Raw genomic sequence first — 68526 nt, 5'->3', positions numbered from 1 at the left:
CCTGCTAGGTTTTCATTAACAGAGATCTACACAGCATTAAACACATATGATTTTTTAAGGAAGACAAAACCATACTCAATAATCAATATTTTAAAAAACGTCTTTATTCTAAATTTGGAGCAGTTGAGCTGATGTGATTTGAAATAATGTGGAAGAAAGTGAGAGTAAGACATTGTGGTGAGAAAAAAGAGAAATTTTGGTGAAAATAAAAAAGAAACATAAAGAGGTAAGAAAGGAATGGAAGGAGAGAGGTTGGGTAGTGACGAGAAAAAGAAAGTGAGATGAAGTTAGGACAGAGCCAAGACGCCTCGTCAGGATGACTGCTAACTGGTCCCCTCTCAGCCGTGGTTTCCTCGACATCCCCAACCCTGCAAACCTGGTGTTTACGTTACTACCTGGATTACAGATTACCATTCTAGTTAACATGTGGGTGCTTATTTCCATTATACCATCTAATTTCACAAGATCTCTACAAATTCGCCATCTTATAAAGGAATAAGCTAAGACTCAGAAAAGTTGCACAAGTTCATGCATCGGTAATAATTAGAGTCAGGACCAAATCTAGACCTTGGTCCAAAGCTTATGCTCTATGCACTCCACCACCTCGTATTGACTTTCTCACCACCATCTATCTACCTATTGAACATGGATCATCTGTGTTCATCACCTCCTGTTCTCCAGGATCCGGTCACTATTGGCTTCCTTCTGTTCCTAGTACCTATTTAGCTCTCCCATCTTGGTCTCCACCTTCCCTGACCTCAAGGCTTGGTCCCATCTCTTCCCCCTTCCAGGACTGCTCATGCCCAGCCCTCCCCCTGGCCATCTCTGCCTCTTTTCAGGTCTCTCCATCACTTCTTCAGAGAGCCCTTCCAACTCCTTCGTGTTCACACAAGCACATCACTCTGACTTATTTTTATCATGGCACTTACCATGACATGATGTTTCCTTTGTTTATTATTTATCTCCGTGGGCTAGAACAGGATCGCATGTGAGTAAGAACTGATCCAACCTTACGACTGTATCTGCAGCATCGAACACTCTTTCTAGCATAGATGCTTCATAAGGATTTGTCAGGTGAATGGACGGATGGAAACAAACAACTCTCTATCCCTTCATAGACTCTCTCAGCAGAGAAGCGCTTTCCGGGGATCCAATGACATCAGGCCCTAGGCTGCATTTCCCATATCGGCACAAGTCCCTTCTACAACTTGAACCTAACCTCATCCACTCCGCAAGCTCTTTGTCCAAGGCTGTGGGTGGAGATAAATGAGATTTGACCCCAGACAGAACCTTGACCTTCTGAAGCCTATAGAGTCCAGAAGGGATGATAAAACATGCCCAGGAAGCATTACAATTCAAGATTAAACGAGCCATAGGCAATGAAATAGGAATACACGAAACATATTCAAAGAAGGAGAAATCCTCTCTAGATGAGTGAGCAATGAGGCTTTAACAAACAGAGGTGCCAGGCCTGAGACTGAGCCCGAACACAGGCTCAGACCCTCCTCGGTCTCTGAGGCAGAGCATTAACCCAGGCAAGTACCGAGAGCCAGGATTCCCAGGGCTTGTCCAGACTGGACCAGGCAGGGGCACAGGAAGGAGGCAGCAGGCGATCAGGAGGAAGGGAACGGCTAGAGCCAGACCGTGTGGGTTCATGGACTCAACACAGCCTTGGGAGAGTGAACCACGAGGGCACATGACCCCCCGGGCAAAGGGACCAAGAGCAGCCCAGTGCCCCACACTCAGCAGCTGGCGGGAGGGGGGCTGGTCTGTGGAGGGCTCTTGCCGGCAGTCACAAGGGGGCTGACCTCGTTTCTCTCTGAAAAGCTCAGTGAGACAGATTTCTCCTTTCTTCAAGCAATGCGAAATCCAAACCGGTCAACGTGCAGGATTCCTCAACAGCAGGAAATGAAGCAACCATTTTCAAGACAACATCCCGCTTCACTGAAGGGCCAGGCTCCAGGCTACGGCGCTTCTGCTGTCAAGTCAATCCAGTTTTATTTTTTATTTTATTTTTTTAAATTTTTTATTTATTTATGATAGTCACAGAGAGAGAGAGAGAGAGGCAGAGACACAGGCAGAGGGAGAAGCAGGCTCCATGCGCCGGGAGCCTGATGTGGGATTCGATCCCGGGTCTCCAGGATCGCGCCCTGGGCCAAAGGCAGGCGCCAAACCGCTGCGCCACCCAGGGATCCCGTCAATCCAGTTTTAAAAATCAATTCTCTTCACGGGTGCTAGCCCATCAGGAAAGGGGAGAAGGCCTAGGGCCTGGGTGGGGTGGAAACGAGGAATGAACATGACTCCCTAGTGTTGCTCATGGTGGGGGCGGGGGGGGCGGGGGCGATGGTAGAAGGAGGCCAGAGGGTAGGAGAGGACAGCTGGGTTCTAGAGGATCCAGGGCGTCTCACGGAAGGATGCTGGATCCCAAAGAGCTCCCAGCCCCTGCATCCTTTGTCTCCATCTTCCCGAGGTCCATGGTGCCTTCCATAGACTCGGCCATACCTGTTTCTAGGACCTGAGATTACAGACACATCTGCTAGTACCTTCTCCTGGGCCCATCTCTAACTACTGTGCCACACTGTATTGTAAATATCGTCCTGTGTAGACTGTGAGCCCCTCGAGGTCAAGGGCTTTGTCCTACTGCCTCGGCGTCCTCAGCCTCCGCAGCACGCGGCCCAGCCTGTCGCCTGTAACCTTGCTGTGAACGAGGAGCTAGTACCTGCCCCTCTGTGGGATCTCTGGCTGTCCTGATGCCCCAGGGCTCGCCGGCCTTCCACCCTTCCCTCCTTAGATGATCTCATCCATTTCCAAGGCTTTAAATAGCACATTTATGCTAATGGCTCCCCCACCTGTATACCTCCAGCCCAGACCTCCCCTCTGAGCTCCAGATGCATATATCCACTGGCCTACTTGCTCTCTCCACTCATAGGAGGTGTAAACAGCTCATCTTTACTCTGCCCGAAATAGAAGCCCTGATTATAAAACCTCTCTGCGCTTGCAGTGTGCCTCACTTTAGAAAATTGCCAGAAGCCTCTCCACACGGCAGAGGTGGAACCCCAAAGTGATTCCTGCTTCCCCCTTTTCCCTCCACTCTTACATTCAACTCAGCAGTCAGGTGCTTTTCTGTCCAATAAAGGGCTAGAGTCTGCCCGCTTCTCTCCACCTGTCTGCCCGTGAGCTGGTCCAGGCCGCCACGAGTCCTGCCTGGACCTCTTTGATAGCTATTCAGTATGTTTTCCCCTCTTCCACTCCAGTCCTCTCCAAATCCGGTCTCTGCGGAGAGCAAGAGAGGCTTTTCAAAACCCAAATCCTAAGCTGTACCCCCCATTTACACTTTCAATGGCATCTGACCACACTGAGGGCCAAACCCCTTCATGGTTTACAAGGGCCTCTGCCCAGGCCCTTCTCTCGGGCCACCGAGCCTCTAGCCTCTCACCCTCTAGCCAGTGTGGCCTCTTTCACTGTATTATTTTATTTTGTTTTTAATATCCAAGGCTGTTTCCCACCGCCTTGGACCTTGCATATGGTGTTCTCTACCTAGATCGCTCTCCTCCTGCTTCTTGACACAGCTAACTCCCCTCTCATCCCTCAGAGTCCAGCTTCAGGCCACCCCTCCGAGAGGTCTCCCTGACCATCCAAACTAAACCCCACTCCACACCCACCCGGCTTAGCCTGGACTGGCGCCTAACAGGGGCTCAGTAGCTGTTCCTGAAAGGGTAGGTGTGGCCTTGATCCCAGGCCACCTCCTGAGAGCTCCTGTCTCCCTCCTTCTCTGCTGCCCAGAATTCTGCACCCGCTCCCTTTATTTTTACAATTTGTCAAAACTACCCACACAAACACCATATTGTAGGGTTTCTTTCTCCTCCAAAATTAGCTGCGGAACCGGACAAAGACTCCTTGGCTGCTGGCTTCCTGGCTGTCTCTCTCAGTTTCAGGGTTTAAAGGCGAGTCCTGTGGGGGGACAGTGGGGGAATGGAAATTCACCGGCAGGGAGACGTGGCCGAGTCCAGAGACCAGCTGAGCTCCGACAGTCGTGGTCGAGCTCTATAGTTAGCTCCTGACTTCCTTTCTTGGCAAGATCTTACCGGTTATCTAGGACAGTCCTCGTTTCAACTGTTCTGTTCTATTGTCTGCCTGTGTATCATGAGTTGTCTTACAATATGGTCACCCTACCCCTCTCCACCTGCTCTCCTCCGCACCCAGGCGGCCTTTCTTAAACTACCTACACGCTCAAGAGTCAAAAGGCCATCGGTTCAGGTTTCAAGTCCTGGCTCCACCACATTAAAGTCTGTGTGACTTGGAGCAAATTACCCTCCCCAAGACTCAGTTTACTCATCTGTAAAATAGTAATAAGAACAGTACCTTCCTCCCAGGCTTTGGCAGGGAGGTGAGTGGCATGTGTCAAGCATTTGGTGCTCATAGGAAGTCCCCTGCCTTCCTTCTCAGGACAGATGAATAGCATGACATTTTTAGTCAAAAGACTTCTGGGCTCTAGCGGACAATTTAGTGCCTTAACCAAACAGCGTGGGTGGGTAACTGATAGGGTGTTGACGGACAGGTGCATTCTCCCAGTTGTCCTGTGGCCTCAGCAGGGAGCCAGGTCAGGTCTGCAAGTGCAGAGCTCAGTCTTCCTGGTGAAAATGCTTGATTTCCTTCCCAGGGAAAGGATGTGTCTTTATTAGGAACCAGAGCTCGGAAGATGGGCCTTGGGCAGAAGGGAAAGGGCTTCCCATCTCTGGGGCTGGTCCTCCTAGGGCCCAGGATGAGAGCAGCAGTGCATCCCAGAGACTGGAAGGGGCTTCTCCACGTGGAGCCGGGATAGGAGATGGAGCTCTGCCTCCGCGGCCCCCGGCTCTCAGACTCAGCTCTGCAGACACAGGGTGAGCCACCTCCGCCTGGGCCAGCACGTGAAGGGATGACCAGTGTCTCTCGGTGACAACCTTCTGAGGGGAAGGTGCATCGTGGTGAATCTGGAGACAGAGGAGGGATCGTGCAGCCTGCTGCCCTCCCCACACGGGAGGTCCTCCCCCAGTGCCAGCCCAGCCAGGCTGCCTGCACTTTGTCTTTAAAAAGGGCGATGGTGGCACTTCCTTCAACAAGTCAGGGGCGCTCGTTCCAGACCACGCAGGCTTCCCTGCCCCGAAGGCCCCACTTAGCAGGAGGAAGAGCACCTTTGGGCATGTCCGCGGTGCCCAGGCCGGGCCCTGGGACAGGCAGCTGAGAGCCCTGAAACGAAGTCCTCTGCCAGACAATGCAGACCCACAGGGGGCCCTGGTTCCTTACAGAGGAGACCCCCACCCTCCATCTGGCCCCCAGGGCCATCCCACACGGCCACGCAGAAATGGTGCCTGGGTCATTTCTCATCCTGTCTGCTTACCAAGAAACCAATGACAGGTCAGCTGAGGGAACCTGTACCATCACTTGTCCATTATCTTCATGTGGCTTCTCTAGAGAGACCCCTTTTCCTAATCCTATTAGGAACTGTTAATTTTGGTTAATTTACCAGACGTGTGTGAACACTACAGGAGCAAAAGGTGAAGCTGTGCCCGGTTTCTTGTTTGGTTGTTTTGTTTTGTTGTTTTTTCTTTTTTTTTTTCAAGATTTTATTTATTTATTCATGAGAGACACACACACAGAGAGGCAGAGACACAGGCAGAGGGAGAAGCAGGCTCCATGCAGGGAGCCCGATGTGGGACTGAATCCTGGGTCTCCAGGATCATGCTTTGAGCCAAAGTCAGGAGCTTAACTGCTGAGCCACCCAGGCATCCCAGTATTTTTGTTTTTTTTTTAAGATTTTATTTATGAGGTGCTTAGGTGGCTCAGTTGGTTAAGCACCTGTCTTCAGCTCAGGTTATGATCCCGGAGTCCTGGGGTAGAGCTTCCCATTGGCTCCCTGCTCAATGGGGAGTCTTCTTCTCCCTCTCCCTCTGCCTGCTGCTACCCCTTACTCCTGCATGCGCTCTCTCTCTCTCTCTCTCTCACTTGCTCACTCGCTCTCGCTCTCTCTCAAATAAAGAAATTTAAAAATGTTTTACATATTCTATTTATTGGTGTATTGATTTATTTGACACAGAGAGCACAAGCAGAGTGGGAGATGGGTAGAGGGAGAAGCAGGCTTCCCCCTGAGCAGGACCCTGGGACCATGACCTGAGCTGAAGATGCTTAAGCGACGGAGCTACACAAGTGCCCTTTTGTTTGTTGTTGTTGTTGTTTTTTAAGATTTTTTTAAGTAATCTCTACACCCAGCATGGGGCTGGAACTCACAACCCTGAGACCCTTGGGTTGTACCCTAATGACTGAGCTAGCCAGGCGCCCCCCTATGCCCCGTTTCCAATATCACTAAGCACTTCATAGGCCACACTCAGGAAAAAAAGGAAAAAAAAAAAACAAACAAGCCAACAGGGCTGTCCTAACTGGCTCCGGTTCCCCCAAATAACAAGCCTTGAATACTTCTCAGAAATTTGGACTCCTAACAAAAACAGTGTTTGATCCCTGAGTTTTGCTGTGCTGAAATCCAAGGGTCTGTTATGAATATGATGGTCATGCGGGAAAGCTGCCGTTTTCTACCATGAATAGAATGGTGTAAACATGGTAATCTTGGTCATTTTTTATTTTTTTCTTTAAATACTTTTCTTTTCTATTTGGTCAGCTGGCCATCAGAAGACCAACTGACTCACACTTTCCACACCATTTACTTCTCTTTTCTAGAAGCATTGGTCTCTGGTCTTGCTCTGACAGGTTATTCCTGAAGGTCCCACCGATGGTGTCAGGGTCCCATGCACCTGGCCCAGGCCTGGGGCCCTGGAGTCCTCAGCTGAGCCTCCCGTGGCTCCTTTGTGGAGTGACAAAGTCAAATCTGATTCTCGGCCAGGTTCATTTCTGATTCCAAGGGAGAACAGCCAATTGTGCCCACATCAGTGGCAGTGGGAATAGAATATGGTCTGGCCACTGAGCCATTTCTGTCAGAGGGCAGCAGATGGGGTTTCTGGAATCAGATTCCCCTGGTAATCTCCTTTTGGTGGAGGGAATGTGATTGAGGATTCTGATATTTTCTGGCATTTGAGAATACAGAGTTGAAAAGTGGCTTTGTGTGTGTTTCTGTAACTATTGGCCAAAGTCTCTGTGTTCGTGTGTTTTGTGTTGGTGTCAGTAGAAATTCTGTTCACTCTAAGTTCAGAATCTCCTCTTCAGGGCCCCCTGGGGGGGGGGGGGCGGCTCAGCGGTGGAGCGTCTGCCTTCGGCTCAGGGCATGATCCCGCGGTCTTGGGATCAAGTCCCACTTCCACGTTGGGCTCCCTGCATGGAGCCTGCTTCTCCCCCTGTCTGTGTCTCTGCCTCTCTCTCTCTGTGTCTCTCATGAATAAATAAATAAAATATTTTTAAAAAGATACTGGGTTTTCTTAGTTCATTCAATTTGTACAAGCTTCTCCCTCTGCCTATGTCTCTGCCTCTCTCTCTCTCTGTATGACTATCATAAATAAAAATTAAAAAAAAAAAAAAAAAAAAAATTAAAAAAAAAAAAAAAAAGAGTTGATAAAATTGTATATTTTGCAAATATAAAAAATTTGAGCAAACAAATTGATACAGTTTATTCACTTCTGAGGGGAGTTAATAAATCAGATTATGGCATAAGTTCTTTTAAAATCTAATGTAATAAGCTTTTATGCCAAACATCTTGACTCTAAAAGAAATATTACCACATCAAGCACTCACATGAATGTGAAGAACTCAAGGATTTCTAAAATATTTTTCTACTTTCATGCTTTAAGTCTGTCGACTTTTTGAGAATTTTTTCCTTGCTGAAACTGTAATTTAGGGAGAAAAAGGGGGAAAAAATCCCATAGTTTTGGTCATGGGTTTAATTAATGACCTTGGTTACTGGGTTATAAAATAAGTAAAAGCATTACTTCTAAAACAACCTAAAAGTTTTAAAATCTAATCTATAATTATATAAGAAGAAAAGTTTATATAATACTCTAATCAAGATGATTCTCTGGAAAAATTAAACTGGTTTAATAATTCTGGTTTGTGAACAGCTTTATGTCTTCTCTCTGATTCTACCGCCATCAAAGGGCCAATGTGAGACAATAGTCTGTCACCTCGTGGATTAATTTACTTGTAGAAAGTGTGATTATTTTGAACTGCCTAATTTTTCTCTACTGTTTTTTTCTGGTCATAAAAACATATAACATTAATTTATTTAAGATTATAACATTGCAAAATAAATAATTCAGCTACATTAATAATAAAAGGAGGTGTCTTTATATAGAAAAAGATTAATTTGTATTATGCTAGAAGTACACATAATGTTAATGTGTCAAATTATAACTTCTAGAGCATTGGTTAACCTTAAGACCTTAAACTAATATTAATTTGAGTTAATAATAAAAAGTCTTTGGATACTTGAACATAATTTTAAAATACCCCCGTGGTTATTTACTACCTCATTGCCTAGGGGAGCCTGGTGGCTCCGTTGGTTAAGCGTCTTCCTTTGGGTCAGGTCGTGATCCCAGGGTCCTGGAATGGAGTCCTACCTTGCGCTCCCTGCTCAATGGGGAGTCTGCTTCTCCCCCTCTCCCTCTGCCCCTTCCCCTGCTCGTGATCTTTCTCTCTCACCCTCTTTCTCTCAAATAAATAAATAAAATCTTTATTTATTTTTTTAAATAAAATCTTTAAAAGAAAATATAGCATAGCATAGCCAGGAGTAACAGGTTGAAAGCCTGAATAAATGCCTTTGGCTTTTGTTAATGTACATATAGATATTTTTTAAAAAGGTAAAAAATGTCTGTTATAATAAGATGTATATGCAAGATAATGGACATGCTTTTGTTTATCAAGAGGGAAAAAATGGGGTGCCTGGGTGGCCTAGTTGGTTAAGTGTCTGCCTTCAGCTCAAGTCATGATCCTGGAGTCCTGGGATCAAGCCCCATGTTGGACTCTGCTCACTGGAGACTCTGCTTCTCCCTCTGCGCCTCCTTCTGCTTGTGCTCACTCTTTTCTCTCTCTCTCTCTCTCTCTCTCTCTGTGTGTGTGTCTCTCATGAATAAATAAATAAAATATTTTTTGAAAGAGGGAAAAAGAATAATTTTATCATAAACTAAAAATATCCTTGTGCCAAAACATAAAAGAAAATAGTAAGAGACAAATTTTTTTCTAAGATTTCATTTATTTATTCATGAGAGACACAGAGAGAGAGAAAGAGGCAGAGACGCAGGCAGAGGGAGAAGCAGGCTCCCTGCAGGGAGCGGATGTGGGACTCGATCAATCCCAGGACCCTGGGATCACAACCTGAGCCAAAGGCAGATGCTCAACCACTGAGGCACCCAGGTGTCCCATAAGAGACAAATTTGAAGTTGTATACAAGCTTAGATGGTATGAGGGGAGGTAAAATTCATTTTCTCATGTATAAAATAGCTATAAATAATGAGTTTGAAAGGAGAAATAATGTGTTAGTTTTTTTTACTCAGTTGGCTTAATGTTAATTAAGTTATTCATTAGTATTGTATTCTTTACTGCAAATTGTTACACTAATGATCTATACAAAGAACAAACCTAGAATTGAGATTTTCGGCCTGTTTTTACAACCAGTGTAACCCACTCCTAAACAATGCAAGTCCCTTTTTATAAACATATTCTGTTAATTCTCTGTCCTTTTGTCATATTTCTACATTTTAACATAAATTCCTGCTTTTTGAACATGTTAATGTTCCTAAATTATTACTACCGATTGCTGTGTATTTTTTAAATGTATTGTTTATGATTGGCTTCTGACCTTAAATCCTTAGTCGGTCCATATCTTGTATCCTGGACAACTCTTTCAAATTTGACCTTGTCAAAATTCAGGCCCCACATGCAGAATCTGTGAAGACATCTTTTACACCCAACTAGCTGTAGATTGCTTTTTGGCTGGCCATAGTTAACACATGGATAATGGGAGATATGGAAAACAGTGAGTTCTCTTTGACATTCTCCAGAGGGTTGATTAGCTTGATATACAACTGTCAGAGCCATCCTATTTATTCCTGCTTATCAAAAAGAAACATTCAGCTTTACTAAAGTTACTTATTCATAAGTAAAATGTATTGATTTAAACATTTCAATGAGTCTACTGAAAACAATCATGCTCACATTTCACTTTGAAAAGAAATATTCTGATGTTCATGGACACAAACTGACACAATAATTGTCAACACAGTCATTTACTTTAAATTTTGCCCTTAGGTTTAATTATCCTTGTCAATTGGTAACATTCTTACTTTATGGTATAAAATAAAGGCCCTGGGGATTTGTTAATGCCCTCAGTCTCACAAATTGATTGCATATTATACCTTCATAAAAGACTCCAAGTTCCTCTATTCTTGTTGATTAACCAGAACCATTTAATCTCATTATTATAGATGATAATTAATTAATCCTATAATTACGGATGATATTTCCTTTTTCCCTGCATCTACTGAAGGCCCCTGCTACAAGCTCAAGATCAGGAATTGAGTCTTCTGGAAGAAATAACAAAAGGACATCAATAAAGAACTGAACTGTTGACTTTTGATACCACAGAACATATACCCATGGGGACAAGTTTCCCTGTGTAAGCTGACATCTTTCCCAGGGACCTGGTAGGCTGAACTAAGTGACTGAGTCAGAATCTGTGGAGTGGCTTTGGTCTAAATTCGAACATGGGTCAGCAAACTGTGGCCCTCAGGACAAATCCAACTGTCTCTTTTTGTCAATAAAGTTTTATTGGAACACCATCATGCTCATTGGGTTCCTATTTCCTGTGGCTGCTTTGCTACTACAACAGTAGAGCTGAGTGGTTGCAGATGCAAACAGCTGAGAAAGATTCAACTGCATAGAAGTAGACTACCTAACCCAAGAGCAGCAAAATAAAAGTTAATTACCTAGAACTAAATGAACAGATTTCATTATAATTAATATTGACATTAACTCACAGAAGAAAAAAACCTTTCTTTTCCACTGATTTCTTACCCTCAACAGATTATACCTACATAAACTAGAATGAAACATTTTTTATTTATTTTTATTTTTTTTAAGATTTTATTTATTTATTTATGAGAGACACACAGAGAGAAGCAGAGACACAGGCAGAGGGAGAAGCAGGCTCCCTGCAGGGAGCCCGACGTGGGACTCAATCCCAGGACCCTGGAGTCATGCCCTGAGCCAAAGGCAGATGCTCAACCACTGAGCCACCCAGGTGCCACATGTTTTTAAAACACTTTTTAAAAAAAATTATAATAATCTGTTTAATCCAGTGAATCCACAATATTAGCATTTCAACTTATAATCAATCTAAAAAATATTAATGAGATATTTTACATGTTAAAAATTTTAGATCTTCAAATCCAGTGTTTATTTCTATACTTACAGCCCATTAAAGCACTCTCAATGTCATTTTGTCCCAATTAAACTTCCAAATTTCAAAAGAAAAAAATTCTGAGAGATCTTAATATAGATTATAAGCTAATATATCATCAGGACAATGAAAAAATAGTTTTATGGATTAATAATCTATAGATTTTATAGATCAATTAATTGGCCTCATCCACAAACCAATAGTAAACGTTAAATAATATGGAAAGTGACTTTAATGTGTTCCTTTACTTTTTGTGACCAAATTCCCTATTCTACAAGTTTGGGGGGGGGGGAAATGTAACCAAATTGATATAGTTTATCTGCCTCTAAAGGGAATTGATACTGATGATTATTTATATAGGTTCAATAGGAATCTGTCCTTTTTCTTCCCAGAATATAATTGGCTATTGACTATGCCAAAAGTTCTGCTGAATTGGGTATGACAAACCCATTATTACTGGCAGTAAAAAGTTTCACTTCCTGGCAGGCCAGAACTATTAACAAATATGGGAATCTTAGAGAAAATCGGGCTAATAAAGGTGGTAAAGGGGCACCTGGTAGCTCAGTCAGCTGAGCATCCGGCTCTAGATTTCAGGGCAGGTCGTTCCAGAGCTGTGGGATCAGGTCCTGCGTCAGGCTCCGCGCTCAGCTCGAGGCCGCTTGTCCCTCTCGCTGCCCCAACTTGCGCTCTTGCACTCTCTGTCTCTCGAATAAACAAACAAACAGATAAAAACTTTCTTTAAAGGATGGTGACAGCTCTTCAGGCACAGAAGAGTAAAATAAAGCCTGAGGAGCTTTTCGAAGCCCCCAGAGGCAGTTCACCGTAGTGTCAGCAGCCGCGGCTCAAAACCATTCAAAAACAAGGTGTCTGTGTTTACTGAGGTCTCACGGTATGCCTACAGAAATAGATTTTCATCAAATAAAACAAAATATTAATTTAATGACGTTGCATCAGAAAATTGTTAATTGACTTAAAGTTTTCTCAATAACGAGAACTTACCCACAAGGAAATAAAATCCACAGAAGCAAAAACTGACCCTGCCCTGTTCCAGACTGAATACCACTGGGGATGGCAGTGGAGGGACACTGTGCATCCAGAGAAAAACCCAAAACAACAGGTTATCCTGACTGGTTCACGGCTCCAGAATAATAAGCCTGGATTAGTTGTCATAAGTATGGACTCTCTGACAAAAACAGTTTTACCCCTGATTTGACTAGGCATCCCATAAATGTAAGCAAGTGGCTGATCTCCACCATGAATACGGTAGCCTTGGTCATCTTTTTTTTCCTTTAGATACTTGCGTTTTGTATTTGATGAGCCAATCTTTCTTCCTGAAATCTGACTCTTTTTCCCTTTTCCCAAGTAATTGTTTTCTTGCCTAAACGTTTTTGTGTCTGAGTCTTTGATAACATGTATCATGTGCTAACAGCAACACTGAGCCGGAGCTGGGGATTTGGAAATGAATTTGAACTCCTACCTAGTAGTAGCAGACTTGTCTGTAAAAGGGGAACTTCCCCTTCAAATATTTCGTAGGAAGTTGACACCACGTCTGTCTGCTCTGACACCCCATGCAGAGGGAAGGGATCCTCCGAACAGTTATGGCCAAGAGGCCACCTCAGGGGTCCAGGCACTTATCCCGAGAGAGGTTGTTCTGTCCACACTCCGGCTCCTGGACCAGCCTCGTCCGTGCCTCCCTCACTCCCCTCCCTGCCTCAACCTCTCTTGAGATCTTGCAGTTCCTGGAACATGGCAGCCTCTCCCTACGACCAGTTTTTTTTTTTTTCTTCTGCCCTACATGTTTTTTAGCCAAGCCAGCACCTATCCTTCTCTCCCGACACAGTTTGTGCATCACTTCTTATGGAAGCTTTCCCTGACCACCCACACCCCCTGTTATAAAGTCTCCCAACTCTTGGAATTCTATTGGTAAACTTCTCACAATTGTAATAAATTACTGATTTATGTGATTCTTTATTTAACGTCCAACTTCTCTGACAGATCATATACTTCAAGAGGACAGGGGCTGACTCTGTTTTCGCTCTTCTGTCTCTGTCATACCCTACCATGCAAGGCAATTGTGAGCGCTCAATAAGCATTGGTTGAATGAGTAATGGATGGCCAGTGTAGCATTGGGGCTTATTCAGAGTGACAAGAACTATTGAATGAGATGAAATTTCATGGACATTCAGGTTCCAAACCTCAAAATAGAAGAGTTTGGAGTTACGGACCATCTTGAGATCACTCATTCATTTGTTAATCAGCCATTCAGTGAGTACTTTACTAAGAATCTACTTGATGGATTCTTAGATTCATCCCTTGGGATGGATACAACAGTGAATAAAACTGACCCAGTCCTGGTTAATATTCAAAAAATATAAGGAACTGATACAACTCAACTCCAAAAAAACAAGTAATCTAACTAAAAATGGGCAGAAGTCATAAACAGACATTTCTCCCAAGAAGACATACAGATGGCCAACACACACACAAAAAGATGCTCATCATCACTCATCGCCAGAGAAATGCAAATCAAATCCACTATGAGATACCACCTCACACCTGTCAGAATGGCTAATATTAACAACACAAGAAACAACAGGTGTTGGCAACGATGTGGAGAAAGCAGAACCCTTGTGCACTGTTGGTGGGAATGCAAACTGGTGCAGCCACATGGAAAACAGTATGGAGGTTCCTCGAAGAGTTAAAAATAGAATTACCATATCATGTAGTAACTCCACCACTGGGTATTTGCCCAAAGAAGATGAAAACACTAATTAAAACAGATACATGTATCCCTATGTTTATTGCAGCATTATTTACGATAGCCAAGATATGGAAGCAATCCAAGTACCCATCCATAAATGGATAAAGAAGATGTGAGATAGATAGATAGATAGATAGATAGATAGGGAATATTAGCCATAAAAAAGAAAATCTTGACATTTGCAATGATGAGGATGGATCTAGAGGGTGTAATGCAAAGTGATAGAAGTCAGAAAAAGACATATACCATATTATTTCACTAATATGTGGAATTCAAGAAACAAAACAAATAGACAAAAATCAGACTCTTAAATAGAGAGAACAAACTGGTGGTCACCAGAGGGGAAGTGGGCAGGGGGATGAGTGAAACAGGTGAAGGGGATTAAGAGTACATTTCCTGTGATGAGCACCGAGTAATGCATAGAGTTGTCAAATCATATACTGTACATACATCTAAAACTAATATAACACTGTATGTTAATTGTACTTGAACTTTAAAAAATATGTAAAAATAAACTTTAAAAGGATTGGTCCAGTCCTTGCCTTTACTGAGTCTATAGTCTACTGAGGGAGGCAGAGATTAATAAGACACCCACATCCACACAAGATGTAAAATTATAACCCCATCAAGTACCAGGAAAGGGGGTACAAAATACTCTGACAGGCCCAGTCGGGGGGCTTCTCTTGCCAAGGAACCTGCCTTTTCTGCAAGTGCTTTGCTGAGCTGCCATCTGAAGGATGTGTAAGAGTAAGCAGGCCACACAGAAGGGGAGTACTGGGAGACAGCGCCCCATGGGTCTTTTGCATTTCTGTGCTACTTTTTTTTTTTTTAAGATTTTATTCATTTATTCATGAAAGACAGAGAAACAGAGAGAGAGAGAGAGAGAGAGAGAGAGAGGCAGAGACACAGGCAGAGGGAGAAGCGGCTCCATGCAGGGAGCCTGATGTGGGACTTGATTCCGGGTCTCCAGGATCATGCCCTGGGCTGAAGGCAGGTGCCAAACCGCTGAGTTCTATGCTACCTTTTTGATGATGTTTGTATAGCAAACAGCCTTGGAAGATAGAAACAGTGCAAAAGGCAGCTTCATTGACTGTCAGTCTAATAATGTCTCCGCCCAGTTCCAAGGAGAGGCAGGCTTCCTGCTATGATAAAAGAATTGGGTTTCTTTTTTATTTATTTATTTATTTATTTATTTATTTATTTATTTATTTATTTATGATAGTCACAGAGAGAGAGAGAGAGAGGCAGAGACACAGGCGGAGGGAGAAGCAGGCTCCATGCACCGGGAGCCTGATGTGGGATTCGATCCCGGGTCTCCAGGATCGCGCCCTGGGCCAAAGGCAGGCGCCAAACCGCTGCGCCACCCAGGGATCCCCCAAGAATTGGGTTTCTTGAACTCAGGCTTCCGTGGCTGTGCTGCAAGCCATTGCATGCCCAGTATCCACTTGGGCTGCTCCAATATCACCCTCCCGGAACTTGGGGCCAAGGGGAGGGAGATGGGAGCCCATAACTGGGAAGTTACACTAAGAATATGCAGATGATGACCCGCTGATTGAAGAGGCACAAGCCATCCACATGAGGTTGGCAGGTGGCACCTCCAGCATCAGAGCTCCCATTTGGGGGAAGTGAAAACCCTGAGGCCATTTTGACTGAAGGCACGGTTTCAATACAGTCACCACAAGATTTTTGACTTACAAATCCCAGAAATGAGGATAAAGGACAATCAGTAGGGAGAAAGGCAGTTGTCTGTCCCAGGTCACAAGTAGGCAGGAGATAGAGAACAGGCACCTGTTCTCTGGGGTTAAGGTGGTTGGGACAGGGTCACTAACTTCTCATGGGCTCAACTCTAGGTGGTTGTTTTAAAAGGGACATCAGGAAAAGCAAAGCAGGAACTTGTGGCAGGAATCATAGCTCAGGTCCTTATCTGAATGTCCAGACGCAGCGTGAGCAGGGTTGTCTCTCACAGTAGAAAATGTCAGGACAGCAATTCAAAATAGCTGCTTTCCCTTCACAGAAAATGACACAAACAATGAAATTCATGCTTCTCGCTGTGCCATGAATGATAAGTCCGTGGTCTCTGATCTAGGATTCTCCGTTCTTCTGCAAGAATCCATGAAACTGGCTGGCTATCTCACTAGCTTGCAAGCAGCGTAACACTTCAGGCCCTTCAGTTATTGATAGGCAAGTAGATGGCATATGCAAAGGCCCTGTGGTGGGCAAGAGTAGAGCAAATAAAAGGATGTGAAAGAAGGCACACATGGGCGGAGTGCAGGGATGAGGGGCCATGAGGTGAGATGAGGTTTGGAGGCCCGAGCCATGGACCCTCAGCCACTGCTGCTGAGGCAGCCCCAGGGCTTTCTTGGTCATTTGTGGTGACAAAGCCACTTCCATGCAGAGCATGTAAATTAACAAACTGGCTTGGAGAAGGGCACAGGACGACAAGGCTTGGGCCAATCTGAGCCAATGAGATAATTTTTAACAAAGGAAAAGTAAAAACTGGAAGTGTTTTCTATACCTCACCCTGTAACAAAATTATTTCCTGCACGCTACTTTATAATACTTCTGTTAAAGATTAGAGGAAGTCCACTTTCCAGTGCCCACGTGAACGAGGAAAAGTGATCACCGGCTGGCATTGCTGTCCACCCTGTAGGGTCCAAAAGAAGGCAGTCACCTCAAAAGGGAGAGGTACACAGTGACTCTGCACGAACCATTTTATCTTACCCCTTGACCAATAAAGAAGAATTGTTCCAGTTTTACAGGGATGGGAAGGGAGAGGAGAGGGAGAAGGGGAGAGACCTCACTCACCAGGAGAGAGCTGTGAAACCAGGGTGGCTCGTGTCCGATTATTACCTAATGTCATGGTACAAATGAAAGGACTTTGTTAAGAAGCCCTCTGACCCACTCTGGTTTTTGGAGTTTGGAACTTTTCACTCACCACCTATTAATTCCTTTGCAGCCTGCAATGAAGTCATCCTGGATCTCTGACCAAAGAAAGTATCTCCAAACAGGGGGCAAACCCCGCACAGCCTCCTTAAGAAGTTTCATTCTTGGGGCCCCGGGGTGGCTCATTACTTGAGCACCTGCCTGAGGCCCAGGGCATGACCTCGGGGTCCCAGGATTGAGTCCCACTCGGGCTCCCTGCAGGGAGCCTGCTTCTCCCTCTGCCTGTGTCTCTGCTTCTCTCTGGGTCTCTCATGAATAAATAAGTAAAATTTTTAAAGGAGGAAAGAAAGAAAGAAAGAAAGAAAGAAAGAAAGAAAGAAAGAAAGAAAGAAAGAAAGAAGAAGAGAAGGGGGAGAGGGAGAGGGAGAGGGAGAAGGAGAAGAGAAGGAGAAGGAGGAGGAGGTTTGGTTCTCACCCTGAGAGTGATAAGGGGTCACTCAAGGACTTGGGGTGGGGGTGACATCCTTAGGTCTGGGTGTCAGATTAGGGAGGTTATCAATCTTCTGGGATTATCTGCTCCTGGGGGAGATCTGGACCTGCGGGAATTTGCTCCTTGGTTCTTCACTGCAGCCCCAAGCTTGTGAGGATCCCCACTGGCTTCCTGGAACTGGAATCCCAAAAAGGAAGCCAGAGCAGCCTATGGGGTGGCTTTCCCACTCCTCCCCAGCTCTCTCTTACATAATCAGCACAGCAACTGCTAAAAGGCTGCCAACCCTCACCTGAGTCTCAGACCAGGCTGGTGGGAAAGAGGCTTGGAGAGAGACAGCCCGAGGGGGCAGCAGGTCAGGCCGGGGCTGCGGGCCGGGGAGAGAGTAAATTGCAGCCTTGTTTGGGGCGCTGCGGGTGACGGACCTCAGCGGGGCCCGGTTTCCCCCCGTGAGGCCAACGGAGAGGCTGCCAGAAAAGCCCGGAAATTGCAGGCAGAAAAGTGAAGGGGTAAAGGGGTGTGTGTGGGACGGTGCGGGAAGGCGGCAAGGGAGGGAGGTGTCTCGGAATGAGGCTGGCTCACTCACGGAACCGCCGACGGGATCGTGGGTGGCAGGTGCCGCCCGCCCGAGAGCTGGCCCAGGTTTTCAAAACTCTCCAAGGTTTCTCAATCTTCCCCTGGTGGCCTCCATGCTCCTCCCAGGCCGTGTCCCAGCCGGTAGTTCCGTCCTTAACACAGCTCAGTTCCCATAAATGGGATGTCTTGGGGCCAGTGGGAGTGGAATGGGACAGGTATAAAAAGGAAGTGCGAGGCCCCGGGAAGAGGCAGCTGCACTCAGGAGCTGAGGTCGCAGGACCAGGCCACACCACGGCCCCACCCAGTGCAGCCAGGATGCTTCTGAGGGCGGCTCAGACAGGTGCCTGCGGCACTCAAGGCCGGCTTGGTCGTGGGTTTTCGGGCTGAGAGCCCCAGACAGCCCTCAGAGCCACTGCACACAGGGGCTGGCCTCCTCCGTGCTGGGGAGGGGAGGGAGGGGAAACAGAGTCACTGGAGGGAGGAAGGAGGGGGGAAGAGGAGGAGGAGGAGGAGACAGAGGCTGGGCAACTGGTGTTAAGGCCTCATCGTCGGGGTGGGGTGGAGCAGAAGGAAGGGCAGGACGTGCTCCCAGGGGCCTGACTCTGGATTCCCCTCCAGGCTTTGTGGTCCTGATCCTGCTGCAGAGCTGTAAGTAACCCCCGGAAGGACGCGGGAGGGCAACATGGAGGGGACGTGGGGGCCTCGGTCCTGGCAGAGGGGAGCACCTGCCAGCTGCTTCTGTGATTCAAATGGCTCAGAAACACTAACAGCTGCTAAACCAAGGCGATACACATGTGGATGCTTACTACGCTCTTCTCTATTTTTTCCGTACATTTGAAATTTTTCAAAATAAAATCCATCCAAAGGCTCTGGTGCACTGAGGGCACGGACCCGTCTTGGCCTGGTGGGCACCGCGGTGGGCCTAGGGGCAGCCTGGGTGAGGACGCCCACTGTTCCTCCGCAACCACGAGGGCGGGAAAGGCTCACTCCGCAGCAGGAGGGCGTAGGGTGAGGAGAGGAACGACTTCCCGGTCCTCTGTGCCTGTGCCCGGCCTGGGGGACGGGCTGAGGGGCACCGGGAACCGCCATCCCGGGAGGTGACAAGTTAGGGACAGTCCTGCAGGAAGGCAGGGAAGCAGCGGCCAGAGCATCCCAGATGGACCACCCCCTGCAGGGGTCGTTAGTCTCCACCCTGAGGGCAGTTCTGGGCTGGGTGCCTCCTCTCCTTCCAGGCCACTGCCTCCAGGAAGCCCTCTTTACTTGCTCCGAGTCCCATTTTACCTTTAGTCACCAGCCCCCACCCTCAGGGCACACAGTGCCCCGTCCTTAGTCTGCGGGATGCTCACCCACTGCATTTTATCTGCTCAAAGCATTTTCAGAATAGGCCTTATTCTCATCAGAGGCGGGGGCAGCTGAGCCAGCGCCTTGTGCTTAGAATTCTAAGTGGACTCACATCCCAGCCCGGCCTGCGCTCAGGGCAGGGCTCAGCCGGAGGCGCCGGCTCAGGCCTGGCTCAGGCCCCACCCCAGGCTTCTTCTCCAGGCTCTGCACACAAACTGGTCTGCTACTATACCAACTGGTCCCAGTACCGGAAGGGTGATGGGAGCTGCCTTCCCGATGCCATCGACCCCTTCCTCTGCACCCACGTCATCTACAGCTTCGCCAACATAAGCAACAACGAGATCGACACCTGGGAGTGGAATGATGTCACTCTCTACGACACGCTGAACACACTCAAGAGCAGGTTGGGACACAGGCTGCCAGGACAGGAGGGAGTTGGAGGGCTAGACCGGCTGGTCCCAGGGCACGACACCTCTGCTGGGGAATCCGAGGGCCCGGGCTTCCGTGGGAGCAGGTGATGAGCACCCATGCTGGGCCGGACCTGGTGACCACGGAGGCAGGCTACAGAAGGAGCCTAGTGGAGCTCCCGGGGTGGGGGTGGGGGCAGCCCTCTCCCCCACTGGCGGTGCCTCTCCAGGGAACATGGGAAATGCTCACGACTCTATTTTGCCGTATCCTGGTTTCCCCACTCAGGGGAACAAACGTGGGCCGCGTACCTCAGGGTGACTGCCGCAGTCTATGCAGATCTCGGGTTGGGAGCCCCTCCCGCCCGCCCAGCGCTGAAAGCCTTCAGCAGTCTCCCACCCCCGGGGCCACTCATGTTACAACAGCCTCATTCCACCCGGCCCTCCTGCCTCCCTGTGCCCCACAGGAACCCCAACCTGAAGACCCTCCTGTCTGTTGGAGGATGGACCTTTGGTTCTCAAAGGTAGGAGCCAACTCCCGGAGGATGGAATGGGGGTGAGGAGGCACAGACCTTCCCCACCCACTCGGCAGGGTCCTGGGAGCCCCAGACTGATAAGGCACAGGGGCCTAAATGGTTGCCAGGCGCCCACCCCGTGAACAGCCCCAAAACCCGAGCCCAGAGAAGAAGAGGGCCTTGCCAAGAGTCACACAGCCTGTTGCCAGTCTGTCTTCCAACTCTGCCCATGCTCCATTTACTGCCTCTCAGAGTTGAAAACAGAACTTCTGGGAGAGACTGCCCTAAGCACTGGGAGGAGAGAGATGGAAACAATGGAAAAGTTGGGAGTTAGAGAGCCTGGAGGACTCCCTGAAGCGGGTAGGGTTGGAGCAGGGTGTGAAGGGGGGGCAGACGCAGCTCTGATTGCTCCCACCTACTGAGTGACCGCTGGGCATCAGGCACCCCGCCCAGCCATGACCACAGGTGATCCCCAGCAGCACCGGGCACACAGCAATTGTCCCCACTTCACAGACAAAGAAACTGAGATGCAGGCTGCGACCTTTCCGAGGTGGCTTGGCTAGTAGGCGTTAGCACAGGGCCTGGAAACCAGAGCCGCCGCTCCAGAGCTCTGTCTCAGGGGCCTGGAGGTGGGTCCTGCCCCAGCCATGCCCTCTGGGGCGCTGGGGTTCAGGCCCCCGCTTCCCAAGGCCTCAGAAACCCCTGGAGACAGCCATGGCCCCCAGCAGGTCAGCGCTGAGCACTCTCCCGGGGTGATCTGGGCCCTAGATTTTCCAAAATAGCCTCCAAGACCCAGAGTCGCAGGTCTTTCATCAAGTCGGTGCCACCGTTTCTGCGAACCCACGGCTTTGACGGGCTGGACCTGGCCTGGCTCCACCCCGAGCGGAGAGACAAGCACCACTTCACCACACTGGTCAAGGTGCTGGTCGGTCGGGGAGAGCGGGGGCGAGGGGGCTGGCCCCAGGGAGCAGGGTGAGCTGGAGCTGTCTTCAGCCGCTGGCCCCCCGAAGGCAGGCAGACAGGGGCCTGAGGTCTGGGGTCTGGGACCCAGACCAGGGAAGGACCAACTGGCCTGTGCCCCGAGATCTTAGACAACAAGGGGGATATCTTGTGACCGTGCTGGGGGTGTGGTGGGGTCCGCAGAGGCCAGAGGGCACCAAGCAGAACACCCCCCCGCCCCGTCACCCATCACTGCCCACTGAGCAGGGAGCATCATTACCGCCTGTTTGATCCACAGCAGGCACTGCCTTGGCTCGATCTGAAGGGGGTGGCCCGAGCATCTCTATCACCCAGGGGCACACTGATTGTCTAAACAAATTGTCCATAGTGCCAACATTATTTTAATTTTAAAGACCACTTTAATTTTGTGGTCTCATTTACTGGCATGAACAAAACACAAACTGAAAAACAAAGTTCTTCCAACATGATCTGTGGGCCAACGAGGACCCCCGTCTGTCCTCACGGTCCCTCTGGGGCAGGCAGCAGCTGAGCATCAATGGGGACGTGTGGGGTGTGCGGACGTGACTGGTCCAAATGGTTTTTTAGGAAAAGGGTGGGTGAGACCAAGGTGCGGCCACCAATGGGTCAGTTTATCACTCCCCTGAAGCCCCGTCATGTTGGGGGTCCCCGCCGATGAGGAAGATCAGCGACCTTGAGGAGACCTTGGCCTGTGTCCAGAGACTCCCTCTCACAGCTTCTGCTGCTCAGCGCAGCAGTGTCTGCGGGGAAGGTGACCATCGACAGTGGCTACGACATGGCCCAGATCTCCCGGTGAGTCTCCTCCGCGCGGAGTCAGAAGCCTGGCTTTCCAATCCGCCGTTCTTCCAAAGACTTGATGTATGGCCTTGAGCAAGTAGTCACTTCTGCTCTCTGTGCCTCAGTCTCCCCGTCTGTCAAAGGGGGCACAGTCATCCTTGCCCCTCCTCTTTCACGCGGGGCATCGTGCTGCGCAGCTGAGAGGGTCTCTGAATGCATTTGCGGGAAAGGAAGTAGGAAATGCTGCACAACCTGGCCCGTCACCGCCGAGCACGTTCTCCGCCCGGGGCTTTCCTCCACGGAGCGCGGCCACTGGGGACGCGGCACAGCAGCAACAGCACTGGGCATTTCTAGACCCCGAGGCGCCTTCACACACATAGGCCACCCCCTCCCTGTTCACCCCTTCTCGCCGCCCTGCCTTCTTCTGCACACGAGGATGAGCAATTCTCAGCCAGGAGGGGCTGATGTCTCAGTGGAAGCAGACACGGACCTTAGGGAGTCCAGGAGTAAAGACGAAGGCTCTTCACTATGACTTTTCAGAAGCTTCTTTATGATCTTGGGGAGGTGTAGACTCAGTGTTGAAACCGACCGTTCAGGAGGAAGGAGCTAGATGGCTCTCGACCATCTGCCCCGAACACCTGAAGCTCATGTCCACGCAATCCACATGCGTGTGTAAAGCTCCCTCCCCGCCCCAGTGGCCTGTGGGTTCAGGCCATCCTTTGCTCCAACTCTTTCCCCACCAGGCCTTGTGTTGATGCCACGTTCAATCTGCTTTCAGGAGGATGAACGTGGCGGGGGCAGATGAGGGTGGAAGGGAAACACGAGGCCGGCTCCCTACTGTGTGCTGGGGACGTAGCAGAGCACCTCCACCCTTGCCTTGGGCGCACTTGTGGGGCCCTGTGCCCACTCCCTGGCGCGGCCTGGACAGTGGATCCTGGGCTCTAGGGGTTAAAGGCCTGCCTGGCTGCCCATCACATCGTGCTGGGGAATGGACGTGAGGCTGTGAGACTTTCTAAATTTCCTGCCTCGCCCTCTGACCTCTCTTCCCTAGACACCTGGACTTCATCAGCCTTATGAGCTATGACTTTCACGGAGCCTGGCGTCAGACCACAGGACACCACAGCCCCCTGTTCCGAGGCCAGATGGATGCAAGTTCTGACCGATTCAACAATGCTGTGAGCTTGGAAGGCGGGTGGGTGCCCAGGAGGGGGCCCCAGAGACCTGTCACCTGCCTGTGCTCACACACCAGCCCTGTACACCTGGGGAATCCTGCAACAGATGACATATGGGGCCCACTCCACAGATGAGGAAACTGAGGCCCATAGTCTGAGTTCTCCATGGCTGCAGAAGGGAGGAGGCAAGAGTCTAGTCTAGGCCACCCTTGCACTTGTCAGGTAACCTGAGCCCGATTGGCTGCCGACGGTAATAATCCCTTCCTCTACCTAAGATAATTTTTTTTTTGAGAATGGAACTACAAAATGCACTTTAGACTGCTATTATCAGCTCCCGGAAGGAAGTGAATCCCGGATGCCCAGCACACCTGGAACTGCCCCTGGTCAGGGCAGCAGTGGGAGCTGTTCGGTCTTGCCCCCCTTGCCCCACCAGCACCACTAACAGCTCATACCCCCCCGCCCAGGACTATGCCGTGAGCTACATGCTGAGGCTGGGGGTCCCAGCCAATAAGCTGCTGATGGGCATCCCCACCTTTGGAAGGAGCTTCACTCTGGCCTCCTCCGAGACCGGTGTGGGTGCCCCCATCTCAGGGCCGGGATTATCAGGCCAGTTCACCAAGGAGGAGGGGATCCTGGCCTACTATGAGGTATGAGCTAGGGAGAAGGTAAGAGCCTCACACACTCAGAGGCCCCGAGGAGGTGAGCCTCCCACCTTGCCCCCCTCTTTTTGCTCCTTTGCGAGTAAAACACTATGTTCCGGTGAACCTAGCGCCCTGAGGAGGGAGAAGAGGAGAGGTCAGGCCTCTTGCTCCCGAGTCCCCTGCAGGCACACCTGGCTGCCTGCCTGGCTCCCACGCGGCCCTCTGGTCCTAGCTGAGGTCTTCCTTCCAGCCCAGGAAAGAGCGGTGGCCGAAGGGCGGGTTCCCTTGCCTGGACCCCTCTGCGGCTCTCTACCGCTTTGGGCCCCTTCGTGCCACCTCCTCCCTCCTCCCTCTCTAAGATGCCAGAAGCAAACCAGAGTCCCCTCCCCCCAGTGGCCTCAGGCTACAGCACCCCCAGGACCCTGGGACATTTGCATCTGGTTTGCATAAATTTGCATGAAGACTGCAGTCTGGGGGCTGGGGGCTGGGGGCTGCTGAGCAGGATGAAGCAAGGGGCTGAAGGAGACTTGGGCAGTGGCATCTCCCGGTGCCCTGCAAGGTCTCACGCAGCTCTCCGTGCCACCTGCCCTGTCCTCTGCTCAGATCTGTGACTTCCTCCGAGGAGCCTCGGTCCACAGGCTCACCAGCCAGCAGGTCCCCTACGCCACCAAGGGCAACCAGTGGGTGGGGTATGATGACCAGGAGAGCGTCAAAAACAAGGTAGGCTCTCAAAGCCTCACCCCAGGATGAAGAGGGAAAGGGAGCCCAGATTCAGGTCCCTGCACGAGGTCCTGGAGGTGCCTGCTGGTCCTGTCCCTCAGGGAGCCCAGGGGAACCCAGCTCTGCCCACTGTGGGTCTTCCCCGCAGGTGCAGTACCTGAGGAACAGGCAGCTGGCTGGCGCCATGGTGTGGGCCCTGGACCTGGACGACTTCTGGGGCACCCTATGTGGCGGGGCTGCACGCTTCCCTCTCACCAGTGCCATCAAGGACGCGCTCACGGCGGCCTAGCCTGTGTCCTGCCCACAGGGGGGGCAGGGATACCCTCGCCCTTGGCTCTGGCTGGCCAGGAGCCTATCGCCCGCCCTGCTGAGCCCCCCCCAGCCTCAGTCTCCCTGCCTTGGGCCCCCGCAGAGGAGCCCCCAGCTCAGCTCTGGTGCACCAGCGGGTAGAGGGGGGCCCTGGGCAGCTGGGGCCTGGGGAGGGCAGAGCGCGGGACACAGCTCAGCAGCCCCTGCGGATTCGTGAAAATGCTCGATGGCCCCAGCCCCACACGGAGATGCCTTCGACCCCCTCCCCAGGCGTCCTTGCCAAAGAAGGCCATTTGGCCAGCGCTGCCCCACGCAGCCAAGCACGTCCCACGCAGCAGCTGCCGCACGAATTGCCCTCTCAGGGCCCAACTTGAAACGCTGCGGCCAGGAACATGACCACGTCCCCCCATTTCCCCTTCCTAATTCCGCAGCCGCGGCTCAATAAAGCACCAAAGCTTCCGCGTGTTGGCGCTTGCTTGGCTGGTCTCTGTGGCCCCACGGGGCTCCCGGGGCTCCCCTTCCTCGCCTCTTCCGCATTCCTCTCTGAGGCTTGGGGGCTTGGAGCTTGTAGGAGGTGCAGCAGGAGAGGCTCCCCTGGCCTCTTCTGGGCCAGCCCCCTCAGATCCATCCACTGAGGATTTAACCCAGGAGGGCTGACGGCTTTCCAGGTACTGACGTAGTCCAGGCCTCTTGACGCAGTTCCTTGTTCAAAGAAGCCTCTTCTGTTTCCCAGAGGGTAGCAGGTGCTAGGAAGGAAGTCGCTTCATTCCAAACCCTCATCTCTGAGCGCCTGGGACGGGTAGGGAGCCAACCCAAGGCCAGGTGAGAGAGCCCCGACCCTAGCCACTCAGGGCCAGAAGGAGACCCCAGAGCCCTCCTGCGCCCTCCCCCCAGCCCAGGCTGGAGTCTCTGCAGGCCCTTCGGCCTCCTCGGAGACTCCGGAGGCCGTAGGTGGCTCATGAACTTAAGGACCCCCTCCACTGCTGGTCTGAAACAGGTGTCCTAGGGCCGCAGCTCAGCCTTCTGCCTCCCTCGTCTCTCCTCTTGGGACCCACTGGGCCCTCAGGCTGGCTGGGGACACGAGCCGGCAGGCAGTGCAATGGGAATACATGGGGTGGGCTCCAAAGACCAGCCAGGCTTCCAGCCTTGACGAGGTAGAAGTGCTCTCATCAGGTTTCTGTGGATCTCCCAGGGCCCCCGGCAGCCCTTGCGTCCAGAGCCCAGATGCACACTCCAAAGTCAAAGGGAATTTCTGTGTGGATTCCCTCCTGTGTGGACTATCCATTTGTGACACTGGTTTGAGGTGTAGGGAAGGAGGTACCTATTGGCCACCCTGAAACCTGAACCGGCTGGAGCTGGGCAGATGCAACTGATCCCAAGGTCACTAAAGGCAAAGAAAGTGAGAACGTGGCCAAAGCTGCAGGAGGGCACCTGGCAGCACATCGCGGGCCGGGGGCCGGGTGCTCGCCAACCCCTGCCCCTTGCCCACCACACCACATGAGGGTCTTCGAAACCCCGGGACTGCCCACCCTCCAGGGCAGCCCAGCCCCGTCCTCCTCCCTGGAGCCACCCTTCCCCCAGCCTGGGCCAGGCTCCCTGGGCTGACTCAGGGTACGGCAGAGTTAGTCACATTCACTTATAGCTGTGGAGTCAGAGGCCAGGGATGGGGATCGGGTCTCCGGGGCCCGCCTCCTGCCTGGCAGGACACTGAGTCACCTGGCAGAGGGCAAGGCACCCAGGCCGGGCCGGACCCCGGGGCTCCCCGGGCCCTCCGTGGCCACTCTGCCACAGATGGCCGGCAGCAACAGGAGCCCCGGGGCAAGAGGGACAGCCCGCGTGTGGCGGGGGCCCTAAGTCAACGACATGTGTATTTATTTTTAAATGTTGGGAGATACCATACACGCTAAAGAATGCGCGAGATGGATTTGTGTCATTTAGAGAATGACTGGTGAGAACCGGTGTAACCCCCACACCCCCGGGATGGGAAATGAGACCTCAGCAGTGTCCCCGAAACCCCTCCAGCTCAGACCCCCCCATCCCTCCACCTGGAGGCAGCCACTCCTGACCCCTCTGCCTCCCTCTGGGGTCTCATCATCTAGAAGCCCCTGGAGGAAGGGAGCCTGGGGGTGCCTGTGTTTGCACCGAACATGGGGGGGCCCCGCCGCTCCGTGAGCCTTCCTCCCTTCATTCGCCTGGAAGCTGTTCCATCTGTCGCATCACCGCCCCCCCAGGCAAGCTGCAGTTGGTTCGTTGGGTCCCATATTCTGGTTATGGGGGCGCGCGCTCCGCAGTGGGGGGACAGCTGCTGCCCCGGCTCGGGCTACCACAGGCGATGCTGCTGGGTGTGTCCGCGAGCATGTCTCTGGGGTTCGCGGGTGACGTTTCCAGGGCTGTCGCTGTTGGGCCGCAGATGGGCCCATTTTCTGTTTTCACCAGGTGCCACCTCACTTTTTCCAAAGGGATGCCTCTGACCACCCCTCGCGCTGGCGATGGCAGCTCTGTGGCCTCCCCTCCTCCTGACACGGGGGTATGTTCAGGCTCCTTAAATGATTGTCAGCCTGAATGTCTTATTGGGTGAATGAATCAGTGAGGGGACACTCGGTGGTACCGACCCCATTACCCTCCTCGCAGATGCCTGGCGTCGAAGAGTCAGAGTGCTGCCCTCCTCCGGGTCTCTTCCGGCCGGGTCCCATGACTTCACCTCACTCGCAAGGGCTAGGGGACTGTCACCAGGACTGGGGAGCCTGAGTCCGCTCCAGCCTCTCCAGCAGAGGCAGTGACATAACCGGGGGCCTGGGGCCGCGGAGCTGGAAGAGCTTCCTCCAAGCAGCCTCACCCTGGGCATCCCAGCCCCCTCCCTCTCCAGAACCCTCAACCCCGCACAGTGCACGTGACAGTGCCCAGGGACCGTGAGGCCAAGGGGACTGTGGGATCCCAGGAGCAAGGCCAGGAGTGCTCCCCAGGGAAGGCCGTCTCAGGCTCTCTGGGTCCCAGCACCCAGGCTGAGAAGCCCTGGGTACGAGTGGCCCCACAGAGGCCCAGACCCAAAGCCTGGTCTGGGTTCCTCCTCCAGATGGAAGCTCTTGTTCCCACTGCGCTGGTCCCTGGCACGGGCTCCCGGCAATGTCCCGTCTCACCCATCTGTGCCCGCCTCCCATCCGGCACCAACACCCTGACTGCTGTGATGGACGAGGTCGCACGCTCCTCCAGGGACCCTGCGGTTCCTCCCCCAGAGCTATTCCTGGCCTAGGCATCTCCCTGCCCCCCAGTCCCCCTGCCTGACCTGACCCCACAGCTGGGAATCATCATTTGGCTGGGGGTGGGGCAGCCCCGGACTATATAAGCCTGGACCTAGGTGTCCCGGGCACCCTGGAGGCCCAGACCCTCCTTGCTGACCCCTGCCCACTGCAGCCTGCCCGCCCCCAGCCAGCCCGGCAATGACGGAAGAAGCCACCTCGGAGGCTCCCACCTGTGGTCCGGAGGAGACCGGCTCTGAGCCTGCCCAGGCACCCCCCGCAGAGCCCTCCAGAGACGGGGCAGCATCGGAGTCGACCAGGAGTCTCACGCCTCCAGAGCCTGCCTCTCAGGCACCTGCCCCCACAGCCCCTGCAGCCCCCACAGCCACTAAAGCTGCACCTCCCAGTGAAGGTGACAAGAGGTGGGGCAGGTGGAGGAGGGGGGCAGGCATGGCAGGGAGAGTGGGGTGGGCGGACCTCCTCGGCTCCCCGTGCTTCTCCTCAGATGTGCCCAGTGCCCCGCTGCTGCTGGCCGTGGAGGATGTGAGTGACAGCTCGGTGACCGTGAGCTGGGAGCCTCCGGAGAGGCTGGGGAGGCTGGGGCTCCAGGGCTACGTGCTGGAGCTCTGCCGAGAGGGAGGTGAGCTCTGGGCTAAGCCCTGCGGACACCGGGGAGGTGGGCCTGGGGCATGGCTGGGCCAGCCTGGGGGCAGATACAGAGGAAGGAAGTGCACGTGGGCCCCTCCAGCCACTCACCTGCCACCTGTTGCTCGTCCCATGTGCCGCTGAGGCAGGGGGTGTCCAAATGACCTCGGGAGATCCCCCACCCCGTCCTCCAGCTCCGGGGAGCCTCTGGGTGAGTAACAGAGAGAGAAGGGTTGGGGCCAGAGGGTGCTGCTCTCATGAGAAGTGGAGACGCTGGGTCGCAGAGGAGCCTGCTTGGGGAGGGCAGGCAGGAGGTGGAGGCCAGGGAAGCCGGGAGTTGAGGGGAGACAGTGGGGAGAATCAGGGGACCAGGGCCACGGCCCACATCCTGTTCACCCCAGTGGTGGCCAAGGTCAGCCTGGCTTCTGCCCTTGCCCACCCTGCGGTAGACTTGGCACATGTGTCCTGCCCTCTCCAGGCCGTAGCCACACCTCCCCCGGCCACCTTCCCTGGGTTTTAACACCAGGTGTCTTTGGTGCCATCTGACAAGAAGTCAGGGAAGGAGAGCAAGAGAGAAATAAGGCCCAGGATGGGAGGAGGGTCAGCTTCCCCAGGTCACCAGGGAGAAGGAAAACCCCGGTGAGTAGGACGCCTGTGGTCACGAAGCCGGGGCCTTCCATGCCGTCCCTTTCCCCAGCCTCGGAGTGGGTGGCCGTGAACACCCGGCCCGTGATGGTGACCCAGCAGACCGTGCGGAACCTGGCACTGGGAGACAAGTTCTTCCTGCGTGTGGCTGCAGTGAGCTCTGCGGGGGCCGGCCCACCAGCGGTGCTCGAACAGCCCATCCACATCCAGCAGATCATCGGTAAAGCCCATCCTTTCCTCTCCTGCCCCCCAGCCCGTCCCAGGCACCTCGATAGGTGGGCCAACGGGCGGAGGAAAGAGGACAGGCACCTCCCCGTTCCCCCCGGCACGTGCACGAGCCGCACACTCTCCCCACCCTGCCTCCAGAAAGTTCCAGGTTCCTCAGCTGCAAGCCTCAGGAGGTCAAAGAGGCCATCCGCCCAAGGGGCCCAGTCCCGAGCATTGGGAGAGGGGCTCCCTGACCCCCAGAAATGAAAGCTCAAGCTCCCCAGGTCAGCCGCCTCGGCCTCCCAGTGCTAAGAGCTGCTCTGCTCTTCCTCCCAGCTCATCTGAATCCCTCCAGCGGCCATGGGAGCTTCTTTCCTGCCCATTTTCTGCTCGTGTCACATGGCCTGAGTTCTAGGTCCTCCCAAAGGTTTTGGAACAGAGAGAAGTCTTTGCTTGCCTCTTATCCCACCAAGTCCCTAGTGGGAGAAAGACGAGAGCCTGCGGGCCCGCGGAGACTGCTCCGTCCCCAGAGGGCAGCGGGGCGCTGGGGGGCAGCTGCCGTCCCTTTGCTGCAGTTCTATTTGCAGGGCATTAGCCTCCCGCCTGCCCTCGCTCCCTTCCCAGAGCCGATCGGGTTTCAGTCTGTTAATGGCAGTGAGTCATTTGTTCTGATCCGAGGTCTCTGGGGACAGCCCAGGGCCCAAGGTGAAGAGCGACACAGGCCAGCAGGTGGCCCGAGCCCTCTCTGCCTTCCTTCTTGTTCTTCCACACCCACAGTTTTGAACGAGGCCTCCAAAACGAGGGGGCTTTGGGGCCACGGCGGGGGTCCAGTTCGATTCAAGGAAATACTTCTCAACCTCAAGGCCCAAGAGATGGGGGCCCTGGGGTGAGGGAGGTCAGAGCCACAGGCTGTGGCGGCCTGTGCATCCAAGCCGCACCCGTCCGGGGGGCCTGGGGACCGCCTTGAGATCACCCACCCTGTTAGCAGCAACGCCAGGACCGGCCTCGCACACAGGGCCAGTGACATGCCCCCAAGCATTAGGGAGTCCTCTCGGGGACCCTCCTGCCCTTCGAGTCTGGGTGAGACAGGATGCCCCCCCCCCCCCGCCGGCAGCCACAGCAGGGACACGTCGACTCTAGCCTGGGGGTGCTGGAGGGTCCTGGGCCCGCCCCAGGGAGCTCAGACTCGGGGGGGCACGGAGGCTGGGGCCCTGTACCGCACGGCCCAGCGCTCAAGGAGCCAGCCGGACTCAGCACCCACAACTCCATTAAAGTTCCTCCGGCAGGAGAGAAGGGGATTTCCTGGAGAGAAGACGGGGGAGGACGCCACGGGCAACAGGGACCAGCCAGGCCCTCCTCGCGCGCAGGCAGGGTGGGGACCTCGCCCAGAATCCTGGGCTGCTCAGCTGTCCCTCCTTGGCCACCTGCAGCTGCCAAGCATTCCCGGCCCCCGCAGCTGCCCCTGGAGCCTCCACTCCTTAGGCTCCCGGGCCAAGCGCCTGCACAGCTAATCCTCGGAGACACAGTGTTCCTTCTCGCCACCTCCTCCCCTGCAGCCTGTGTGCCACCGACCAACTGCTGCCACCTGTTTGCTGCCGAGGAGCCTCAGCTACCACCACTCCTGTCCCCAGGCCTGGGAAGGGGGTGGAGGGCAGGGGCCGCGCAGCCTCCCCGGGAAGGGCCCGATGGCTTTGGTGCTTGCACCTGATTAGGTGGTGGTCAGAGAGGGGGTTCCCTGCCGTCCAGGGGACACGGACGGAAGTGATATTTCCAACCGTGAGACTGAAAGGTAGTGGGGGAGGTGACAGAGGAAGAAGAGGGTGCACGTGCTCGGCCTCATCCAGGGGAAGATCCCAACCCTCCCCCGCGGCCTCCCACGCAGAGACGGGCACATGGGTCCCACAGGAGCCTCTCTGGAGGTTCTGGGTTGCTGTGCAATGGAGGGAGCTGGGTTAGGAGGGGGAAGGCTGGCGACAGGTGCAGCGCCCGCTCCCCACTGGGGGCACCAAGGAGCCCGCCAGGCCCCAGCTGAGCCCTGGAATGCCTGGGCTTCGGGGCAAATGCCAGCCTGGCAGGGTCAGGGCACGGAGGGAGTGCCCGGGATGCTTACGGGTTCACACCATGGAGCCCTGCCCTTCCGGAACCTCCCAGCTCTCGGCTTCCTGCCCGCCTGGGGGATCTGGGCCCCTGGAGCTGAGCTTCCCACAGGCAGGCAGCCCCGCACCAGCCAGGAGCCCCCTGGCCCCCCACCGGGGGCCTTCTCAGGGGTTTCCTGAGCCTGCACAATAGCTTCCAGCCAGCAGCCCCGTGTGTGCTAAGCCTAGGCCCTCCCTCTGATGCAGAGCCCCCCAAGATCCGAGTCCCCCGCCACCTTCGTCAGACCTACATCCGCCAGGTGGGAGAGACCATCAACCTGCAGATTCCCTTCCAGGTACGTACGGCTCCTGCCCAGGACAACAGCCTGGGTGGAAATCACAGCCCCCACCTGGCGTGTGTCGGAGGAGCCCAGGAAACGTCAGGGTCCCCATGAGGTCAGGCCTATGACCCACCCAGATAGCTTCACGGTCCCTCTGTTGTACACCCGCCTCAGCTGTGACTCCTCAGCCTGTGTCCCAGGCTGGCTGGACACCTGGAGAATGAGGCTGAGTGACACCCGGGACTCCAGCCTCCGTTGCCCCTCCGGGAAGGGCTGCCGGGCCAGCTCCCCCGAGCACAACTCCAGAGATCCCCGGAGTTGAGAGGGGCTGGGGGTGCCGGTGCCTCCTGCACCTTCCCTGAGAGCTCCTCCCCACAGGGGAGTCCCAAGCCTCAGGCCTCTTGGACCCACGACGGCCACGCTCTGGACGTCCAGCGGGTGAATGTGCGCACGGGGGACCAGGACTCCATCCTCTTCATCCGCTCAGCCCAGCGCTCCGACTCCGGCTGCTACGAGCTCACTGTGCGTCTGGAAGGCTTGGAGGCCAAGGCAGCCATCGACATCCTGGTGATTGGTACGGGGCCAGGGGAGGCAGGGCGCCCGGCTGGGACCTCGAGATCCCACCTCCTACCAGAGCTGACGCTGATGGGACTGGGCCAGGGAGTGTGACAGGAGCCCAATCTTGGGGGTGGAGATTTTGCGGCAAGCCCCGGCATCCCCTTCATCCCTCCTCACGCTCTGGTCCTGCAGAGAAACCTGGACCCCCCAGCAGCATCCGGCTACTGGACGTCTGGGGCTGCAACGCTGCCCTTGAGTGGACACCGCCCCAGGACACAGGCAACACAGAGCTCCTGGGGTACACGGTGCAGAAGGCAGACAGGAAGACAGGGGTGAGGCTGCCGGGGCCGACAGGTGGGGAAGCGACCAAGGTGGCCCCCAAGGCCCAACCCTCCAAGAGTCCAGGGGCCGAGTTCTCCTCTAACCACTGCTAGCCTGACTCCTCGCATGGTGTTTTTTTAGCAAGACCCCTTCCCTCTCTGGGCCTCGTGGCCTCCTGAGGGCTGCAGGGGGTGCTCTCTGAGGCCCTTCAAGGTCTAGAGCAGCTTCTGGGAGGGTAGTGTACCTATGAATCACCTGGTCTGGTGACCTTAATTCAGTAGGCCTGGGCCCGGAGCTGAATCCTGGCTTGCAAGAGGTTCCCAGGTGATTCTGAGTCTGCAGGTCCTCTTGGAGCAGTAGGAATTTAGAATTCTCTGAGGACCCCCGGGGAGGTCATCGGAGTCATCCAGGAACCCCCTCTCCCAACACTGGATGGCTCAGCCCCCTAGGGGTAGGGCCTGGAAGGAACCCCTCTGAGGAAGGGGCCACAGGGTGAGCCAGATGGGGAGCGCAGGAGTCAGAGGAGAGGGTGACGGGCCCGGGGTCCCCGCAGCAATGGTTCACGGTGCTGGAGCGCTACCACCCGACCACCTGCACCATCTCTGACCTCATCGTGGGAAACGCCTACTCCTTTCGGGTCTTCTCAGAGAACCAGTGCGGGCTCAGTGCCACGGCCGCAACCACCAAGGAGCTAGCCCGCATCCAGAAGGCAGGTAGGTCCGGGTGTGGGACCAACACCAAGCCGGGCCTGCCCCAGGCCCCAGCTCGGCCTTTGCAGAACATCAGCAACCCTCCCGGTGGGCCTCTCATGGGTGCTGCTCGCCAGAGCGTTTGCTGTGCCCCCTGCATGCCCACCGCACAGTTACGCACACACTCACGCATTCACACGAGGGACTGTAAAGAAATAGGATGTGGTCGATCAATCTTAACAAATGCATCACAACAAGCCCATGCAAAGGAGATGCGCCCCGTGGGAGGCTGTACGCTTGTTCTGAAGCTGCTGGTGGCCGCCAGCCTCACAGCGGTCACTGGGGCTCGTGTGCAGGGTCCCGGGGGAGCTCCTCCGGGGCCTAGTGTGCATGGGTGGGTGGAGCCCGGTGAGTCGGCTACAACACAAGCCTCCTGACCCCAATAGAACGACATCCAGATGGACAGGAGAGATACGGGTATTTACTGTCTCCACACAGCCCCGTGACTTGCTTGCGTCAAATATGAAAGGCCAAGACCTTGCTCCCCGTCACCCTGCCATCTCCAGGCCCCCCTGCCGCACGGAGTCTGTGTGGGCTCCGGAAGGCACACTCTTTTTAACACCAGCCTGTGCTGCACAGAATTAGGAAGAAATTCTGGTTTAAAAAAGGAAAGTCAGCCAGGTTTCCAAAGACAACAGAGACGAAATGTGGTCTCTCTGGGTTGCAAGTTCCCAGCCTTGGCCAAGAGCATCTCATCTGGCCCGTTTCCCTGCTCATTGCCTCCCGTCCCCTCCCCGACCACCTAGGCACGGTCACGGCTTTCCTCTGCCTCTCTGAGACCGTCTGTCTCTAAGTTCTCACACGGTGGCCATGCCGGGCTCCCCGAAGGCCCTGGGGGCCCGGGGTCCTGCCTGCGGCTCCTTCATCCCACGGCAGCAATGCAATGGTTTGTCTCCTGCCCCTGTGATGCCAAGATCCTCTTCCAGGCCGTCGGCTCTCTGCCCGGAGACATGGGCATCATGTGATTTCCTATCATTCGGCCCCAAACTCACCAAGTGATGTTGGGCAACTCGCTCAGCCATGAAGGGCCTTAATTTCCCATCTGTCCGGTAGCAATAACAGAGTCGCCCTTGCAGAGGGATGCCATGTAGGTTAAGTGAGACGACCCAACTGTACGCTAGAGTGATTATTTTCAGAAAATGGATGAAGTCAGCTCTAAGAGGTCTATTTGCCTCCTTTGTCTCCTGAACCCAGATATTGTTGCCAAACCTAAAGGGTTTGTGGAGCGAGACTTCTCTGAAGCCCCGTCGTTTACCCAGCCCCTGGCTGACCACACCTCCACCCCTGGCTACAGCACGCAGCTCTTCTGCAGTGTCCGAGCATCGCCCAAGGTGGGGGCAGGCCCCGCTGTGCCGGGGGGATGGGGGGCGGTGGGCTTGCACACTCTCCCCAGGAAGCTTCTTCCAAGCCCAACCCAGCCCATCACCTCCTCGGCCCTCCTCTGCCTGCGCCCCCCCAGCCCAAGATCATCTGGATGAAAAACAACATGGACATCCAGGGTGACCCCAAATACCGCGCCCTCTCGGAGCAAGGCGTCTGCACTCTGGAGATCCGCAAGCCCAGCCCCTTTGATTCGGGTGTCTACACCTGCAAGGCCGTCAATGTGCTAGGGGAGGCGTCCGTGGACTGCCGGCTAGAGGTCAAAGGTAAAGGTAAGAAGAAAGTCCTTCCCCAGGGATGGTCCCTTAATAGAGGCCACCTCCTCTCCTGCTGGGCGTGACGAACCTGGGTGCCGGCAATCTAGGCAAGACAATGGGACAGCAAAGACAGAGAGGGCCAGCTGGCGAAAGGATTTCCCAAGCGGGAGGACGGCCCCACGTGGGCAAAGGAGGTAGCTGAGGCTGCCGCTCGGGCTGCTTGGAGCCCCTCTCCTCCCACGACCCCCAGCTTGGGCTTGGGTCCCCCACTCTGACTGTGGCATCTCTTCCAGCATCAGCCACACACTGAGGAGCGACAGGAGGCTGCGATGAGGCCGGTAAATGGTTGGACCCTCTGCCTCGGGGGGTGCAGAGCCCGGAGCAGGGGTGGGGGGTACAGGGGAAGGTGGTAGTCGCCCGTGGAGACAAACCTGCAGTCCCGGGCTGCGTGCGCATAGGACAGGCATCCAGGCCTGGCTCTGAGTGCCCCCGGCCAGGGCATTCCCTTGGGCCTGTTCTCTTGTCAGCAAAGTGGGAACAAGGACCTGATTCCCACCCCCCCCAGGTGGTTGGGAGGCTCTGGACCAGTTGGGAGGCCTCCCGGAGCCGCAGTGGCCAAGCTAAGTGCTGGGCAGTGTGTGCATAGGACGGGCGGCCTGGGATGGACGGGGGGCTGCGTCCCTCTGCCCCGGCTCACGTCTTCAACAGGGCGGTGGGGCCCAGGGCTGCCCAGCACCAGGCTCATGCAGCATGTTCTCTGGCAGGTGCTGCAGACCTGGGGAGCCGGGGCCGCCAGGCTCAGGATCAAGCTCCGCCAACGATGCCCCAGAGCCCCGTTTCCATGGTGACGGCTGATGGCTTTGCTCTTGGCACCTGCCTAGCCTCCTCCTCCCCCCCCCCCCCCCCCCCCCCCGAGGCTGGAGCCCAGGAGCCAGGGTAGGCCTGGCAGGGCCAAGGCCAGGCTCCCTGAGCGTGAGGGGCCCGGAAGGTACAAAGACTGGGGCGCCCTGCAGAGTCGCACTCTGGGTGAGAGCCACTCAAATAAAAGTGTGTGGTGTTACCGTGCGGGGCCTCCGTGACAGTGAGCACCCCGGCGATGGGAGGCGCCGTGTCACCGTGAGCGGGGTGGATGCATCAGCTGAGGGGGTCTCCACACATGACACCCGGAGGAACATGCCGGTGGGAGGGACTCCGGATGCCACGGGGCTTCTCCAGACGTGAGATTTTTTAGGATCGTGCCTTCACGTTCAGGGTGTGCTCGGCCGAGAGCATAACTATAGGAACAGACACGCTGCTCTGGAACCCTCCTTGTTCCAACACGTCCCTGCTTCCCCCTGCCCCGACCCCCGCATTGCTCCCCTCAGCCGGCGGCAGTGCAGGTGGGGAGCCAAGGGTGAGCGCTCCGTCAAGACCCACAGTCTTTTATTAGAAGGTGGCCCCCCTGGGAGCCAGCCTACCTCTGAGAAAGGGGAGGGCCTGGAATCCAGGCCTGGAGCTGCTGTTCACACTCCGAACCCCGCCACCACCCCCTGGACAAGGGCCTCTGCCCTGAGCTTGGCAGAGGGCGGACCCTTCCCTGGATGCGCTAAAGCCCATCTAGACCGTGCAGAGCCCCAAAGGCCCTGGAAACCGCTAAGTGCCAGGGGTCCTGAGGGTATTTAAATGCCGGCAAGACCTTCCTGCCTTAGCCTCAGGCGGTGCAGCCTGTCCCAAGTCACCGGGAGCGCCCACGGGCAGCGCTCGCCAGGCCGGAGGCTGAGCCCCCCTGTCCCCAGCCCAGAAGCAGCAGCCGGTGTCACTTAGGAGAGTGCAGGCGTCGTCTAGGGCTAGTGGGGCGGTAGCCCAGGTGGCCCCTCACAGCCCCGCTGCTCCCGCTCCTGGGGGGCTCGGCCGAGCCAGCGCGGGGCTGCCACCTGGTGGCTGTGTGCAGCCGGCCCTTCGGCAGGGGCCAGGGGCTGGTGGAGGATCAAGTAAAGGTTGGGAATGATTTCTGGACCCGCTCTTCCCGCCCCTCCCAAGTGCAAACCCGGTTGCCCGGGGCAAGAGGGGCAGGCCCCTGGCACCCAGCGTGGCTGGGAGCTCAGGGTCCCGGGAGGCAGGGGCTGAGGCCCCCTGACCTTCTACAGAACAGGAGAGGAAGCAAGACCTTGATGTCCAGCTTCTCTCCGTCCCCTGCATCTCGGAGGGGACCTCCCCCGTCCTCAGGCTCCCTTCCAGGGCTTCAGCAGCAGCACCAGCGACAAGCGGGCTCCCCGACCTCCACGGGAGCCCAAGCTTGCCTTCCGGGCCCACGGGACCCCCGCAGCCCCAGTGTCCCCAGGTCCGTCCGTCCTGAAGCACCGGGCTGCCCGTGGGCTGGTCACACAGCTGGGGAGGCTCGAGCCACTTTCTCCGTCTCCTCAGGGCACCCGGTTCCTTCCCCGTGGGTCGTCCTCCCAAACCTCCTCTAGGACCCAAGGTGCAGGCGCCCACACCCCGCAGCCCAGCCGGGAGGGCTCAGGAGTGGGTCAGTGGGGGGGTGGGCCGGGGCGGAGACGCCCCCGACGTGGGCAGGCGGGAGAAGGTGGCGTCTAGTCGTGGGGCGCCTCCTCTGGGGGGTCCTCGTCGACGGGGGGCGTGGGCTGGCAGCGGAAGTGGTCATTCCAGATCTTAAGGAAGGTGACCCGGAACTTCTGGATGCGGAAGGCGTAGACGATGGGGTTCATGGCCGAGTTGCCGTGCGTGAGGAAGATGGCGATGTACATGAGGATGCTGGGCTTCCGGCAGGAGGGGCAGAAGAGGGTGATGCAGTTGAGGATGTGCAAGGGCAGCCAGCTGAGGGCGAAGAGGAAGAGGATGAGGGCCAGCGACTTGGCGATCTTCAGCTCCTTCCCGTAGTACTTCTGCGGGTCGCCAGAGGAGGCCGACACCTTCTTGCCGAGCTGCCTCCGGATCAGATAGAAGACCTCCAGGTAGATGAGGACCATGAGCAGCAGCGGGGGCAGCACCCACACGAAGAAGTTGAAGTAGACCATGTACTCCATGCTGATGACCTTCTCGAACTCGCACTTGATCACGGGCTCGCCGCCGCTGCCGTTGGCCGCCCAGGCCCGCTGCGCCTCCCCCAGCCTGTTCCAGCCGAACAGCGGGGTCAGGCCCACCACGAAGGACAGGATCCAGCAGCCGGCGATGGCCACCGCCGCCCTCCGCGGAGTCACCACCGTCTTGTACCTGGGGGGAGGGCACAGCGTGAGTCCCCACCCCAGGCTCCGCCGGCCGGGCTCTCCAGGCGGGGCCGTCCCGCCGGGGCCGAGAGCCGGACGCGGGGCTCGGGCAGAGGTCGAGGACAGGAGCTGAGATCTGGGCCAGGCGGGCGGGCACCTGCTTGGCGGGAACATCGGACGGACTAAAACTCAAGACAGAACCATCACAGAAGGTAGCCCAGGATGGCCCCGAGGAGCTCCCAGACCAGCGCAGTAAACCCCCGGCGCTCGCCCTGACACGCGAGGTCATGTCACGCTGCGGCGGCAGCTCCTGGGACAAGGGGAAGCTCCGGCGACGGCGCCCACGACAGCACTTGGCTGTGCTTCCTCGTCTACACTGGCAAAGCCAGCCAGTGAGGACTGCATGCTCTCGGAGGCCACCTGGCCCTGAACGCATCCCCCATGCGCTCTGCCCCAGGCCCCGCCAGCGCCCCCACTCCCCTTCCCCTTCCAATCACCGCCCAGTGCTCATCTCCTGGGGGGCTGGAGCTCCCCAAGCTAACAGGGTTACCTCGGGAAGGAGAACCGACGTTCACGCAGCATCTGCTACAAGCAGGGCCCTTGCATGGACGTGTGCACAGGTGAGTCCACTCAGCCAAACCCAACACGGGCGCCCTCCGTGCGGGGCGCTGAGGGAGGGGGGGCCCGGCCCTCTGCGCTCACATTTTGGACGAAGAGAGAGACAACACGGACATAAACACACAAGACGGCTACGGCTGTCATTGTCCCTCGAGGGAATGAACAGGTCAGTCCAGGGGATCCCCCTGCCCAGGCCTCCTCGGGTCATGACACTCAGAAAATGGAACCGCGTGGCTGATACAGAAGACAGACAAGGCTGCCCGCGGGCGGCGACTGTGCCCCCCCAGGGCGGAGGGCGCCAACGTCCTGGGGGCTCCCCACTTCCCTTTACAGCAGCAGGCAGCTTGTCCTCTGCCCAGAGGCCGCCCTGGACCGGGGGTCGGGGCCTGGGGCCGCCCGCTCTGCGCCCAGGAGGCACCGCTGGCCCAGTCGTTATTTTCCAGGGCGGCTCCTGAGATGGACGGGGAGCCCTCCTGAGCGTGTGAAGAGCCCCCGAGACCCAGGAGGCCTCGCTCCGACTCCTGCGCCTGCAGAATCTGTGGCTTTCCTCTCCACAGGGATGAGATACTTAAGGCCCTTCTCACCTGGACCCTTTCCCCCTGGGAAGGCTTTGCAGGTATGGGCAGGGGAACGGCTTGGGGGATGGGAGAAAGCAGCCCCCTCACCCCATCTAGGGAGCAAGAACTAGGAGGGACCTTCGGAACCTCTTTTCCAATGTCCTCATCATTCCAGTGGGGACAAGGAGGAACCTAGATGACTCCAGCACCTCAGTGTGGCGCCTCCTCGCCCATTCTGCGATCATAGGGTCCTTGTGTCCCCAAAGCACCAGTTCCCTTGTACCTCCTTAAGTTTTCTTACACACAATCTTTATTATCTTGTAACTGAAGCCCTTCCTGCCTCTTGGATCCCCAGTGGGATGGAGAGCCTGGTGCATCCCTGGGGAGCCAGAGATTTGAAGGTGCAACTACTACATCAATCAACTCTTGCTCTGTAAAATGAGGCAGTGAATCCCGCTTCAGAAAGTAGGACCAGGGCAACCCTGGTGGCTCAGCAGTTTAGAGCCGCCTTCGGCTCAGGGTGTGACCCTGGGGTCCCAGGATCGAGTCCCACGTCGGGCTCCCTGCATGGAGCCTACTTCTCCCTCTGCTTGTGTCTCTGCCTCTCTCTCTGTGTCTCTCATGAATAAATAAAATCTTAAAAAAAAAAAAAAAAAAGAAAGTAGGACCAGATGAGACAACCTAAGTGAAAGAGCCTGTAAACACCCCACCCATGCACCTGTGCCTGAGCTCCTCCCCTCCAAGCCCCTAGTAACACTCACACTTGGAACACCTGCGGTATCTCTAGATGCTCAGCAAACACGGTAACGTCTCTGCAAATATCTGGCTCGGGACTTGTTACTGATCTCAAAGTGCTCCCCACACATTCTGTGGTGAAAGACGCTCTGGGCTCTGGGCGCATCTATGGGGCAAGAGCAAAGGAGCAGAGATGATTCTGCGGAGAGAAAAGGCTGAGGGACGCTGTCAGGAGGCTGCGGTCCGGAGGCGGGCTTCCGGGGTGAGCCTCAGCAGCACCTAATAGGGCTGCAGCTGCAGGAGGAAGGATGCAAGCCAGGCACCTGCCTGCACCCCCCCCCATTGCAGGCCGGGCACCTACCTGCACCCCCCATGGCAGGCCAGGCACCTGCCTGCACCCCCATCACGGCTCATCGCACGTTTGATTTGTATCACGTCTGCCGTTGACACAGCCCTTTGTACTCGTGCCTCAGGTCGTTGCTGGGACCATCCTGTGACACAGCACACAACGGGATTACCGTTTCACAGATTAGGAACCCCAGGCCCAGAAATGGCCAATAATTTACCCGGGTCTCCTGACTCCAAGGACAGCTCTCCTCCCGGGCATCAGGCTCATTGAGGTCACTTAGATATGGGATGATGCACAGATTGGGAACGTCCCTTTCCTAAGAGCTTTAAAATGGGAACATCTGGACCCTGTTCACAGAGGGTATGCCCAGAGATAGGGGGGTGGACAAGGGGACCTCGTGCTGCCACCAGCCTGAGGCCTGGGGGCGGGGGAAGCAGTGATGACCCACTGAGAGAAGTGGGTCCCGACGGTGACCCAGGTGCGAGAGAGGGGAGAGGCAGCTTCTCACTAGGGAGGCACCCCCTCCCCTCCCCCTCCCCCTTCCTGATGGCCTTGGAGCCCCAGGGTTAAAGCTTTCCTGGGGCTCCTCCAGGGCCAGGTCCCAGCAGACCTGCAGCTGAGGGTATCAGTTCTCATCTGTTTTTCTTGCTATTTTCTCTGTGGTGGGAAAGGGCTGGACTCAGGACCTTGGCTGAGGTGGGGCAGGCTCCCACAGGAAGGGCAGTGGAGAGGGCCCAGGGCGGAGGAGAAGCTCACCTCTCCCCACACGTGGGAAAGCGAGGCAGAGGCTGCAGGTCCTGGGTGCACATGGGGGAGAGCATGTTGAACGCATCTCCAGTGCTTGGGCTGCCCCTCCCGACTTGGAGTCTGGGGCCTCACCACCCCAGGACTGTGTTGGGAACTAGAGATGGCTGTGCCCGGGAGCGTGCAGGCTCAGGGAGACAAAGGCAGGCGAGCAAAAGAACAGAGACACTGAAGCCCCAATGGGGCCTTGTCCTCAGGCAAGCAGGGCAGGCAGGGCCTTAAGGACGTCATCGAAGGAACCAGCCCCATCACCTCCCGTATCTTCCTCACGGTGCTTACAATCCCACCACTGGTGAGACGCTCCTTTGGGTTAAGAATTGGCCCCTCTGTGTGTGTGTGTGTGCATTTTAAAAGATTTTATTTATTTATTCATGAGACACACAGAGAGGCAGAGACATAGGCAGAGGGAGAAGCAGGCTTCCTGCGGGGAGCCTGACGCGGGACTCGATCCTGGGACCCCGGGGTCACGCCCTGAGCCAGAGGCAGACGCTCCACTGTGGAGACACTGGGCATCCCTCTGTGTGTTATTTTTAAAAGCCAAGACAGTACTACAGAGTATGAGTTAGTTTATTAGCCAGCACCACACTGATGATGGTGACAACATGAAGACTGTCCCTGGAGCAGTGGGAGCGACAGCGAGAGCTTGGAGAAAGGAGTGGAAGGGCGTTCGGGTAGCTGAGCATTGGCCTGGCTGAGTGGGGAAGTATCTCCCATCACAGATGCTGCTAGAGTAAGAGTGTTCAGAGGTGGATACGGTGGGGGGGGGGGTCTACAAATCCCCCACCCAACAGGACACCCAACAGGCAGAGGACACCATTGCCACACCCTTGCACCCTGGCAGGGCTGCCACACAGAAGAGGGAGGTTCTGAAGGCAAAGGTAGAGGGGACGTTGAAAAATAACAGCTAACAGGGGCATCTGGGAGGCTCAGTTGGTTGAGTGCCTGACTCTTGGTTTCAGCTCAGGTCATGATCTCAGGGTTGTGAGATCAATCCCTGCATCAGGCTCTGTACTCAGCAGGAAGTCTGCTTGGGATTCTCTCCCTGCATCCCCTCCCCTTACTCATGTGCTCTCTCTCTCTCTCATATAAATAAATAAATCTTCAAACAAAAAAGAAAAATAACAGCTAATTGATCACTAATCATGACAACAATGCTAATAAGAGCTAATATTTATTAATACTTTCCCCGGGCCCAGCACTGACTATAGAGAGCCCCATGGGTTGGGTATTATTATGATCATTATTTTCATTTTTTAATTACAGTAACTGAGACTCAGATTATGAGACCTGCCCGGGTCCCTTCGCCAGAAACAGGCAGAGAAAAGAATTTCTAAGCTTCAGATCTTTCCAAGTCCAAAGCCCGAGCTGGACCTAGCTCTGGCCCTGCTGTAGGATGGGTGTAGGGGGTTTGGAGGGTGGAGCCTCAGGCTGGAAGGGAGCCATGGCGAACTCCAGGCAAGCTCCCAGATCCAGCAGTTCTGAGGACGCCACTAGACCGGCCTGGGAGCCTCCGTCCACCCCCCAGTCTGACCTCTTCGTGCCCCAGACCGGTCTGTTCCTGAGCTGCCTAGCTGATTAGTGGTGGGTGTTGGGGCAACTTAGCAAACAAGGTACTTCCCTTTGATTCATTAAGCAGATATTCACCGAACACCTTTAGGTGCCGGGTACCAAGTGGTAAACGTCGGGCTCAAAAATAGGAAGAGGGCAGGCTCTCATGAAAGGAACTTTCTAGAGGCAGGGGAACAGGAAATAGATGTATGAACAAATAAACAGATCATTTCAGAGAGTGGGATCAATGGGACACCCCGAGAGAGTGAGTAGCTGGTGGGCAGGGGGGCCTCCCCGGGGAGGACACGCTGAGCTGGGCCCTAAATGATCACCAAGAGCCACTCAGGCCAAGATGGGGCTGGCGGGTGTGGGGAGGGGGAGAGCCTTCCAGGCAGAGGGGACAGCCCGTGAGGGAGCTGTGGCCAGAGGGCAAGGACGGAGAAGCTGGTGAGGCCGGCAAGGTAGGGCAGTCGGTCACGGCCGGCATCAGGGACAGCCACCCGGGGCTGGGAGGGCCACAGTCGAGGTTCTGGGGCGCATCCTAACTGCAGGGAAGCCACTGTGAGCAAAGGAGCAAGAGTCTCCAATTTTTGTTCTTAGAAGCCAACTCAGATGACCCTGTGGAGAATGTGTTAGAGCAGGGAAGGTTAGGGAGCCTCGGCACGTGGGGGGCACGTCGGGCGACGTGGATGGCTTTGAGGCGCGCTTGGGGATGAAGCCAACAGGACCTGCTGCTGACTCTGGCTGTCCAGGTGACCCAGAGAATCAGGATGATGCTTGGGTTTCGATTCGGGCCACCGCGCAGAAGGAGATGCCATTTCCTGAGTCTCCCCAGCCCGTGTCCCCCTCCCCAACCCAGGGGCCCCTCCCCTTACTCTGAACCCCACTCCCCTTGCCCGTGAGGTCCACACCACAATGCTGGACCCTCACTTGTGTCCACCTGGGGGCCTTTGCACTTCCTGCTCATCTCCCCTCACTCAGATCTCAGATCCGATGTCACCTCCTCTGAGAAGCTTCCCCGACCACCCGGCGAAAACAGCCCCTATCGCTCTGGACCTCTTGCCAGGCTTAATTTTCCTGATAGAGCGTCTTGCTTCCTGTCTCTCTCATTCTCTCTCCATATATATGTGCATTTATCTTCTATTTCTCTCCAGCAGAATGTAAGGTCCATTTAGGACAAGCCCGTACTTCACAGGTTCACCACGGCAGCCCCAGGCCCTGGAGCCGGGCTCCATCACTATTTGCTGAGCACATGAGTACATACGTGTAAAAATAGGAAGGTGAACCCGTACACCCACTTATTCAATCACTTATGGTTTATTCAGCGATAAATAAAACTGACTCAGAGATAAATAAAAATGTGATTTACAATCGACTGAGAACCTACCATGTGAGTACATCTCGGGGAACCAGAAATAAAGATGAAATGTAGCTGCTCAGAGAGGTCAGAGGAGAAAGGTACCGCCGTGGCGGAAGCGATTACGGTGTCCTGAATGCGGGAAATCGTTCCCTGTCGCGCTGGGAGCTGTGGGGAGTGCACTGCTGACCTGGGTAACTACTGGCACCCTGCTTAGGTCCTGCGACACGAGACCACTCCGACGATGGCCGCTTACGAGACGTACGATCAAGTGGCACCAGGTCGCCAGCCTGCCCCCAACATGTCCACGGCAGCACAGGCCCTGGCGCGGCCCCTGCACACTGTGACCCCACGGAGGCTCCCCGGCCAGAACTGGCTTCCCCGGAGTCTTCGGCCTGCAGCCCAGAGAAGCTGTGTCTGCATCTCAGTTAAGTCCTGGGGGGAACCATGAGTGCATGTGGGCTCCCTGTTGGTCCCACGCCTCATGAGCAGGCCCATTTCACAGACACGATCACCTCCAGTTGGAGGCCCTGGCTGTGCGTGGAGAGTGGCCTCTCCCTGCCCACGGCCTCGGAGAGGGGGCTCTTCCTGGACACGCCTGGGGGACTGACTTAGGCTGACTCTGGGAACATGAACAGAAAGCTTCTTACGAGCAGGAAAGGCTCAGCACGTCAGCAGGTGATGAACAGACCCTGGGACACAGGCAGGACAGAAGCACTGGACAGAGGAAAGAGGAGGGGAGGGCGTAGGGCCCCAGAGAACCCTCTTGGGTGGACAGGGCACTGCCAGGCCGAGGAAGGCAGCTGCCCCGTCACTGCATGAACAAGACTGGAGCGTGCTGGTCCTGAAGCTGGCTCTCCTCAGCCTCCCGCCCCCCGCCCCCCCCCCTGCTCCTAGCAGCTGGGCTGAGTCCTGCAGGCTGCGCCTCCTGGGCTCCTGTGTCAGTGGGGCCAGAGGGCGGAGAGGAAAGCCAGGCTACTTCCAGCCCTTTCCCTGTGCCTCAGGCAGCGGCCACGTCCACTTGCTGACTTCATTCCAGCCGGCAGGGCCCTGGGCTCCAGCCCCGCACTCCAGGACCGCCTCTCCCCATCGCCCAGGCCCAGGGCTACCCTCCGGGCCCCCTCGCTATCGCATCAGCCCCTCAGATCCTTCATCGCCTGCATGACCAGTTCCCCTGCCGTAAGCACCTCAGTGATTTCCGAGTTCGGGTCAGACCCCAACGGCCAGGGAGCTGAACAGTGAGCGCAGAGAACCCCCGGCCGGGGCCTGAGAAAACCGACCAGATTCGTAACAAACCCGTGTTGACCCAGAAGGAGAGTGAGGCCGCGTGGTTGGTGTGGAAAAGGCTGAACGCAGCTGTCGGAGATGGAGATGAGGTGTCCTGTGAACCGCTGCAACCGGCTGGGCCCTCAGGCCTCACCGGCCCCGGGGCCTGGTCTCGGGCCCTGCAGTTTGCAGAGTCCGAATCCCCACCCTCTGTCTCCCCTTCCTGCCTCCCTTTGTATCAAGGATCTTGGCCCCTTGCAGCTGGAAACTTGGATCCGGAGACCAGGGAAGTAAGGCTTTCAGGCTATTAAACTACTTCCTGCAGAGAAATTCTTCCTCCCAAAGGAGAACAGGAAACCAGATACAATCAGAGGCACTGGGCGTGCTCCTGGGGCCAAACATTTAACAGTAACGTTGCCCAGGGGAGTCTGGCTCAGGGGCATGGGGAGGGGCCGGGATGTCTGCATCCTAATCATCCTGCCTTGCATCTCGCTGGTCTCGGTTCGCCTCGGACCCTGTGGCATCAGCCACCACCTCCAGGGCCAGGGTCACTATCCCTGACACCGGGGTCCCCGAAGGTTGCAGGGAGGAGGCGCAGATGTTCTGAGCTCCTTGAAAGAAAAGAGCCAATAAATTGATTAGGTTATCAGCGTAAATGGGCCCGGGAAACTGCTCCTGGTCACTTGCTGGAGACAAATAACTTCACGGCCTGGTGGGGAGACCACGGAGTGCCCACATGTGACTGTCCCACAACCTCCCCTCCCCTCCCTGCTGCCCATCCAGAGCCTCCTCCCCCATCCGGCAGTGAGCAGAAAAAAGCAGAGCTCCTGTCCCAAGGGAACCTTCTGTCCGACAGGTGGGCACAGCCCTTGCCCCAAGGGAGCACCGGGCGTGACGAGATGCGGGAAGCCCAGACGCACAGGCTGCAGGGGGACCTGGCAGGGCCAGTCTGCCACGGGCCTGCATGCCTTGTGGCCAAGCTCTCTTCTCTCTGTTGTGTCCTATCCTCACAAAGAGGGACCTGGATTTGCTCAGGGTGCCCAAGGGGCTAAGCGGGCAGGGTTCTCAGACGTCGGGGAGGCACGTTTTCCAACGATCTGCCTGCCGTCCCCCATCCTTCCCCCAGCATGTCCCCGCACGGCCACCCAGGGGCTGCCCCTGAAACGATGCCCTGGGTGGTTCCAAGATGCAGCCCGTCCCCCTCAATCTGAAGCAACCCTCCGACTCCCAGGGAGCAGGTGTTCCTGGAGGACGAGGGTGTCTGGCTGGATCCCTAAACTGGGGAGACTGGGCCCAGACCTCAATGTCCTTGCCACTTCCTGCCCTGAGACTTGATCCCCTTCTGCTCTCAGGTAAGGCCAAGGCAGCAAAAGCTCCGAGGCCAAAGGGCCCCACCTGCTTGGGCGACTTCCTGACTCATCCGGTGGGTGGGACGGAAAAACCCATCCTGTCTGCGTAGGGATTTAATGACCTGTGAGTGGCTGGCGCAGCGAGGCCTCACCGTGATGACCATGGTCGTAAAGGGGCCAAATTCCTTTTCCATTGAGGTGGAAAGAGCTGCCTCTGGGGAAGGGAGCTGATCGGGTCGTTCCCACAGGCCCCTGTGGCCTCTGCAGACAGTGGCCACATACAAGAGGCGGCCAAGGAGCCTGCGGTCTCGCTGGCACATCAGCAGGGCCAGGGCGGGAGGGTCCTGGGAATATCTGCGCTTCCCTGGGCCCAAGAGCACAGAGGGGCCCATGCTGCCCGTCAAGGGGTGCCTGCCTGCATGGCAGCAACATCAGGACCCCAGAGACGAAGGGCTGTCCCTTGGAGTACGGCCTCCAAAGCGGCGTGGGTCGGGAGACCTGGGTTCCCATCTGGGCTCCGCTGGGAGTGAGTTGGTCTGGGTGAGGCCCTTCCCCTTGGGGGGCGTTGTGTCCTCATGGAGGTGATGTGGGGCTACACCGGATGACTCCCCAGCCCTGTGGGTCGCGTTCCCCTCTTCTGGAATGTATCTGGTCATCCTATAGGGAGAACTGAGCCCGGCGCTAACGGGAAGGAGGCGGCACCCCCAGGGACCACCCAGGGGCTGTGGCTGTGAAGCGCCCACGGTTCCCCAGAAGGAGTCCCTCCCCTAAGGGTTCACTCTCTAGGGGAAGACCAGGGCATCGAGGAGCAGAGGCGTGCCACGGGGTCACCGGAGCTCCAGCCCGGCTCTACAGTTAAGAGCTGGTGGCCCTGAGCGAGACACCACCCCCGGGGCCCGCTCCGTCCTCGCGCAGCACAGTGGCTGGAGGCGCGCCCGGCAGGCTACCCTGGCCCTGGAGCTGGTGCTCGGTGGCACCGACCACACCCGCGCGGCCTTCCCGCCTCAACGGTCCCAAAGGGGAACGGAACAGGCTGCAGGCCCGCGGATAAAACAGTTACTTGTCTGACTTTGGAAGACCCGTCACACGGCTCTAGTTTCTGTTTTGCAGCCAGCTCTCCCACCTACCTCGACCTGGGTGCCAACTAGCGCGTGTTCCCGGGCCAAGGGGCGTGGGAGTGCGCTCAGCCCACACGGGGGCCCCGGGGAAGGCGCCTCCCGGCTGGAGGCAGAGGACACCGAGCCAAGCCCCTTCCCCTGCCCTCAGGGATGCTCAGCATCTGCCCGAAAGCCTGTTTCCGTCAAGGGACCAGGATGTGGCCCCTGTGGGGAGAGCCCACACCAGTGGGGAGCAGCCCGAGGGCCCCAGGAGGCAGTGCCCTTTCCAGCGCTCCCCTGGCGAGGAGGACGGGGGAAGGACCTGATGCTCGCCAGGGGAGGCGGCCCTTCCCACGGGTCTCGGGTTCTTTCCCCATTTCTGCTGCCTGGGCCTTTGGGGCTTCCTAAAGGTACACCCTCTCCCTAGAAGATGTGACAGACGGCAGGATACGGAGGACAGACGGGACACGGAGGGTCACCCGCCATGGAAATCTCTCCAAAGGCCCCACCCCGCCCTCAGGCCTCCATTCTGGCGGCTCCTGCTTTGCTGTCTGAGGCCGCCTGGGTCCCCTGGGCTGCCTTACACCCGAGGTGGTGCTGCTCTCGGGACCTGGAAGGGGCTGCATGCTGCCCGGCCCTGGCCTCTGTCCACGGGGACCCACAGCAAGGACAGCAGCGCCCCCGGGGATGCTCCCCGTGTCCCCTCTGCCGCTGGTGTGTGTCACTGCGCCCACGCGTTCACCCAGCCGCATGCGGCCGAGTCCCAGGCCGGGCCCCAGTCCTGCCCGGTCAGCCCAGGTGGCAGTGCACAGAGCCCTGAGCGTGGCTGCTGGGCCCTGGCATTGGCCCTGGTCGCCCCCTCCCTCTGCCCCAGCCCGGGAATGAGTTGGGGGGCAGTGGGGGGGGCCTGATCTGGTGGAAGCCTCGCTGGGTGGGGAGGGGAGGCGGGGAGGGCCCAGATTCCCCCTCTCATGGGGCGGGAGGCAGGATGGACCTCCGGGGTCACCGCTGGAGGCCGATGCCCTCCTCCGCCCCACGCGGGACACTACGTGGAACTTTTCGTTTTGCTCTAGACCATGGAACCCCGAGAACAGGAACCAGCTGTGCCCCCAGCAGCTGCCACAGAACCTGGCGCACAGCCAGCACCCAGTAATATTCGGGGAAAGAAAATGGATGCATGTGAAATGCTCAGTTAGAACCAGGGTGAGGCGTCTGCCTTCAGCTCAGGGCATGGTCTCGGGGCCCTGGGGTGAGCCCCACACGGGACGCCCGGCTGGGCGAGGACTGAGCTGCTCCCGCCCCCCCCCCCACTTCCATGCGCGTTCTCTCTCCCTCTGTCATAAATAAAATATTAAAAAGGAAAACCAGAGAAGGCAGAAAAAGAGGGGCAGGAGGAGGGAATAAGGAATAACCCAGGGAACAGAGAGCCGTCGCAAGCACAGTAGACGGCAAGCGGATGACAACAATAATCACTTCAAAGTGGATAAAGTCGGGGGCAGGTCAGGGGCCAGCCTGAGCTCCCCACCCTCCCCACAACCTCCCCGCACCCTCCCTCCTGGCGGGCACACGCAGACCAGGCACCTCGGACAGCAGGACAGCATCCACGGGACCCGCAGTTCCGCTTCATCCCCGCGCCCTCGACCCCCCCCGCCTGCATCCCTGCGGGCTGCACCTAAGCCACTTAATGAGGTAGTTCTAGCCAGAGTCCGGCCACACTTCCTCCTGCTGCGAGACCGGCGCCCCCTCCCCTCCACCCCTTCCTCCCCCTCCTCCTCCTCCTCCTCCCTGCCCCGGTGGAGGACTGAACAGCCTGTTCTCTCTTCTGCTGGGAGCTGGCGGGCACCATCGTGTGCACCGGGAGGCCAAGGCCCCCGAGCCGCTGGCAGCGCCCCAGTGCCGGGCAGGCGAGGCAGCTTCTGAGGGCTGATCGATCCGCTCATTTTCAGTCATCCCACTTGTGCAAAGCCCTGTAAATCACTCACGTCTGCCAGACCCTGGAGGGGAACCGCACATTATGATGCGTGTGGGGGAGGAGGAAGCTTATTAAATCAAAGCCCTTTTTTTTTTTCTCCATCTACCATTCACGAAAACTTCAAAGTGCCGAGCTCAGAGCTGGAAAATGAAAATGCAGGGAGCTGGCGGTAATGGGCCTTGGGGACGCAGCCAGGCAAGAAGCCCGCGGGACACGCACTGCAGCCCAGGCGTGAGGGAGGCGGTTCCCTGACACCCGCGCCGACCATCTGGGCCATTCGGAAGGCCGCCTTCACATCTGAGCCTCGCAGAGGCCCGAGCACCCACACCTGTCCCTCCTCTGGCCCCCACGCGGCTCCTCACACCTCAGGCAGGTTGCACCATCGGCCAGAAGCTCGGGCAGCACAGCACGAGCAGGCCCTCGACAGGCATGCGGGGCCGTAGGGGGCCTGGCTTCCATCGGACTCTGACGTGCTGTGTCAGCAACCTGCACGGCCCTGTAGCGTCTGGATTTCCGCGTCTCTAAAATGGAGCTGAGGTCTGCGCAGCCCAGGCCCCAGGGTGTCCCTTGGCACCACCTGGCACGGAGTTTGGCACACCCTCTGGTTCCCTTTCTCCTCAGTCATCCCAGGAGATGAGTGATTTGCCCAAGGTCACAGAGCTGCTGGCCGGAACTTGACTGGCAACGCGGGCTGGCGGCCTCCGAGGGCCGTGTTGCGTGTCTCCCACACTGATGTTCCCAGGACGCCTGAGAACAGGACCACAGGCTTCCAGTCCTCGTGTCCCGTAGTGTCGGAGCTGCTCAGACTAGAGAGTGCGTGTGAGCTGGGGCCAGCAGCGCTCGGCACAACATCTGGCACAAAGGTCGCCCTCTTCGCCCTTGTTTGGGAAGGAGGCTGACGGAGGAGCCCAGAAAAAGGCGAGGAGGCATTGTCTCGGATCCTACAGGAAACAGGAACACGAGTCCCCGCCAGTCCATCCATGGCAAATCCACTTGCGGGACCTGTTTCTCTTAATGGACAGCTAGCTCTGCCATGCAGAGAGAAAAGGCCAGGAGCCAGCCCTGGAGAAGGAGGGGGGAGAGGCTCTGCATCTGGGCAACAGGGTAAGGACACAGCCCAGCACAGGCACAAAGCGCTCTGGCCAGCGGCCCACTCGCTGCAAACATCCGCTCACCAGGCAAACAAAGGGCAGAGTGTTGCCATTTTGCAGACTGGAAAACTGAGGCCCAGGAAGGCTGAGCAAGTGCCCTAAACCACAGCCTGGCCGGTGAGCGTCAGAGCCGGCACTGAACCCGGGCTCCTCCGACTCCGGCCGGTGCTGTTTGCAGGATGCACTCCTGCGGGTTGGCAGAGAAGGTCCTTTGAGCCCCTCGGTGCCCAGCCCAGGATCCAGCCCAGGCCTGCTGGGCGGCCTCTCTAGCCCATCTCCACCACTCTCACCTCCGTGGACCTCGTGGGATCATTTCTGCTACCGTGAAGCTGCCAACACCTCCGGATTTAGCTTCCCTGGGCTTGTGCGTGGAGCAGCCTAGCAAATGAGCACAACCTGGATCCTGAGAGGAAGCAGGCAGGGCCCCGAGGAAACTAGGCGGCAGGCCAGGCCCCGGCCCCCTGCAGCCTCTGCCCCAGGAATCCCAGCTGTCCTAGCTCTGCCTACATGGATGTATCTCACAGTCTGCAGGATCTTGCTCTGTGTCCCTCTGGGCCTAGAAGCTCCCTGAGGACGGGCTCTGTGTGCGCAGCTTGGAAGCCCAGGGTTGCGGCGCGGGGGCAGTGGCATCTGCTTTGCTACCTGGCAGGCACCTCGCTCCAGTCCGAGTGTGGCTACTTACGAGCCGGGTGACAGTTTCCCGGTGACTTACCCCCTGGTCCCCTGTTGTCCTATGTGTGAAATGACACTGAGCTCAGCCTCACGGAAAACCACATAAGCTGCTGAGGGAGACACCAGCGTGCAGGCGCCGCGTCCTCCGCCCCCCACACCGGCCCACGGCCTCCTGGGGCCCCCGGGGAGCCTGAGCAGGTGGGGGGGGGGCAGGCACTGGCGCCAGAACAGAACACAGCTCACCTGGGGCCGCGCCCTCCCAGCCCGCCTCGGCCACTTCCCCAGGCCCGGCTCTGAGGCCTCCTGGGGAGGACAACGCATCCTTGACCACAGCAGAGACAAAGACACACGCACACCCCACACCCCGTTATCCACCCGCCTTCCTCCCTCCCAGCAGCCGGCAGGAGAGGGGCCAGACGAGCCCGTGACCGAGCAGGGAGCTGGTGTGCTTACACGCTCATCCTCAGTACGACGATGGACATACGCGATGGAGGTCGGACCAGGGGCACCAGCGTGCCAGCCCAGCTGCCCATGTGCTCGGGGCTCTACGCCCCCAGACCCGCGCACACCCCTCGGGGCGGGTAGGGGACAGGAGTGCTCCCCAGCAAGGAGGACGCGGTCCCGCGGGCAAGGCAGATGGCTGGGCCCTGAGGGGTCCCTCCCGGTGCCCGGCACCCCCGCCCCATCAGCACTGGCCAGTGGGGACATCGGGGCTCCGCAGCCTCCCCGGAGGGAGGAGGCCCCTGCCTCGGTTGTCCTCACAGGAGCTTCGCCTGAACGGTTTGTCCTTCAGGTGTGGCCTGCGGAGCTCAGGCTGGGCCACGACCTCACCAGCAGAGTGAGGCCCGAGGAGGCCCCACCTCGCTGAGTGACCCCCGCAGGGCCTGGAGGCCCCAGGCCCCCCGCTCCCCCTGCCCACCTGCCCACCGGTGGCTGCCGGTTCCTTCCCCGCGGCTCCTTCCCTGCGCGGCACTGACAGTGCTGGCAGGTGGTGGCACCACAACACGCCCCGGGGCCAAGCGGCTTCCTACCTGACAGTCAGCCCCGAAGGCAGCTGGCAGCTGGCTCCTCTGCCGGGCGGGCGCAGCAGGGTCCCCCGAGAGTGGGTGCGGAGCTGCGGCCCCGGGGTGGAGGGGCTCAGCTCCCTTGGACGCCGGCCCCCCCCCACCGGAACAGGAGCGTGGGACTTGGAGGGAGCCAGGCCGGGGTCCAGACACCGGAATCTCCCGGGGAGGCCCGTCACCCCTCTGCACCCCAGCCCCTGCCGCTGACCTCCCGGGAATGTTTTCATGAAATAACCCTCACACTTCAGTGCCTGCCGTCCCTCTGGGGTGAGTGCGACAGATCCCACTGACTCCTGACCAGGCTCAGCAGTTTAGCGCCGCCTTCAGCCCAGGGTGTGACTCCAGAGTCCTGGGATCGAGTCCCACATCGGGCTCCCTGCGTGGAGCCTGCTTCTCCCTCTGTCTGTGTCTCTGCCTCTCTCTCTCTGTGTCTTGCATGAATAAATAAATAAAATCTTTTTTTAAAAAAAGTCTGAGGTAGAGGAGCTTTTTTTGCAGACAGATCTTCCCCCTCGTGCCCCCAAGAGAACCACTGCCCGGTGAGTTCCCACTCCAGCCGGCAGGTGTGCATCAAAGCTCCTGGTTCTGCCGGGACAGGAAAAGGAGGGCCCGAAGCAGCTCTTGCCATGCTGTGGTCAGGGCCGCCCCGGCGGTGGGGACGGGAGGATTGGAAACCAGTGACCTCCGAGGTCAGGTTGCACGGTGACCGCCGTGAGGCCTGGCCACTGGCGTCTGTGCCGAGCCTGCCAACTGCCCTGCGGAGCGTTCTCTGCTGCACGAGGCTAAAGGAGCTGGCCTCTTTGTGGAAGGACAGACAGGGCTTCTGGGAGCGGCCCAGGCTCCGGAGGCCCAGGTGGGGCTCCCCCTGCAGCCTGCCCATCAGGGCGGGGCCCATCAGGGCGGGGCCACAGCTGGCACCTGCTAACCTCGTGTCCGTGCCCGGTCATCCTCTCTGCCGCCTCGGCTGAACCTGTGTGGCTCAGTGCCCCACAGTGGCTCGGGGGAGGGGGGCGGGGGGGCTGTTGTGGGGTGGGGGACAGCTGCTCTGGAGGGGTGATGGGATCCAGGCGGCTCCGGAGGCCCACGGAGAGTCCCGGGGCAGAGCCGCCCGAGGGACCCTGAGGATGCACAGATGCGGGGGCCCAGCTGTCCCAGAAGCCACTGTGTCTTGTTCTGGATGGAGCCTGGCAGGAAGGAAGAAACCCTCTGCTGCTCCTTCTGGAAGGGTTAGGGGGCCCAAGCCGCCTGTCCTTCCTGCTGTGCTTCCAGCCCAAGAGACCTAATGACGGCCTCCCAAGGAGTGAGGCGAGAAGACAGTCGGCGGCGGAGCCAGAGGCACCGGGAGGCTCCCTGGACACTTGAGCGTCCCCTTCCTGGGCTACGGGGGGCGGGAAGGGGCCCACCTGCCGACCTCACGAAGGCACGGAGGAGGGGAGCCAGCAAGAGACAGAAACCCGGAGGGCTCGCTGTCGCACCAGCTCCACTCTGGCCTCTGAGCCTTGCTCCAGTTTCTCCCTTCCCCACCACCAGCTACCCAGTGGCGCCAACCAACCTGACCCCTTCCCCCACTCTGCCCCCCAGCCTCTATTGGGGGGGTCTAACCCTAACTCCCTCCAGGTCCCTCCATCTCCACCGCCTCCCGGGCCCCCGGCCGCCCCCAGCCCCGCGGACAGCCGTGACCTCCGACAGTCTCCTGCGCCCCCCCCCCCCCCCCCCCCGCCGGGCAGGGCGACCTTCTACATCAATGTGCTGAGTACAGGGAGTTCTTCCGACAAACACCCTTGCACACGTGCAGTGACCCTATTTGGTGGTGATGTATTAATCTTTTTATCTACCACCGGGTTTGATTTGCTAATATTTCATTGACAAATTCTGACCTTTGAAAAATGTGATTTAGATGATGTCACCCCCTGCTTAAAGCACTCAGAGGCCTCGAAGCACACTTGGAATACAATCCGAACTCTTGACCGTGGACCACAAGGCCTACAAGGCCCCACCTAAGTCTTCAGGCGTCTTCAGATCTGCGTGGACACTGACTCGGGGTGTGGAGAAGAGCGGGGCGGCTTCCCCCCTTGAATTCTCCTCCGGGTGACCGCAGCTACCTGCTTGCTTACCTGTGTGCCGGTTCTCTCCCTCCATCCATCCCTGAGCTCTGGGGAACGGGGCCCCCTCTTTGGCCATGGCCGTGATGACAGACACCGAGTGACGGGCACGGAATCCGGCACTTGTGGATGAATCCAGAATGACCCCTCCACGGTCGGCACGCCTGCACGGGCGCGGCTGAGCACGGCTGCTTGGAGCTCATCACCGTGAACCCCAGGCGAGCCCGTAGTGCTGCCCCCAGAGACGCTGGACCTCCGGAGCATGACTGCACCCTCGCCAGCCTCCCTCCCCGGGGGTGACCTCGCTCCCCACCTCCCTGAGAAAGCTGAGACACTCGGAGGACAATTCCACCTGCCGGTCCGCACCCACGCACTCGCCCTCCTGCCCGAGAGCCGCGCGCCAGGCCAGGCCCTCTGAGTGTGGCCGACCCGGCGGGCTCGGGGCTCCAGCGCAGGTCTGGCGCTCTCTCCGGGACCATTAGCTGTGGGCACACAAACGTGCTAACGTTCCTCCACAACGCAAAACAAAATCTCTTGTTCCCGCTTCTGACAGCTTCTGCCCCATCGCTCTGTCCCCTTCATAACAAAATTCTTCAAAAGAGTAGCCCATGCCCACTGGCATCAAGTCCTTCCTCTTCTCTCCCGAGCTTTCTCAGTCAGGCTCCCTGCTCCACCCCACTGGCACTGTTCCTGCTAAATCCTGGTTCTCAGTTCTCAGCCCTCCCCCGCCTCGCTCCACCCCTCCTTCCCCTCCACACCTTGCAAAGCTCTGCTGCCTGGAGCCACACTTACTCCAGGTGTTCCTCCTACATCCACGCTGTCTCTTCCCCTCGGACCTCTCAGTGCTCTGTGTCCTCTTTAGCTGTATTTTTTGCTCTTGGAGATCTCATCAAGGCTCCTCGGTGATTTAGACCTGATCAGCACGCAATGGCTCTCCCTAACCCTATTCCCAGCCCACATGTCTCCTGAACTCCATCCCTGCGTATCCATCCAACCGCCCGCTCAACATCCCAGAGGTATTGGACAGATACCCCAAACTCAACGTGTCTAAATCTGAACTCCATTGCTCACAAAACCTGTACCACCCGCAGTCTTTCCCACCTCGGATAATGCCAACTCCACCCCGCCAGTTGCTTCAGACTGAAATTCTGGTCACGCTTGACTCTTCTTTCTCTCACATCCCACATCCAATCCATAAGCAAATTCCTTGGCTCTTTCTTCAAAATACACCCGGAATTTTAACAAATCATCGTACATTCATGCGATGGAATTCTAGCAATGAGGGGAAAAAAACCACAAGCCAACCAACAAACAAAAAAATCCTACTGTTTCCCTCAATAAGAGGGATGAGTCTCAGACATAACTTTAAGCTTCAAAAGACAGATAAAAAAGAAAACTTACACTTGATTCCCTTTACAAAAGTTCAAGAACAGGCAAAAATCAGTCTATGCAGATGAAGGTCAGAGAGTAATGGTGACCTTTCAGAGGGCACGGGAGGGACACAGGGGAACCTTCGAGAGAGCTGAACAAGTTCCAAATACTGACCTGGGAGGTGGTTGCATGTAAGAATTTATGGAGCAATATGCTTAAGATTCATGCATTTCACTATATAAGCATTTTACCTCAATAAAAAGTAAAATTTGAAAATGCACGCCCAGAATTAGCCACTTCTCCCCACCAGCTCTGTGCCATTCTGACTCTGGCCACCGCCCTCTTCCCTCCCTCGTGTGGTGGCCGCAGTAGCGAACTGTCCCCTGCCTGCCCCTCTAGTGCCCTCTCAATACAGCAGCAGAGTGAGCCTTTAAAGTCTAAGCCATATTGAACACCAATAAAAAATAAATGTATTAATAAAAAAATAAATAAATAAATAAATAAATAAATAAATAAAGTCTAAGCCAAATCATGCAGCTTCCGTGCTGTAAACCCTGCAAAGGCTCCCCATTTACCTCAGGGTAAAGCTGTCCTTGCAGCAGCCTCCAAGCCAGCAGGTCACTGCGTTTCCGCTCCGGGTCTCCGACCAGTCTCCAGCTTGATCACTCCACCCCCGCGGCACAGACCCCAACCCTTTAAGGTACACTCCTTCCTCCGGACCTTTACTTTCCCTATTTCCTCTGCGTGAAAGTTCTAATATCTGCCCGGCGTACTCCCTCTCCTCTAAGGTTTTGCTCAAACGGCACCTCCCCGGGGGGCCTCAGCGATACCCCATTTACAGCTGCGGCCCTCTGCCCCCACCGGGCACCTCAGTTCCGCTGAGCCTGCTCCTTTCCTTCTCCGAGGGCTGGTGCTACCTCCTAGCACTCCGCATCCTAGGTATCGTGCTAACTTATTACTTAGCGTCTGTCCTCCAAACCGGTCAGCTTGCAGACTCCGGGGGGTCTTTGTTCTGTTAATGAGCGTACCCCAGGTATGATAACAGATAACAATGCCTGGCGGTAGGAGGCATTCCGCAGTATAGATCTGTCCATATCAGGGCCCTGGGTGAGAATGAGAAAGGGTAACAGCTGTGCTCTCTGGAAGGACAGAAGTTCTGGCCGGAAGAGTGTCCCGAAGGACCTCTCCCACGTGAGCTGGGCAGCAAGGAGCGGGTGTAGAATAGGGTCCAGCTTCCCCCCAAGCACTGCAAGGTGTCAGGGGCCAGTCTCCTGACACCCCACCCCCACCCCCGCTCCCACCCCAGGCAGGTTGGGAGTTTGTGCTTGGCCACCTGGGTCTGTAGGAATCCACCATCTCAACAGGTGCTAAGGGAGAGACCAGAGCAGCCTGCTCACCTTTGTATCTGCAGGTGTAAGCCCTGCAAAGTGCCTGTGACGTGGCAGGTGCAGATGTCAGTTTATGAAATACATCTACGGAAGTCCCCATGTCCCTGACCTTATTATGCCTCTACCCCCGCCAGAGATAAAACTCCCAGGGCGAGGAGCTATGCAGGGGAAGGTGTCTCATCTCTTCTTTTGGGGCAGGGAAGGCCTTTGCCAGCTGCCTCCACCTCCTTGCCTGCCCCCAAGCCAGCATTTCCAAGGGGATATGGGGCCAACGTGCACCCCCCCACCTGCCTCCTCTTCCTCTCCCATCCCACCACGACCCACCAGCTTTTTCTTTGTTCTACGGCAGCTGGCAGCCTCCTCTGGGCTTGAGTTTGGGAGGCTGAGGCTCAAGAGGCAATTCACGTGGCCCATGGAACCATGTGCTCGCCCTGCCAAGTGGGGCCAACTAGAAAGTGCCACACTCCAAGCCTCCTCCCACCCCCCACCCCAGGACTGCTCTCCTCACCAAGAGGCAAAGAAACAGAACGTCCAGGCCTCCGGGAATAGAGACTAGGCCATGAGGGGGAGGCCAGGGCCAGCCAGTCCTGCCCTGCCTGGCCCCGAAGTGCAAAGGGGCAGAGGAGTACCAGGCGTGCCTCCGGGGACCTGCCATGTCATCAAGCTGGGCAGGAGGAGTGGGCAGAGCTGGAGTAGAGAGAGACGGGAAATATTTAACCTCGTTTAAAAATCCTGACGGAGAAAAAAAAAAAAAATCCTGACGGAGGGGATCCCTGGGTGGCGCAGCAGTTTGGCGCCTGCCTTTGGCCCAGGGCGCGATCCTGGAGACCCGGGATCAAATCCCATATCAGGTTCCCGGTGCATGGAGCCTGCTTCTCCCTCTGCCTGTGTCTCTGCCTCTCTCTCTCTCTCTCTGTGTGACTATCATAAAAAAAAAATTAAAAAAATAAATAAATAAAAATAAAAATCCTGACGGGTGGAAGCTGTGCTGTATACCAGGACACGCACCCGGGCCCCGACCCCACAAACAACGTGAATTTTGCATATCACTGTCATGTTCATCGTAATCATACCATATTGGTAACAATCCGAACAGCCGAAAATATAAGAATGAATACGTGAAACATGAAATTCATTTATTCAAGAAATGTTTCCAGCAGGCCTACTTGGTGCCAGGCACAGGGGATACGTGGGTACGTACACGGATGTTCCTGCCCCTGATCATGTTTAGCAAAGCTCAGAAAAACCAGCAGCACCATGAGGGGTTGCAAAGAAGTGGATGCCACCTGAGTACCTAACAGAGGTTAGCCTGGTCCAGGGGGAGGGGGTTGGAGGAGTCCTCCCGGGCCAGAGGCTGTTTTAGCTCAGACCCAGAAATGAACAAAAAGGCAATCCAACATTTTACCCTCATAAAATTCTTACAAAATCATCCTTATTGACATAGGGAAATACTTATGATACAGTAAGTAAATAAAGTGGGCTATAAAGCCACGCTTGCTCTCCGCCACGTAAAAATCACATTGATGTCTCTGTATATTTAGAGATTCGGATATATATAGAGACACACGTGGGAAAAGTCTCTGGAACACCAGAGTGTGAAGACCAGTCATCCGTAGGCGGGAGATTTACTGGTGACTTTATCGTCTTTATTCTTCCCTGTGTTTCTCAACATTTTCACCACGAGCACCGATTGCTTCCACGCTCAGAAATAAATACCACCTGCCAGGGCACGGCCTCCAGGCTTCGGGCCCATGAGCCTCGGTGGGGTTTCTCCAGAGCTCGCTCCCGGGCACCTGGGCGGCTCGCTCCTGAAGACGACGCAGCCTCCTGGAGGCCGGCGGGGAGCTTTCTTTCACCCTTGAAACGCATCCAGGTTTCTCTGGGCTAGAATCTAGGCCCCCTCCCTCAGCGGCTCCGAGCATAAGCCACCTGGAGGCTAACCCCAATTCAAACAAAGACATTTCCCTTTTCATCCCAAAGTGACGTGTCTTCACTGTCTGCCTCGAGGCCCGCCGCTGGTCTGCTGACTTACCTGGCTCGCTGCACACTCTGTGCTGCTCCCCGAGGACCCGAAGGCCCAGGGCTCCTCGCGCCCAAGCCTTTTACATCAGAGGCTGCGGGGCGAGAGTCAGGATTGGGCGGAGGGAAGAGCTCGTAGCCGAGCCCTGGGCCCCGGTTTCTCCCTCTGCAAGAGTGAGGAAGTCAAGCTTCAGGGCTCCGCTCCCCACAGCTGCTCTGGGCCTGTGACTCACCCACCCCTAGGGGAGCTGCAGACAGACGACCACCCCTGAGAGCAGATGGCATCACAGAGGACAAGGTTCTGGGGCCCGGAGGCCACAGCCGGTCACCTGGTCACCTGCTGGGGTACAAGCCCAGGAGACACTTGGGTAATCAAAAAGGATCCCGGCTCACCAGGGTGGGAAGAGCTCATTTGACTTCCAACAGCAAGCACCGTCCTCATCTACCAGATTTGTCCCCTGGCCCAGCATGCTGGCCTCCGACACTCCCCACTGTGCTCCCATCGAAGCCCTGCTGGGCAGGCGTCCAGCTGAGCACAGAGGCAGGGCTGCCAGGCGCTCCCCTGCCCACTGGTGCGAAGGTGAGCGGGTCCGAGAGGGAGGTGCCCAGCACAGCGAGCAAAATACCAAGGCCATTGGCAAAGATCAGAGGAGAAAAGTCACCCCACTGACAGCCTTGAGGAAACTCCTCCATAAATCCCACAGCTTCTTGGGGGCGGATTCCAACACATATGGGCTCCCTGGTGCAAGACATCTGTTAGACAGGCCTGGATCCAAGGCCTCTCTCTGCTCCTGACACGATGTTCGTCTGGGAAAATCACTGAACCTCCCCGGCCCCCAGACTTCAGCTTACCCACAAAAGTGTCCACGGAATGGGTCTAGCAAAACCGTCCACTAGCGAGAGGTAAGGAACAGTAAATGCGTTGAAGCACGTAAAACAACGAAAACCAAAAACCAAAAAAGCACGTAGCATCATGCCAGGCTCAGAATGACTAGGAGCTAGAAAACACAGCCCAGCACAACCTTCCCAGGGTCTCAACACCACGTCAGCAGGAGCCACAATGCGAAGAACCACAGTGTTAGAGCCGAAGGGAAGCTCGGGCCTCAGCTCGAGTCCCTTCATCTAACAGGTGAGGTGGGGGTGGAGCTCAGAGAAGGTGCCCAGTTTCGCCAAGGATGCACAGCTAGGTAGTAACGGAGCAAGGCCCCAACTCGAGGTTTCTGGCTCCCAGATGCCCACCACCCCGTCACAGCACCCCAACCTCTCCGGCCGCAGAGCCCTTGCTCGGCCTCCCCTCCCGCAGAGAGGGCTTTGGCCAGGGACCCGCTGCTGGCACCTTGCCCCATAACCAGCCCCCTGGAGCCACCCAGGACCTCAGGGTGCGGGGTGGTGGATGAATGGAGACTCTGGGAGATTCCCTAGAAGTAAGAGCTCAGGGGAACAGGGTATGCATTACCAGGCCTGCGGTGGCGCGATGCAAATAAGATGCAAAACACATGGAAATGGCCACAGGTTATGGATGAATCAACAATTTGAGTTCTTTCTGTCTTTTTTTCTTTCTCTTTCTTGTAACTGGATCATACTATGTGATGTGAACCATTTTTCTCTCTTGGCTTTCTGCCAAATGGAATGAAATACGATTTGTGGTGGACCGAGCACTGCTTGCTTTGCTTAGTGAGGGGCCCGAGCCCGCTCCTGTGACCCACACATGCCTCACCCCCTCCCCGAGTGCAGCGCATCTGCCTCCAGTTGGCCTGTCAGGGCAGTAAGCCAAGGGCAGGGGGACCTCGGCTGAGAGATACTCCCCCAGGCCCAGCAGCTCGCCGACCAGGGCTGCCGCTCCCGTTGTAGGGGGACGTGGCAGAGAGGGGCCAGGGCCCAGAGTGACCATCACGGCAGATCAGCCTCCAGGACCCTGGCTTTGGAGACAGGCCCCAGCCCCATTTCTGCCGTGGAGAAGACTTCTCCTCGGGGCAGGACACCCCCAGGTGCTGCTGGGGTGCGGCTCCCAAGGAACCGTGCGAGCTGCTGGGGCAGCTGTGGTCAGATCCCTGAAGGAGAATGCAGAGGAGGTCTAGTTCCCAGCAAGAAGGTTAGAGGTCAGACACCCGGAAGGCCTGCCGCAGGCTCAACCCTGTGAGCTCAGCAGACGCATCCAACACAACGGGCGTTTACTGACTATCCGCCGCGTGCCAGACACTGAGCTAGGCATCCTGGAGACTTGGCAGAAACGGGCCGCGTGCAGTCGCTGCCTGGGTCACTGCCTTGAACACGCTGACAATCCACCAGGGAAGGAAAAACATGTATAAATATAACCCGACAGTATTTTGAAACCTCCCTGGGAATGCAGCGTGTGTTTGTGGGGCGGGGGGCGGGGGGGGGCATGTGTGTGGGTGTGTGAGAGCACGAGCGTGCACGGGGTGGGGTGCCAGGGCTTGCTCATTCAGACCCACTTTGAGCCATACGGTAATGCTGCTGATAAAGCTACGGACAGAGACATAGTACGGCCTGCAGGTGATACTACGCGCATTTTATAGCCCTAAGGGTTTTCTATATAGGAGTTCATTGTATTTCTCCATTCATTTGAGGAGGAAGGTCGTATTATTAATTTTCCCTTTTATAGATGAGGAAATTGAAGGTTCACAAGAAGAAGTGACTTTCCCAAGGTCACACAGCTAGGACTTCACAGTTAGGATTCGAACCCAGGCCTGGACTCTATGCATTCGCCGCCTCGGCCCACAGAAGGCAGCTGGTCAGGGCGCCTGGTGCCTCAGTCAGTTAAGCGTCTGCTTTCGGCCCAGGTCATGATCCTGGGGGCCTGGGGTGGAGCCCGGCATCGGCTCCCTGCTCAGCGGGGGTTCGCTTCTCCCTCTGCCCCTCGCCCACTCGTGCTCTCTCTCTCTCAAATAAACAAAATCTTAAAAAAAAATAGAGGTAATAATATTAAAAGGAGGAGGAGGAGGAAGAGAAGGAGAAGAGAGGAAAGCTCCTCAAGACCTGGCTCCTGGAGGCTGGAGCCAGGAGCAGCCACAGCTGCCCCGGGGGAGGTGGAGCCTGCGGTTCCTGCCGCACAGCCCCCGCCCGACCCCACAGGGCGAGTGGAGCACATTCTGAGGCCCCGGACCTCTGTCACTTACGACCAGGCCTCTGGCTCACCTTGGCACCCGCTGAGCCACACAATTTCTGGAGCGGCCCTCCTACCTCTGCAGACCTGCGGGAGTTTCCTAACGTGGCAACACTTGGTTCTAATGGTCGGGCTCGGCTCGGAGGCGCAGCCCGCTCTACTAATGGGCTGAGACCAGCTTCCTCCGCTCCAGCCGCCTGCGGCCTGCGACTAATGGTGGCAGCGAGGCCCCTCCTCCGCCTCCACCCCCACCCCGTCCCCGCAGCACTCTTCACCCACCTGCCCTGGGAAGCTGGCGGTGCTGAAGGAGGCCGGGCACGGGCACGGGCATGACGGTGCCCGGGCAGGGGGCTCGGGAAGGAAGGGAGGTGGGCAGTGGAATCTAGGCTGCGCTCCCACCTGCTTCGGGAGACCCTCTGGGTCTTTCCCAACTTTCTCCTTTAGCAGCTCCTACTCCACCTCCCTCAGAGGATCATGGAGGACACAGGGAAGACACGCTGCACGAAGAAAAGCTTGGAAAAGGTAAACGTGCACAAATGTACTGCAAACGGGAGAGCCGTGGGCGCCGCAGCCTTCCCCGGGCAAGCTGCCAAGCGAGGCCAGAGGCCCCGTGTCCCAGATCTGGAAGCTGCTCTGGAAGGCGGGTGCCAGACAAGGCCAGAGCTCCCTGGTAGAAGGGGAATCTGCTGGTGACAGGACTTGGAGGGGGCAAGCACGCCTCACAAGAGCGTCCCAGCAGGACCAGTGCTGGCTGCGCGCCCAGGCATTCACTGGCACTTGGTGGCCCAGGCACTGCCTGGTGACGACATTACGGCCTGGCAGGCCCCGGCGTGGACCGGACACCCGCATGAGGACTGCCACCCTGGTGCTGCCTGGACCCGGCATAAGCACCTCTGCTGGGACCGGCATAGACGCACACAGTTTAGCCAGAGAACAGGGCCTGCGTCGCCCCCCCTGCCGGCCTGGCGCAGAGATCCCGTAAGTGGACGCTGGGCAGAGGTAATCAGACGCCGGGGCTCAAGGGGACAGCCCCGGAGGGTGGAGCCGGCGGCCACGGCCACAGAGAACAGGAGCCACCAGCGCGTTCAGGACGCCCGCTGGGATCTGCCGGAGAAGCAGCACTGGGCGGCGTGGGCCACCTCCGTCATCCTCGCCCCTCTAGCAGTCGGCTCTGCCCCTTCCACCTCCCTGGGGCCAGTGGGGCTCGGTTTACCCCCCTCTTTGCGCAAAGCCTCCAGGCAGCCTGGCCTTCCCCAGCTGTATCCGAACAGCCGCAGCTCCAGCTCTGGGGGCCCGGGCACCGCCAGGTTCACGTTCCTCCAGCCGCCCAGCCCCCCGCGGCTTCAACTGCGGCTCAGCTCAGCTCACTGCTCCCGGGGAGAGCGGGGGACAGAGGACAGAGCCAGGGCTGGGGCACAATCTGGCTTTCGCGGGGTCTGTTGCTCTACCTGTCATCCTCTCTAGGTGCACCCCTGCCCGGGGTGCAGGGTGGGGCGCAGTGGGTACCTTGGGCGCTCTGGACTCACCGGAGTGGGATCTTGACGCGGAGGTAGCGGTCCACGGCAATGGCCAGCAGGGCCAGGATGGAGCTCTGGGTGAGGATGAGGACAGGGCAGGCGACCATGAGGCAGGTGTGGAAGTAGGTCCGCGGCCCGATGTTGATGAGGATGGCCAGCGGGATGACCAGGGCGCCCACCGCCACGTCAGCCACCGCCAGCGACACGATGAAGCAGAAGGTGGCATCCCGCAGCGCCTGGTTCACCTTCACTGCCCAGATCACCAGCACGTTCCCGGGCACAGAGACCAGGGCGATGAGGACCTCGATTCCAATGTAGGCGGCCTGGAAGGCCGAGATGGCGGGCGGCATGGCAGGCGCGGGTCAGGCACATCAGCAGGCGGGCGCGGAGGGTCCGGGGACAGGCACCTGTGGTGGGAAGCCCGGGGTGGGGAGGCCTGCCTGGGGGGGAGCCCAGGCCGCTGGAGATCCCGCGCCCTGCAGCTGCACCCCACTGAGCCCTAGAGCCTGCCGGGCTGGCGGGTACCCTGGCCCTTCCTCCGCCTAATCTTTGTCCCCTCCCCTTATCGTCCCGGAGGTTCCATTCAACAACTTAAAATAGCAGCGCTCGCTGCTCCGCCTTATCAGGTGTGCGGCGCCCCAGGCCACACCCCGCCAGGGGTCCCCGGGCGGCTCCGCCCTCCCCCTCACCGGCCGCAGGGCGCTCACCCTCCACCCTCGGCCGCTGGACACCGGGGTCCGCGGGCGCCGCCCCAGTTCCGGCACCTGGATGCGCGCGGGCTGCGGGGGGCGGGGGCACCGGGCAGGGCTGCGGGGGGCGGGGGCACCGGGCAGGGCAGAGCACGGCAGGGCACCGGCGCTCACCGGCCCGGGCTCCCGCGCAGCTCCGGCCTTCGAGCCGTCACATGGTCGCGGAGGCTCAGCCCCGGGCGCCTTTAAAGACGTAGCGCCCCGGTCACCCGGGCCGGGCAGGGGGCGGGCGGCGGGCGGCGGGCTCCCCCGACCCGCCCCGCATCCCGCGCCCGCCGCCCCGCACCCCTGCACCCTGCGGCCCAACCCTGCGCCCCCGCCCCACAGCCCTGCGCCCCCCGCAGCCCTGCGCCCTGCGCCCCCGCCCCGCAGCCCTGCGCCCCCCGCACCCCTGCGCCCCCCGCCCTCCCCTCCGCAGCCCTGCGCCCCCTGCCCTCCCCTCCGCAGCCCTGCGTCCCCCGCCCCGCAGCCCTGCGCCCCCAACCCTGCGCTTCCCGCCCCGCAGCCCTACGGTCCCGCAGGGACCCTCCCGGCCCGGGCTCTCCCCGCCCCCGCCCGCCCCGAGGGGCAGTCCGGTCCCCCCTCCACCCTCCCCTGCTCCCTGCACCGGCGGCCGCGGCGACCCGAGGCACAGACTTACCCAAGGTCACGCGGGCGGGCAGGGCTCCGAGCACCTGCGCCGGGGCCCAGCGCCCTCCCGGCCCGACGCCTCCGCGCCGCCCTCCGGGGATGCCCGCCGCGCGCCGCCGCCTGTCGGGCCCCGGGACGAGCCGAGCCGCGGGCCTGGCCTCCGGCGCCTCCGTCGCCCCCGCGGGAGCCGAGTGACGAGCGGCTCCGCGCCCCGGGAGGGCGGGGGGAGGCGGGGGCGGCGGCACCGCGGCCCCTCCCTCCTCGCCGCGCCTCCTCCCCCACCCCCTCCTCCAGACAAAGGAAGTGATTCTGGGGAGAAGCGCCGGCCCCAGCTCCAGGCGGGGCGGTGGATGCCCCGGGGGAGGACGGGCACCTCCCGCGCCCCCCGCCCCGGCCCGGCCCCCGCGCCCAGGCGACCCCGGCCCGGAGCCCCCAGCCCCCAGCACAGCGCTGCAGGCTCCAGGCTCCGGCCTGAGCCACCACATCCCTCCCGCGTCCCCGCCGTCCTTCGTCCTTGGGGCTGCTCGCTGGCCCCCTGCAAGGTCCGCTGCGCGGATGGGGGCACTGGGCCTCGGGGAAGTGACCGACCTTCCCAAGAGGATCTCGGCCGCTGTCACCCCCTCCCGTGCCCCCTTCCCACCTCCCCGCCCTCTCCATGGCCCAGCACCTAAGCCCAGGGGTACCCAGCCCAAGACTCGGGGACGGAGGGGGCTTCCAAGACATCACAGAGCAGGTCTTAAGGGGACCAGAGGAAGAAAGCAGGCTCCTGACTCCCGACACAGTGCTCTCCACACTGCCCCATCCTGGCCCCTCTTGGCTGCCTCCTGCTGCAGGTGCCATCTAGGTGGCCCACTGGTCCCTCACCCAGAACCCCGTGCCTTGCAGAGACCCTGACCTGAGAAACCCTTGTTGGTAGATATTGGAAATGGGTCTGGGAGGGCAAAGAGAACCAGTGCCACCGGGCCACACCCAGGCCCCAGAGGGCGCTGCCCCCTTGCTGGGTCTTGGGAGGAGGGTGAGCTTGCAGCTTCGGCTGGCGGGAAGGGGGGCACTGAAGCACAGGAGTGATGGGCTGGGGCAGGACGCCCAGCAGCGGGAGAAGAAGGTCAGATGGGGTTGATCCTGGGGGAGGAGGAGGAAGAAACCCAGGAAAGGGCAAAATTGCAGTGTCCCTGGAGTCCAGCTGGAGAAATGGGGAGGGGGGCACTCTCCCTGACCGCTGTCCCTCCACGCCCCTGCGTGGACTGCGTGGAGGTTAAGACTTCCCTAACACCCCCAGTGATGCTTGCCCCCCAAGCCCCATGCCAACCTGTGGGTCTATCCCCACCTGCCTTGGACCCTGGCCTTGACCCAAGTTCTTCTGGGGTCAAGGTTTTCTTCTGATTTCTCACTCAGCCCCCCGATTTTCACTCATGTAGCTGATGACAGAAAGAGTCAGGAAGCCCCCGGCAGGTCTAGCTTGGGGCGGAGGCGGGTGGTGGTGGTGGAGGGTGGTGACTGCATCACCCTATGTCACCTTCCAGCATCTTCAGCTGCAGAGGACACCTGAGCCCACCCCCAACTCCTCTAACTGTGGGTGGTTGACGTTTAGTGGATACGTTTGCGCAATACCTGTACATCATTTGTTTTTCCTCGGTTCTGGGTAAAATGAACCAAAACCCTCTTCCCTCTCTCCCTTCCTCCCTCAACCTCTGCTTGTTCCCAGGGCCAGGCCTCCTGGGGGATTAGACTGGCCTGTCTGGGAACAGAGCTGGCCCAGTCAGGGTCCCTCCCAGAGTATCCTGGAAAACACACCATCCCCTCAAGTCTTCGGCAGGAGGGAGTGGGGGTGTCAGTGGTGAACACAACGCTCCTGGGCGACAGAGCCATTCGGTGCAGTGAGAAGAGCACTTGATCAAGAGTCGGAAGAGCTGGAAGCTGACTCACTGGATGGGGGTCCAAGCAAATCTCTTCTCCTCCCTGGGCGCCTGTTTACCCATCGGTCAGCTTAGCTGAGTGACGTCTTTCGTCCTCTCCTGCTCCAACAGCTGGTAAGTCCATTCCAAGGTGGGAAACATGGAGTCCACGGGTTCTGGGTCTTTCTACCTGGAAACCTTCTGAGTCCTGGCTGCCCCACATAGGACAGACTCCAGGATGGAGCGGAGGAGAGCTCTGTGGTGGGGGAAGGGGGACATCGGGTCTATAGTGGGAAGAAGACAACGTGGGAAGGTGTGAGCAGAGCAGGGGGAACAAGATATCAAGAGTTTGCACTGAGCCAAAAACTCTGGCTTTCGAAGTCTGTCCGGGACTCCTAACTAGAGGACCCCCCAGGGTCCACTCGTGCTCTGCAGACCATGAGCCTCCATGCTTTCCCCTGCTTAGAACAGCCGAGTCTTGGTTTCCTCATCCATAAAATGGGCGTGGGAACTGCACCTCGCCTCGCCTCGTCGTTGTGAGGCCTTGAGCCGACTTGCGGGGTGTGGGTGGGATTTTATCCACAAGGCAAGTGGGCGGCACCAGGCAGGTGGACTCGGCTCCACGCGGCCAGTCATGCTG

At 57.3% G+C, this 68526-nt stretch overlaps 3 protein-coding genes across 5 annotated transcripts; 2 read left to right on the top strand and 1 right to left on the bottom strand.

Moving 5' to 3' along the window:
• The first annotated feature begins 18034 nt into the window (after nt 1–18034).
• Nucleotides 18035–24915, top strand: CHI3L1 (chitinase 3 like 1). The gene is made up of 10 exons (XM_041759548.1): nt 18035–18418; nt 18697–18726; nt 19621–19822; nt 20291–20347; nt 21107–21267; nt 21985–22108; nt 23145–23268; nt 23730–23912; nt 24510–24626; nt 24775–24915. Exons 1-10 carry the CDS (start codon nt 18070–18072, stop codon nt 24913–24915), a joined length of 1488 nt encoding a protein of 495 aa, XP_041615482.1. The 5' UTR covers nt 18035–18069.
• Nucleotides 24916–28357: 3442 nt separating this feature from the next.
• MYBPH (myosin binding protein H) lies at nt 28358–36414 on the top strand. 2 transcript variants are annotated; one of them, XM_041759507.1, is made up of 11 exons: nt 28358–28583; nt 28677–28811; nt 29514–29681; nt 32011–32099; nt 32463–32658; nt 32835–32974; nt 33517–33676; nt 34907–35043; nt 35172–35358; nt 35643–35687; nt 36114–36414. In XM_041759507.1, the coding sequence occupies exons 1-10, from the start codon at nt 28373–28375 to the stop codon at nt 35657–35659; spliced, it is 1440 nt and encodes a 479-aa protein (XP_041615441.1). In that variant the 5' UTR covers nt 28358–28372; the 3' UTR covers nt 35660–35687; nt 36114–36414. The 2 variants fall into 2 exon arrangements, with proteins under 2 accessions (XP_041615441.1, XP_041615431.1); XM_041759497.1 differs by having other exon boundaries at nt 35172–35364.
• ADORA1 (adenosine A1 receptor) lies at nt 35204–66665 on the bottom strand. 2 transcript variants are annotated; one of them, XM_041759522.1, is made up of 3 exons: nt 66002–66665; nt 64622–65019; nt 35204–38559 (listed from the first exon to the last, which is right to left on the bottom strand). In XM_041759522.1, exons 2-3 carry the CDS (start codon nt 64960–64962, stop codon nt 37920–37922), a joined length of 981 nt encoding a protein of 326 aa, XP_041615456.1. In that variant the 5' UTR covers nt 64963–65019; nt 66002–66665; the 3' UTR covers nt 35204–37919. The 2 variants fall into 2 exon arrangements, with proteins under 2 accessions (XP_041615456.1, XP_041615467.1); XM_041759533.1 differs by lacking the exon at nt 66002–66665 and adding an exon at nt 65320–65695.
• Between the last annotated feature and the right edge of the window lie 1861 nt (nt 66666–68526).

This window comes from Vulpes lagopus, chromosome 1, assembly GCF_018345385.1.
Source record: "Vulpes lagopus strain Blue_001 chromosome 1, ASM1834538v1, whole genome shotgun sequence".
NCBI classification, from domain to species: Eukaryota; Metazoa; Chordata; class Mammalia; order Carnivora; family Canidae; genus Vulpes; species Vulpes lagopus.
The sequence above is the reverse complement of the archived record's forward strand: the minus strand, read 5'-3'. Positions and strand labels throughout refer to the sequence as shown.

Bases quoted from the DNA above. Each gene is read 5' to 3' on its own strand.
- CHI3L1 (XM_041759548.1), top strand. From the start codon at position 18,070: ATGAGGCTGGCTCACTCACGGAACCGCCGACGGGATCGTGGGTGGCAG. The intron at 19,823-20,290 runs GTTGGGACACAG...TGTGCCCCACAG, and splicing joins CTGAACACACTCAAGAGCAG to GAACCCCAACCTGAAGACCC. The intron at 22,109-23,144 runs GTGAGTCTCCTC...TCTCTTCCCTAG, and splicing joins GACATGGCCCAGATCTCCCG to ACACCTGGACTTCATCAGCC.
- MYBPH (XM_041759497.1), top strand. From the start codon at position 28,373: ATGACGGAAGAAGCCACCTCGGAGGCTCCCACCTGTGGTCCGGAGGAG. The intron at 28,584-28,676 runs GTGACAAGAGGT...GCTTCTCCTCAG, and splicing joins AGCTGCACCTCCCAGTGAAG to ATGTGCCCAGTGCCCCGCTG. The intron at 33,677-34,906 runs GTAGGTCCGGGT...TCCTGAACCCAG, and splicing joins AGCCCGCATCCAGAAGGCAG to ATATTGTTGCCAAACCTAAA.
- ADORA1 (XM_041759522.1), bottom strand. From the start codon at position 64,962: ATGCCGCCCGCCATCTCGGCCTTCCAGGCCGCCTACATTGGAATCGAG. The intron at 38,560-64,621 runs GTGAGTCCAGAG...CCCTCCCCCCAG, and splicing joins CGCGTCAAGATCCCACTCCG to GTACAAGACGGTGGTGACTC.